Raw genomic sequence first — 72089 nt, 5'->3', positions numbered from 1 at the left:
GCAAAGAAAATAGCATTACTGGTTTTCATCTATTTTCTCATAAGGATCTTGAATCTTTTGGAGCAGGTCCTAGGAATCTGTACTCTATTTATTGAACGTGCTATATTAAAAAAAGAATATTTCTCTAAGATATTTTTTCTCACAGATGTATGTGACTTAGGGGAAAACATTCAGGAAGAAGAGAAGTTACTACATTGGTTCACTGAGAATAGAAAGAAACTCTATTAGAGAGGAATTAGTGTCTGAGCCTTATTTTCACCAGAAAATAATGCCAAAGTATTGGAAAAACAACACGGTGTGCTTTTGTTTGGTCTAACTTTTGTATCAGTGAATTGAGAATAGAAGTATCATTTTGTCCCAGCTTATATACCATGATCAAAAGGGAGAGACACAGAACTAAATTGTTAGAATTTTGTTGTTATTGTTTAGTTGCTAAGTCCTGTCTGACTCTTTGTGACCTCATGGACTGTAGCCCACCAGGCTCCTCTGTCCATGGGATTTTCCAGGCAAGAATACTGGAGTGGGTTGCCATTTCCTTTTCCAAGGGATCTTCCCAACCCAAGGATCAAGCTGACTTCTCCTGCATTGGCAGTTAGATTCTTTACTGTTGAGCCATCAGGGAAGCCCTGTTACATTTTCAGTTCAGTTCAGCAGCTCAGCCATGTCTGACTCTTTGCAACCCCATAAATCACAGCAAGCCAGGCCTCCCTGTCCATCACCAACTCCTGGACATCACTCAGATTCACATCCATCGAGTCAGTGATGCCATCCAGCCATCTCATCCTCTGTCGTCCCCTTCTCCTCCTGCCCCCAATCCCTCCCAGCATGAAAGTCTTTTCCAATGAGTCAACTCTTCGCATTAGGTGGCCAAAGTACTGGAGTTTCAGCTTTAGCATCATTCCTTCCAAAAAAATGCCAGGGCTGATCTCCTTTAGAATGGACTACTTGGATCTCCTTGCAGTCCAGGGGACTCTCAAGAGTCTTCGCCAACACCACAGTTCAAAAGCATCAATTCTTTGGCGCTCAGCCTTCTTCACAGTCCAACTCTCACATCCATACATGACTACTAGAAAAACCATAGCCTTGACTGGATGGACCTTAGTCGGAAAAGTAATGTCTCTACTTTTGAATATGCTATCTAGGTTGGTCATAACTTTTCTTCTAAGGAGTAAGCATCTTTTAATTTCATGGCTTAAGTCACCATCTTTCACTTTCATCAAGAGACTTTTTAGTTCCTCTTCACTTTCTGCCATAAGTTTAGGAGGTGACTTTTTTCTGGGCTTCGCTTCTAAGACTTTGGTACAGGCCTCACAACTGTGGCCTTGGGAGGGAATCAGTAATAAACACATGTCTTGAAATGCTTATTGTAGAGCTACGAGCAATTGAGTAGAACAAAATGGGAAATAGTAACTAAAATTTATCCCAAATTCCAGTAGTAAAATTTTCGTGGATTTAACAATCCTATCCAGATTGCTGATTTATGTGAAATTAGATCATTTGTATGTTCCAAACCCTATAACCTACACATAGCAGGAGAACACTGAGATAATCCAATGAGTTTAACCATACTGTGTCAAAGTAAAGAATGTCTCAAAATTTGTCTAATTATTTCTGAAATATTTCTATTCAGTACATACCATCTCTCACTAGTGGGTTTCAGACCTTCAACATTCTCTTGTACACAACCATCCAATAAACTTCTGACTGATACTGAATTTTACTCTCTTGTTCTACTTCCCACAAATCCATCTACGTTAACGTGAAAATAATACAAATGAACAGATAAAGAAATTTTGGAATATCACTCAGCCATAAAATGAATGAAATAATGTCATTTGCAGCAACACGGATGGACCTAGAAATTATAATACTAAGTGAAGAAACTCAGAAAGAGAAAAACAGATACTATATGATATCACTTATATGTGAAAACTATTTTTAAAAAGTTACAAACACAAAGGAATTTATTCACAAAACAGCAACACACACATAGAAAACAAGCTTATGATTACAAAATCTTGCCCAATGTGTCAGGCTCTGAGTTACATTCAGTTGATGACTTGCCATTTTCTAAATTTATTTCATACCTATTTCTTGTGCATGTACTTCTTCCCTAAGTAGTTCAGTTCCATTCACCTTTCAAGATACAGTTCTATAAAATATTTCCATTTGTGTTTATTTTTTCTACCAAGTTCTCAGGTTCTCTTGTAAAATGCAAAGATATGAGCAAAAGTTTTTCAATTAAATTGCTCCCATAAATATCTTTGTATAAAAATGATATATTTCTTCAAGAATTCATTCTACAAAAGTTGAATATCTTCTACAATTTCAGCACTGAGTTTACAATGGTAAACAATCCAGAATGATCCCTGTTTTAATGGGTTTTATATGTCTCAGTAAGAATAAGTAGAAAAATAAATATGCAAGCAAAATAAATAATTTCAGATGCTAGGAAGTGAAGAAAATAAAATGATGTTATAGGAAGCAACTGGAGGTCATGCAGACAGGTGGTTAGAGACCTTCCTGAGAAGGTGGGACCTGGGCTGGGCCCCTGAGTATGTGGGGCAGAGAGCTTTCTAGGCAGAATGAACAACGAGTGCAAAGGCACAAGGCAGCAAGTGATGGGTGGGGACAGAAAAAACATCACAGGTTGGCTCAAAAGAGTGAGCCACTGAGAAGAGTGGTAGGAGGAGATGAGAACTGCTGAAACTCTTCCTGACCTTACAATAGCCAAAAGACATTTGGGTTTTATCTTAGAATGGCAGAACGATCCTGACATCTTCGCAGCATGAAACCTAATTTGCATTTTAAAAGACTGCTTTGAAAATAATGGATTTTTTTTTTTTTTTAAGCAAGAAAAGAGTTGGGAGACTATTGTACTAGTACAATCAAGACATCTTAGGTGATTCCAAAAAAGAGATGATGGTGAATTAAAATATAGAGTCAAAAGGAATTGTTAATGGATTGCAAATGAGAGGCAAGGGAGAAAGGGAATTAAGAAAAACATCTAGATTCTTGGTTTGAGCTAGAGGGACAGTGGTGTCATTTCAATGGTGAAGAACAGAAATGAACAAATTTGAGGGCAGACATTTAGAACTTTGAGAAAAGGATAGTTTGGATTTAATGTCCAAATCTCTTGGCTTAATGTAGAAGTTTTAAATTCTTTTTGCTATGTATGCAATATAAAATATATTTCTCAAAATATTAGGGAGAGAAGGGAAAAGGTAAAGAAGAATTATTTCATCTGCATAAACAGGTAAATATTACTTGAGCATTCACATCCAGAGACTAGGTCCCAGGGATATAGTGGTGACAGAGGAAAAATATTTCAGGGTCAACTTGGAAGGAAGTGAAACATGAAACAAATAATGTCATGTGTTATGAGAACTGTGTAGGGAAATGTTTCAGTATGGGAGCCTACATCTTGGGGAGTGGATTTGATTAGGGGGTCAGGGAAATCTGCCCAAGGAAATGTCATTATTATGAGATGATCTGAAGATAAGCTTGCCTTTTCTAAGCTATAGCCTTAAGTTATCCCTTTATGATGGTTCAAGGAGCGTTTCAGGCAAAGAACACAATCTACACCAAAACACAAGGTGAGAGAATGTGGTAGATTTCATAAACTAAAACTGTTTTATATGGCTGATTCATAGATAGTTTGGGTAAAAGTGGGGTGAAATATGGTTGCAGAGCAGGAAAGAGTTTATGGGTTATGATTATAGGAAGTAAGTTGTCTTAGCTTTTGAACTGTGGTGTTGGAGAAGACTCTTGAGAGTCCCTTGGACTGCAAGGAGATCCAACCAGTCCATCCTAAAGGACATCAGTCCTGCGTGTTCATTGGAAGGACTGATGCTGAAGCTGAAACTCCAATACTTTGGCCACCTCATGTGAAGAGTTGACTCATTGGAAAAACTCTGATGCTGGGAGGGATTGGGGGCAGGAGGAGAAGGGGACGAGAGAGGATGAGATGGCTGGATGGCATCACCAACTCAATAGATATGAGTTTGAGTGAATTCCAGGAGTTGGTGATGGACAGGGAGGCCTAGCATGCTGTAATTCAAGGGGTTGCAAAAAGTCGGACACGACTGAGAGACTGAAGTGAACTGAATCATTTTTAAGGAAATAAATCACATAAAGCAGAATGTGGTATAATTTGGTAGGCATTTTTAGAACACGTAAAAATTAATTTTCCAAAAACCTTTATCAGGCAAATATTTATTGCCTGAGATATATATATATATATATATATATATATATATATATATATAAATGAATGTAAGTAACTGTCCTAGGCAAAATCAGCATTTAAATCCAATTTTGTCTGATTGAAGTCTGTACTTTTGCCACAGTACTTTGCTGCTTTACATCCTGTCACTTCCTTCTGTTGTGCTCACATAACAATAATCATAGATTGTAAGTATTTCTATATGGTTGCTTATGTCATCTGCAGAACATAAAAGCATTCATCAAGATGCTTAAAACTAAGTAACATGTTTATCTTTTTGAATTTCCTCAAGTAACCTAAGTAATTTTAATGGAACACTATTTTGAAGTAATCAACATAATTTTCATTCTCTTAGTTAATTTTTACCTATTCCTGTTCATCATTAAACCAAAACAGAGGCACACAAATATATACACAAACACAGACTCAGAGAGCAAGGGAGTGGATTGAGTTTCTCACTTTTGTTTTCTTTTACTTTCTTTTCTTCTGTCTTGATATTGTTAGAGGAAGCACACTGACTTGAAACTGCCCACCTGGCCAGGCACCATAGTAACCATTTGCCTGAGTTGTTTTATGGCAGGAGGTCCTGGTAGGGAACATGGAACTAATAACCCACCATCAACTGGAAGAGTTTGGGAAACATCAAAAGGAGACACACATGTCCGACCACCTCCCAGAATCCTCCCTGGCATCCATCTTGGCTGAACAAGGCCTGCACCACCAGGAAGGACTCTGAGTCAGAATAATTGGCTAAAGATAACCTGGAAACTAATGCAGTCACCATAAAACCCAAGACTGCCAGCCACATGGCAGAGCAGATCTCCTGGGTTTCCTCACTCTACTGTTCTCCACCCAGGTGCCCTTCCCCAATAAAATTTCTTGCTTTGTCAGCATGTGTCTCCTTGGACAATTCGTTTCTGAGTGTTAGGCAAGAGCCCAGTTTCAGGCCCTGGAAGGGGGCCCCTTCCTACAACAATATAGATAGTCATGAAAGCCCTGGATTTTAATTCCTACAATCAACTATTTATTGGAGTTTATTGGATTTTTAGGATAGTCTACATGTAAAAAGCTTGTAGAGAAGCAAAAATGATAACAACAGAGAAGAGAAAATATGATAATGCAGCCAGAAAGAAAGAGGGAGAGGATGAAAGGGGGGAGAGGGAGGAAGGATAGACAGCCAGGCAGAACTTTTTGTACTGCAGAAGGATCTAGAGAAGTGAGAGAAAGAAGATGGTTGTAGAATGGTTGTGGGGCACCCTGCTCTGTTGTATCTGCTCCTTAAGATCAAGGGATGAGAGTGAGTCAATATAAAACCCCACAGAAACTTAAACTGGTTAAGGGAGGTGAGTTAACCTCTGGTTAGTCAGAGCTCCTCAGAGAAACAGAGCCAACAGCATTCATTTATTTTAAGGAATGAACGTACCTGATTGATGAGTCCAAAATCTGATGGTCTATACTGACAGATTAGAGACTCAGGGAAAAGTTGCAGTTTGAATCCAAAGGCAATCTGCCGGCAAAGCTCCTCTGTGTTCAAGGCAGTCAGTTTTTGTTATGTTCAGGGCTCCAGCTAAATGGCAGACCACTCCCTTCCCTTCCCCCCTCCCTGACACACACAAACAGACATGGAGAACAATCTACTTTACTCCAACTCACCAATGTGAATGTTAATCTCAAACAAAAACATTATCAAATAAATACCCAGAATAGAAGAAAAAGACGCTCAACACCACTAATTATTAGAGAAATGCAAATCAAAACTACAAAGAGCTATCATATCACACCAGTCAAAATGGCCATCATCAAAAGTCCACAAACAATAAATGCTGGAGAGGATATGGAGAAAATGGAACTCTCCTATACTGTGGGTGGGAATGTAAGTTGATGCTGACACCATGGAGAGCAGAATGGAGGTTCCTTAAAAGACAAAAAATAGAGCTACCATACGATTCAGCAATCCCATTCCAGGGCATATATCCAGAGAAAAGCATGATTTGAAAGGATACATGTACCACCATGCTCATTGCAGCACGGTTTACACTAGCCATGACATGGAAGCAACATGAATGTCCATCAACAGAGGAATGGATAAAGAAGATGCTGTACCTATATACAATGGATTATTACTCAACCATTAAAAAGAATAAAACAATGCCATTTGCAGCAACATGGAGATTATCATGTTAAGTGAAGTAAGTAAACAGAGAAAGACAAATGTCATATGATACTTCTTGTATATGAAATATAATAAAAAAAGATACAAATGAACTTATTTGCAAAACAAATTTATAAACTTAGATAATTAAATTAAATTTATATGGGGGGTAGGTGGTGGGGGAGGGGCAAATTGGTAGTTTTGGATTGACCATGTATACACTACTATATTTACAATAGGTAACTAACAAGAACCTACTGTATAGCACAGGGAACTCTGTTCAATATTATGTAATAAACTACATGGGAAATGAATTTGAAAAAGAAGAGATAACATGTATATATATAACTGAATTACTTTTTACTACACTTGAAATAACACAACTTTGTTAATCACCTATGCTCAATATAAATTTTTAATTAAAAACAGAAATACCCAGAATAATATTTGACCTGATATGATTTTTTTATGTCCCAGCCAAACTGACACATAAAATTGATCATCACTGGAGGATTTGGAAAATTACAATGATTTACCTTACATTTAGTCTGGAACATTGGCAAAAAACACGCTCTCTGAGAATAGACATATTGGAGAGGGGATATTAGGGAGCAAGTAGAAAAGATAAGAATGCTGAGACAGACCTGGAAATGGGAAGCTCTGAATCATATTGACTTGTAAAATTAGCTTTATTCAACTATCATGTTTAAACACAGATCCATGGATAAGTTAGTTTCAATTATAAGTGATAACATATTTATGTGTTAACAGATCTGATATATTCTAGAATTATCACTTTAGTGTCTACATGTAAATCTACTGGCATCTGTTCCCACCATTGTAAGTGTTTTGAGGTCATACTTTTCCCACTAGATATGAGGGAAAGGTTCTATTATTTTTTCATGTACCCAGATACAGTTGATAGGTGCTAAATAAATTTCTTGCATTAAGTTTCATTCAGTGGAAAATTCCCCAGGTGTCATTCCCTCAAAGCAAAAGATGATACCTTTTGGCTGTTCACCATTCTGAACATGATTAAAAGAACAAGCATTAGAAATCAACATATAACAGCAGTCACAAAACAACAGCAACCTTGTTTTTCACTGATAGAAATTGGGATGAAGAATGTTCTCCTCCTGACCTTAGAGCTGTACTTCCATAGAAGAACTCATTTTAAAAAACCACTATTTCACTTTTTGTTCTTTGAATCAGCTGAGAAGAGGGGAAATAATCTGAGCCTTTCATTTTCTGTGAGTCACACTTCCTTGTAAATACAAGGCAGATTTTGTCAGTGAAAAATGGCATTAAATGTGTCATTCACCATTCAGCAGCAATGACCCAGTTATATCTAACCATTCTGTTTTAAAAACTTTGTGCTTAACAAAATATGTGACAACCTTGTCTAATTCAGAAACACTGGAATTCTGAAAATGCCTCCTATGACAGGCATCAGAAAGCCAGTGATGGTGGAGGCTGTGAAAACAATGTCAAAGGTAATGATGGAGGTGTTAAAAAGATGTCCAGAGCTAGAGACTCATGGCTTTCTCTGCAACAACACATCTAGCCTCATTCAGCTTTGTCAGAAGGCAATTTCCTCAAGAACTTATAAATGTAAACTGGAGCATTAAATATTTAATTCTACAGTTACAATATGAAATTCTTTCCTACTATTCCAGTATTTAGCTGTCTCTGTGGAGTCAAGAAACTCAATTTCTTTTAATATAAACAAAGTTAAATAATATAGTATCCAATTATTTTAAAATGGAAATTATCCAAATGCATTGAGTATCTTTTTCAAGGACATTTTAATTTTGTCTAGTGGTTTACTGAATTCCTTCCTTCAGTTTAAAGATGAAAATCTTATTTAAGACTAACCCTTATTTAAATCTTGACTGAAAATCTTATTCTTAAATTGGTATGAAAACTGATATCTGAAAATTAATTACATTGTTAGTCATTGACAATATGAAAAAAAAAATCTGTATATTAAAGCTGGCTACATTTTAGCACTTAATAATGTCCAGAGATTATTGGGCAATAATATATTGAGCAATTCAATATGTTCCCAAACTAGGCAAAGAGCTTTTATTTTATTTACTATTTATAACAACCCAGTGATATTTGCATTTGAAAGATGACAATAAAGTTGGTGCAGGATAAGTTGTTCAATCACACAGAAGAACCCAGGCTGGAGCCTGGGAGTAGGATGATTTAGAGGAGGTACTTTTCTGGTCGTTTAGTTCAGTTCAGTCACTCAGTCGTGTCCGACTCTTGGCAACCCCATGAATCACAGCACACCAAGCCTCCCTGTCCATCACCAGCTCCGGGAGTTCACTCAGAGTTGCGTCCATCAATTCAGTGATGCCATTCAGCCATCTCATCCTCTGTCGTCCCCTTCTCCTCCTGCCCCCAATCCCTCCCAGCATCAGAGTCTTTTCCAATGAGTCAACTCTTCGCATGAGGTGGTCAAAGTACTGGAGTTTCAGCTTTAGCATCATTCCTTCCAAAGAAATCCCAGGGCTGATCTCCTTCAGAATGGACTGGTTGGATCTTCTTGCAGTCGAAGGGACTCTCAAGAGTCTTCTCCAACACCACAGTTCAAAAGCATCAATTCTTTGGCACTCAGCCTTCTTCACAGTCCAAAGCTCACATCCATACATGACCACAGGAAAAACCATAGCCTTGACTAGACGGACCTTAGTTGGCAAAGCAATGTCTCTGCTTTTCAATATGCTATTTAGGTTGCTCATAACTTTCCTTCCGAGGAGTAAGCGTCTTTTAATTTTATGGCTGCAATCACCATCTGCAATGATTTTGGAGTGCAAAAAAATAAAGTCTGACACTGTTTCCACTGTTTCCCCATCTATTTCCCACGGAGTGATGGGACCAGATGCCATGATCTTCGTCTTCTGAATGTTGAGCTTTAAGCCAACTGTTTCACTCTCCTCTTTCACTTTCATCAAGAGGCTTTTTAGTTCCTCTTCACTTTCTGCCATAAGCGTGGTGTCCTCTGCATATCTGAGGTTATTGATATTTCTCCCGGCATTCTTGATTCCAACTTGTGTTTCTTCCAGTCCAGCATTTCTCATGATGTACTCTGCATAGAAGTTAAATAAGCAGGGTGACAATATACAGCCTTGACGCACTCCTTTTCCTATTTGGAACCAGTCTGTTGTTCCATGTCCAGCTCTAACTGTTGCTTCCTGACCTGCATGCAGATTTCTCAAGAGGCAGGTTAGGTGGTCTGGTATTCCCATTTCTTTCAGAATTTTCCACAGCTTATTGTGATCCACACAGTCAAAGGCTTTGGCATAGTCAATAAAGCAGAAATAGATGTTTTTCTGGAACTCTCTTGCTTTTTTCATGATCCAGTGAATGTTGGCAGTTTGATCTCTGGTTCCTCTGCCTTTTCGAAAACCAGCTTGAACATCAGAAATTTTACGATTCACGTATTACTGAAGCCTGGCTTGGAGAATTTTGAGCATTACTTTACTAGCGTGTGAGATGAGTGCAATTTTGTGGTAGTTTGAGCATTCTTTGGCATTGCCTTTCTTACCCTGCTCTAAATCCTCCTCCTCCCAGTCTCTTTTCATCAGGAATTAAGATTATATAATAAGAAGAATGATTTTAAGTCTCTCTCTAAATTTAAAACATCTGAAAGTGTTCTAAATCACAGAGGTCAATCCTGTCTGTCAAGGACAATTTGATGATGTTGTTAAGCAATGGCTTTTGCTTGTTTTCTTTGAAATGCTTGCTAGAAATTTGAAATATTTATGTGATTCCTCTGTTCTGACTCTCTAGTTAAAACAATGACTCAAAATTTTGTACTTAAAAATGTCTAATTGTTCTTGAAATTCAGTTAACCTAAACTACTGTAAAATATCTCTACAACTATGAAGAGGTAATAAAAATAAATCAAAAGCAGGGAAAAAAGCAAAGAAAACTAAAAATCTAACCACATTACACAATTTGATGAAACTTTTTAGAATGATATATTTTATCAGTTATATTTCTGAAGTGATGAAACTGAATTCATTAGTTAGCAATAGGCTCAGATTTAATAAGTTAAACATAAAACTTACATTCAAGACTGAAAACTGTGGATGAGTTACTCTATTCTAGATTGAGTGGAACAATGAACTGGTTCAAAATTGGGAAAGGAGTATGTCAAGGCTATATATTGTCATCCTGCTTATTAAACTTACATGCAGAGTACATCATGCAAACTACTGAGCTAGATGAAGCAAAAGCTGGGATCAAGATTTCTGGGAGAAATATTAATAACCTTAGAAATGTAAATGACACCACCCTTATGACAGAAAATGAGGAGGAACTAGAGAGCCTCTTGATGAGGGTAAAGGAGGAGAGTAAAAAAGCTGGCTTAAAATTCAGCATTCAAAAAACTAAGACCATGTGGTATCTGGTTCCATCATTTCATGGCAAATAGACGAGGAAACAATGGAAACAGTAACAGACTTTATTTTCTTGGGCTCTAAAATCACTGCAGATGGTGACTGCAGCCACGAAATTAAAAAAAAAAAAAAAAAACCACTTGCTCCTTGAGGGGGGGGCGGGGGGGAGGGGGCGAAGATACAGCAAACCTAGACAATATATTAAACAGAGATGTTACTTTGCCAGCAAAAGTCCATATAGTCAAAGCTATATTTTTTCAGGTAGTCATGTATGGATGTGAGATTTGGACCATAAAGAAGGCTGAATGCTAAAGAATTAATGTTTTTGAGCTGTGGTGTTGGAGAAGACTCTTGAGAGTCCCTTGGACTTCAAGGAGATCAAACCTGTCAATCTGAAAGGAAATTAACCCTAAATATTCATTAGAAGGACTGATGCTAAAGCTCCAATACTTTGGCCACCTGAAGTGAAGACCCTACTCATTAGAAAACATCCTGATGTTGGGAAAGATTGAAGGCAGGAGAAGGAGATGAGGATGAGATTGTTGTATGGCATCAACCACTCCATCCACGAGATGGTGAAGGACAGGGAACCTTGGGGTGCTGCAGTGCATGAGGCAAAGAGTTGGACACGACTAAGTGAATGAACAACAACCAAATTCCAGATTGTTAGATTTTTGCTTTGAAGACTAAAATAGCATGACACCCCACCTCAGTTATCTCTGGTAAGAAGTGAAAATAAGGAGTGATGAGTCTTTATTTCAAGCTACACAGACAAAGGACCATTTTTATACCATTTGCTTACTTCTTGAACAGGGCCAAGTTGCTCCATAAAATCTTACTAATTAAAACCAAAACTAAAAGAAGCTTCAATTTCCAAAAATTTTTAAACACAATGCTTTGCTATTTCAGACATCAAACTATAAATTAGGAAAATAAAAGAAGGAAACTTTTGCCCCTTAATGTATTACAACACAGCCTCCACATTCATCTTTGTTTCAGTTAAAGTCTATTTATCTTCCAATGAGTCATAAAACTCCTTTGAATCAGTCCCTCATTTCTTTTAAAATTAATTATTACTAAGAACTAGGCTATAGTTTTTACATAGGTAATCATAGGTTATTCATATATTTAATTGGAATATAGTTATTACATGTTAATACATGATACTACATGTAGTAACTGCTAATGTAGTTACCTTAGTCATGTATTACTAATGAGTAATAGTACTCCAATCACTGAAGATGGTGATTGCAGCCATGAAATTAGAAGACACTTACTCCTTGGAAGGAAAGTTATGATCAACCTGGATAGCATATTGAAAAGCAGAGACATTACTTTGCCAACAAAGGTCCGTCTAGTCAAGGCTATGATTTTTCCAGTGGCCATGTATGGATATGAGAATTGGACTGTTAAGAAAGATGAGCGATGAAGAGTTGATGCTTTTGAACTGCGGTGCTGGAGAAGACTCTTGAGAGTCCCTTGGATTGCAAGGAGATCCAACCAGTCCATTCTGAAGGAGATTAGTCCTGGGTTCTCTTTGGAAGGAATGATACTGAAGCTGAAACTCCAGTACTTCGGCCACCTCATGTGAAGAGTTTACTCATTGGAAGAGACCCTGATGCTGGGAGTGGTTGGGGCAGGAGGAAAAGGGAACGACAGAGGATGAGATGGCTGGATGGCATCACCGATTCAATAGACATGAGTTTGAGTGAACTCTGGTAGTTGGTGATGGACAGGGAGGCCTGGCGTGTTGCAATTCATGGAGTCGCAAAGAGTCGGACACGACTGAGTGACTGAACTGACTGAACTGAATAGTAATATAAAAATGAGACTTTAAATCAATCATAAAACAAAAAATACAATGCAAATTATAATATGGGGAAAACAGATTTTAAATTATGATTAACAATTGTGATTTTTAACAAATAAAAATTATAATTTACCATTATGATGTAGCAGATAGAACAAATTAAATTTTAGTAACAAGGATATAATAGCTAAAATTTCCTGAGAACTTGCTATTAATATATGCAGGCACTGTCTAAGTGTTTATTGTATAAACTCATTCAGCAATGGAATGTTCTTCTCCTCCTTGATTTATTTTGGAGAGGAGGAGTAGAGGAAGGTTATTCTTAACAATAATACTATTTATGCCAAAACAAGTCATCATTTTGTATTTTAGAATTCATAGAATTATTATTTCACAATACACATGTATAACATGACCATCCTAGAATAGCACTGCCAATTTGGAAATGTTTAGTCAATTGTGGGTCAATAAATTTATTAGTGTTAGTTTTCTGTATTAACTTCATTCATCTATTCATTTTAAGAATAGTTCCTACTACTTTCCAGCCAATGGGAGCAAATGCAGATGTGAATAAAACAGGAAGTATTAAATCATCCCAAAGCAACTTTACAAATACAAATTGTGATAGTTTTTATAAAGGAAAAGCATATTTTATAAAGAAAACATTAAATAAAGAAACAATTTTGAGTGAGACTGAGAGAGATATCACTAAATGTGATCCTTAATGAGACCCTTGAAGAGAAGAGCCTCTGAGCAAAGGTTTTCAGGGAGAAGCATTTCCAGAGCACTTTTTATCAGAAATCCCTGATGTCAGTGAGCCCTGTGTCTTCAATGAATGAAATAATCAGAGTGGATAAAACAAAATAAAGAAATCCTGAGGAGAGGCTAGAAGGGCAGGCACAGACCAGGGCCTGGTGGTCTACATTAAGGTTGAATAATTTCACTCCAATGCAGTGGGAAGGTTTTTAAGTGGTTTTATGTAGGAAACGTGGCTTCTTCAAATTCCCTGGGCTAGATTCTTACTGTCTCTTTCTGCCTTCATTGCAAACTGGGAAATACGAGCTTTACTTAGTGCCCAGACCTAAGCTTCTAGGAAGGATTTTACTCTAAAGCTGAACCTTCAGGGGCTAACTGCAGAAGTTTAACTTAAGTCAAATCTGAGTCCAGTTTCTAGATGCCATTTAAAGAACTCTCCCAAGGAGACATGGTAACCTTTGCTTTCCCACTTGTATTTTCCGACATTACAATAGTCTAAAGATAACTGCCATTTCCCACAAACTGAACAGATGATTGCTGCTGCTGCTGCTGCTGCTGCTAAGTAACATCAGTCGTGTCCGACTCTGTGTGACCCCATAGACAGCAGCCCACCAGGCTCCTCTGTCCCTGGGATTCTCCAGGCAAGAGTACTGGAGTGGGTTGTCATTGCCTTCTCCAGAACAGATGATTAAGCAAGTGCAAAAAGGTTAAAAGCTTTACAGGTGGTATCAGATAAAAACAGTGCTATTTCAGAAGAAAGAAACGAGTAGGAGCTCTGCATAATGAAAACTGGACATTTAAAAACTTCCTTTATTATAAGCTTCAAGTGAAAAAATAAGAGAATTAGTTTACCATTTATGGCATGGGGCTTCCCTGGTGGCTCAGAGGTTAAAGCGTCTGCCTCTATTGCAGGAGACCTGTGTTTGATCCCTGGGTCAGGAAGATCCCATGGAGAAGGAAGTGGCAACCCACTCCAGTATTCTTGCCTGGAGAATCCCATGGATAGAGAAGCCTGTGGACTACAGTCCATGGTGTTGCAGAGTCAGACACGACTGAGTGACTTAACTTTCACTAACTAGTGATACTAGTTTAATGGATGCAGCTCCCAAAATGTCAGTGGCTTAACATTAGTTCCTCTGCTCAAGTCGAGGGCAAAACTACCCTTCTTGATCAGATGATTCTCCTCCAAATGGTAAATCAGGAATATTTTCTTCTAACTGATATCTGCCATCTTGAAAATATGGTTTCCAAGATTTCCATGCTCACCTATATATCAAACCTCACAAAGAGCAAAAATCAAAGATATTTATATGACCCAAGGCTGGAATCTTGTCACAGTTCAAAGTTCAGAATTCATTGCCTAGAGCTCAGTCCTACATAATTTCTTAGAGTATGGCACAGACAACCTGGCTGTGTACCTCAGCGGAAGTGGAGGTGGGTTGGATTAGTAGTCCTATAGTCTCTGATAATACAAGGCTGCCTTAGGACATATATTTCTAGAAATTCTGCAGTGCAAAGTGGTCAACAACATTCAGGCAAAGAGATCTAGATTTATGAGATTAAGGAAAGGCCAAGGGAAAAAAAAACAAACAAAAAACCAAAAACAAGAGCTTTTTTGTCCCACTCATAGCAATGTTCTTATTTGGTAACCTGTAAAGAGTCTTATCTTTTCTCTCTTGCCTCATCATTTGTCCAGCTGTGAGAATGGTAATTATACCTAGCTGATGATATGTAAGCAAATCCTAGTGAGGAAGCAAACATTACTGTGTCTTCTTGGTAAACATTTTAATCATATGAGTGATTTTAATTGTCCCTGTTGTATAAATATAGCATTACAAGTTTTTTTTTTTCCTTCATGAATCACTGCCTCTTCTCCTATAATCAGTCTTCTTCATTTAACATCTATCTGCAATTGGAATAGTTTGCTAATATGAAAAATATCTTAATTTTACTGAGTGGCCTCTAGAAGAAAATTTTAGTCTCGTGCAATTTAGAATTAATGTTGAGAAGTACCTTAATGACTAAAAGAAGGGAAAAAGTGGTTAAAAAAAAAAGCACAGTGGAAAAAAAGGGAAATAATTAGGTCTTATTAATAGACATCTTGGTTAAGCAACTTCTATATAATTAAATGTTTTGTAACTTTTTTCTTAAAAATTATCCTTCCATGAGTAATGCAAAAAAAAAAAAAAAAACACAACAAAGGTCTGCGGTACTATTTCAGCTTTCAGTTGTAAATTAAAGAATATATAAAGAAAAACTGATATAGCACTCTGCTTGCAGTATGGAGATTGATTTAAAAGAGGCAAAAGTGGAAACAGATTGATTAATGATTACATTTGACAAATGACTACATTTGCTTAAGTGAGAGGGCTTGGATCATTTACCACCATCTCTGATGGGCTTCCCTTAGCTCAGGTGGTAGAAAGGATACCCTGGTTTGATTCCTGGGTCAGATAGAACTGCTGGAGAAGAGAAAGGCTACCCACTTCAGTATACTCAGGCTTCCCTTGTGGCTCAGCTGGTAAAGAATCTGTCTGCAGTGTGGGAGACCTGGGTTTGATCCTAGGATCGGAAAGATCCCCTGGAGAAGGGAAAGGCTACCCACTCCACTATTCTGGCCTGCAGGATTCAGTGGAGTGTTTAGTCCATGGGGTCGCAAAGTGTTGGGCACGACTGAGCGACTTCCACTTTCTGAAGATGAAGAGAAGTTTAAGTTGATGAAAATGAAGCTGAAGCTACAGAACATTTTAAATGTAGCACTGACAGACTGGCATGGCAGGTTATGTAGGGAAGGTGAGAAAAAGAGACATCAAAACTAACTCTTCATTTTCTACCATGAGCAATGGTATGAATATAGATTCCATAAACTAAAATGGAGAAAATTAGAATCTAGATGTGAAAGATCAAGCGTTCAGTTCAGGGCATATTAAGTCTGAGATACAAATATTAGCATACCTTGGCATATTGATAGTTTTAATACTCTGAGAATAGATTAGAGTTAAAAATAAGTAAGCCCAGTAGTGAACCTTAAGAAAATGGGACTGTGCAGGGGTACTACTTGCAATTGGCAGCTGATATGAGGGCAGACCTGACAGAATCCCTAACCTGTGATGTCTGCACTAAATGCTGTTAGTGTCAGAACTGAATTAAATTGTAGGCAATTCAGCTGGTGTCAAGGAGAATCCTTGGTGTATGGAAACACATGCACACACATTTGCTGACAAAAGTATTGTTTGTGTAAGTAAAGCTTAAACACAGCTGGAGAATTTCTCCAACTCAGAAGTCATCAGGGACTAATGAGTCAAAAGTGGTACAAAGAAAGTAAAGATGACCTTTAGTCAATTATTTTGGTAAATTTTGCTTTGAAGGATTCTAGAGTGACAGGGAAGAGGCAGATTTAAATGATCTTTTTTTAAGTTGGAAGACATACAACTTTTTATAATATTTAAAGGAAAAATGGAAAGGGAAAGGTCAAGGAAATAATGTAGAAAAACAATGGAGCAAAATCCTTGAGAGGAGAGAATATAACTGTGGTGTCATGTGGTATTCAACTTCCTTTGAAAGCAATGAATCATGATGATGATGATGTTGTGATGGAGATGAGGAAGGTGAAAATATGAAGGAGGAGTTACATTTATTTATTATTTCTGGCATTTACAGGGAGAAAAATGAGGAAACTTAGAGTGATGATTTTAGCCATTTTAGATGATTTTAGCCATACATGAAATCATCCAGCCACGATGTGGTGAGTCAAACATTGAAAACACCAATATGTCTGTCTCCAGAGCCTGTACTCTGAACTATTTAATTAAATGTTTTTCTGTTTTATATCTTTCCAGAGATGTTAACAGAGTCATTTATTTATTTTTTCTTATTTCATGGGTTTAAAGAAGACACATGGTGTTTCACCATCTTATTTCAGATTAGCTAGAGATTCACACACGTTGAGAGATAAGGCAAAACAGCAAAACTGTGATTGATGGCAAATGATGAGCTTGTACATCTTTACATGTGCTTATATTACACATGTGTATTTTATGTTACATAAAAATTCCTATAGTAATTAATTCATTTCCTAACTCAAATTTTCAATGTGACTTTTATCACTTTTCTCTGGAATTTTATTTTTAAAACACATTAATAATAAGCAACAAAAAGTGCTATCAGTAATATATAAATATATTCTAATAAAATTATGACATTAATATTTTTAAATGTTAACATTAGAAACTAGTTTCATAAAACTTTGAAGAGTATATATCAAATATGAGATGTTCTTTGGGCCCAATAAATTATACTGTCATAAAGTATTACTTTTTTGCTCTATGAAAGTACATTTACAAATATGAATATGTATATAATAACAAACAAAAATCTTATGAATTAAAATGTCATTTGGTTTTGTACAGCAAAAGAAGCCATCAACAACAAAAACAAGACAACTTATTGGAATGGGAGAAAACATTTGCAAATCATGTATCTGGAAAAGAGTTAATATCTAAAATAACTCATGCAATTCAACAACAGAAAACAATCTGATTTTAAAATGGGCAAAAGACTTGAAGAGAAATTTTTACAAAGAAGACAGACTAATTACCACCAGGATGTGGCAAGATACTGAACATCACTTATCATCAAGGAAAAGCAAATCAAAGACATAATGAAATGTCGCTTCACACCTGCTAGAATGGTTCTTTTCAAAAAGACAAGAAGCAACAAATATTGTGAAGGATGTAGAGAAAAGGAAACCTTGTACTAAATTAGTGGGAATGTAAACTGCTACAGCTAGTATAGCAAACACTATGGAAGCTCCTCATATGAATCAAAATAGAATATTATTCAAAATAGAATATGATCCATCATTCCCAATTCTCATTATTTATTTGAGGGAAATAAAAACAGTAGTTTAAAAAGATAAATGCACTCTCATTGTTCATAGCAGCATTATTTACAATAGCTAAGACATGGAAGCAACCAAGTATCCTTTGGCAGAAAAATGAATAAAGAAGATTTGAGTTAGATAGATATATACAGATAACAGTTCAGTTACCCAGTTGTGTTCAACTCTTTGTGACCCCATGGACTGCAGCACACACACCAGGCCTCCTACCCATTAACAACTCCTGGAATTTACTCAAAATCATATCCACTGAGTCAGTGATGCCATCCAACCATCTTATCCTCTGTTGTCCCTTTCTCCTCCCACCTTCAATCTTTCCCAGCATCAGGGTCTTTTCAAATGAGTAAAGTCTTCACATCAATCAGTCTTTCCAGTGAATATTCAGGACTGATTTCCTTTAGGATGGACTGGTTGGATCTCCTTGCAGTCCAAGGGACTCTCAAGAGTCTTTTCCAACACCATAGTTCAAAAGCATCAATTCTTCAGTACTCAGCTTTCCTTATAGTCCAACTCTCATATCTATACATGACTACTGGCAAAACCATAGGTTTGACTAGATGGGCCTTTGTTGGCAAAGTAATGTCTCTGCTTTTTACTATGCTGTGAAGTTTGGTCATAACTTTTCTTCCAAGGAGCAAGCATCTTTTAATTTCTTGGCTGTAGTCACCATCTGCAGTGATTTGGGAGCCCCCCAAAATAAAGTCTGTCATTGTTTCCACTACATCTATATACAGAAATAGATATATATTAAAAAAAATAAGGAAATCTTGCCATTTTCTACAGCATGCATGAATCTTGAGGGCATAACAACCATGAAATTCAAAGCACTTGCTCCTTGGAAGAAATGCTGTGACAAACCTAGACAGCTTATTGAAAAGCAGAGGCATTACTTTGCCAACGAAGGTCTGTATAGTCAAAGCTATGGTTTTTCCAGTTGTCATGTGTGGATATGAGAGTTGGACCATAAAGAATGCTTAGGGTTGAAAACTGATGTTTTCAAAGTTTGGTGCTGGAGAAGAGTCTTGAGAGTCTCTAGGACAGCTAGGAGATCAAGCCAGTCAATCCTAAAGGAAATCAACCATGAATATTCATTGGAAAGACTGATGCTGAAGCTAAGTTCCAATACTATGGCCACTTTATATGAAGAGCCAAGTCATTAGGAAAGACACTGATGCTGGGAAAGATTGAAGGCCCACAGAGAAGGAAATGACAGAGGATGAGATGGTTGGATGGCATCAATGACTCAATGGACATGAGTTTGAGCAAGCTCTGGGAGATGGTGAATGACAAGGAAGCTTGACATGCTATAGTCCATAGGGCTACAAAAAGTCAGACACAACTGAGCAATTGAATAAAAACAATACTAAGGGGAATAAGTCATATAGAGAAAGACAAATTCCATATGATCTCATTTACATGTGGAATAAAAAAATAACAATCTCATAGAAACATCAAGCTGCTTGGTGTTTGCCAGAGGACGAGGTGATACATGAATGAAGGTGATCACAGGTGAACTTCCAGTTATAAACTCAGTAAGTGTGTGAATATCATGTACAGCATGGCAACTATAGTTAACAACACTGTACTGTGTATTTGAAAGTTGCTAGAAGAGTAGATTTTAAAACCTCTCATTTCAATAAAAAAATGTATAACACATGTACTGATCTGTAATGGTAATCTTACAGTATATACAAATATTAAATCATTATGTTGTACACCTGAAACTAATACCATGTTCTATGTCAATTATATCTCAATTAAAAAAAAAAAAGCAGGCCATTCTAACTAGCTTGTAAGGACAATTTTTGGATGGCAAGAAGTGGAAATTTTAATAAAACCTTAACTCAAGAAAAAGTACTGTAAGACTCTTAAGTTTGAACCTTCAGGTAAAATGCACATAATCTTCACAGTAGTAAGGAATTATACACTATATTGTTAGTAACTATATTCTAACCAGAATAGTCACATAAAAATAGATATGTGACTGAGCCTGAGAATGGCAGTCATTAGTTATAATTTCATGACATTCTGTTACTTTTTTTAAAAAAAGTATGAATTAAAACAAAATTAAAAATGGAACAAAAATCTAAAGGAGCTTAAGATTTATAATGAGAAAAAATGTGATGTGTGTGTTTTGAAAAATAATTCATTAAGAGAAATATTGCGACATACAGGACTTTAAAAAATTCAGAGTGACTCTGCCTGTTAGGCCTCTAGTATTTGTCCCCTGTATATTTTGTGAGACACGATTAAAAATGCTTATTAAAAACTACAATAATAAAAAAAACTAAATGCAACTAAAAGACTATCAAAAGTGAAAACTGAGTATTTCAAATATCATGCTGAAAAAATGGGAAAAAGAATGCCTTTTAACACATGACACTACAACAGAAATATATTTATTGGAAAAGTGAATCTTGACACCATCTCATTTAAAGCTTCTGGAGAAAATACAGGAGAACATTTTAACAATTGAACATTTTCATATTCACTATTTCAATAAAAAAATCCTAGTTTCAACAAAACAAACTAATCCAAGAATTTACAGCTTTTCACTCCCAAATTAAAAGCAGTAAGATCTATGGCAGTGTGGCCACATATAGGTGCTATGAATGGGACCAGAGATTGTGATGGGACTGTAAATGGAAGCAGGAAAACTCCAGCAACTGCAGACAGGGCTGAAATTCTACATAGGCAAAAGAAGTTACCCTTGGAAAATAAACTGGCTCCTCCTTCCATCAAAACCACTGTAACAGAGGAGGAAAACCCAAGGTTGACGGAGAAGAGTGGAATTGGTGCAAAGAGGAAAAAAGGAACTTCAAGAACTACACCAACTTGGGGCTTCCCCTGGTGGTCCAGTGGCTAAGACTCTGAGCTCTCAAAGCAGGGGATACAGGTTTGATCCCTGGTCAGGGAACTAGGTTCCCACTTGCCATAACTAAAGATTCCACAGACGGCAGAACAACAAAAAGATCCTGCCCGTCATAACTGAAAAGGATTGCAATTGCTGCAACAAAGGTCATGTGTGCTACAACTAAGACCCAGTGCAACTTAATTAATTAAAAAAAGAACTAGATCAACTTTCCACAGCTGGGTCCTCAGTATGCTAGTCATCTGACTAGTTTGCTTGTTGCCACTTTCCAGCCTCTTTCTAGTCTTCTTTATATCTCAAAGACCTGGAAAATCCAAAAGCTACATTTCCTAGACTTTCCTTCATGCTGGATTAGTTCAGATCTCACCAATGGAAAGCTCTAGAAGAAAGTAGAAATGTGAGGGAGGAATTTCTTTTCTTTTTTCTGCTCCTAGTAGCATGTCTGTCTATTATGTTGTCTGTCTATTATGTTGTGGCCTGAGACTTGAGTAGCCTTTGAAATTTCGACAGAGCATCAGAGACTTTGGATAGCAGTGTAGAGCTGCTTTTGGACTCTGGTTTCCTCACTCTTTTTTTCCCCCCAGCAGTATAAAAAGAGCTTCTGATCATTATTAATATCAAGGATATATCAACTTCCTCCTTCCAATTGTCCTGAAACTTTTGTAAGAAATTCTTTGTTTTTTTTTTTTTTTTTTCAATATTTATAATGGTTTTAGTTTTCCTGCATGGAAGATGAGGGATACACTGAGAGATTTTTCATGAAAGGAAAGGATGATACTTGTTTAGCTAAATTAAAGTGACATCACTGGTACACTGGGGTCAGGGAGAGGGAATAAGTCAACACAGCAGTGACTTTCTCTATTATTTTCTTCATCCTGGGAATTCTTTAGTTTCCACATATAAGTGAAACGGTTAAAGAAACACAATGGTAGAAATACTCAAATACTGATGGATTAATTCCAATGATCACCACTTTTGTGTTCCCTTATAAAACTGACATAATACTAAAACTTTAGTTCGCAGAGTTGCTATGAGATTTAAATGAGTTAAAATAAAGTACTTAGTATAAGCCCTAAAATATAGAAAGAAATGGTAGTATTAGGGACAGGAGATACAGCAGTAATTTTAAGTGGTAATCACTCAGATTTCTGATCTAAGTGCTGTGAGATAATAAATGGATTTTTTTTTTAAGTTACTAAATTTCTGATAGCTTGTACCGCAAATCCTAACAACTTCCTATCTGATTAACATGAAACTACATTCCACCTTCAAGTCTACAATACACCTATTATGGTTTCCTTCTAAACAAAGTTTCCTTCTAAAACACACCTTGTTTATATCATCTCACATCAACGAACCCACAGTATCTTCATTAAAATGTCCCGATTTTAACTGCTCAATATATATATAGTAATGTACTATCAAGTTACAAAGATTTTGTAAGTGGCAAATCTACATTCAATTCACAGCTCAAATATATATTGTGACAGTAAGCAAAGGACTTAAAATTCTGATTTTCAGAGTCTTTCTCAATTTAAAACAGTCACACATTGGTAAACTGCTGGGCAACTTCTAACCAAGATTTTTTTGGGTTTTTTTTTGGAGAATTTTTTTGGTAGACAGAAAGTTTTAGTACATTTTGAAAACTTTAATGCCTTTTAGGTAGGACAAACATTCCAAGATTCATCATAATCCCCACCCATTCCTCTTGACTTAATCTTTTATCTATTTTCCCATTACTATCTGACTTTTCAAATAATTAGATGATGCTTCTTCTGGACAAGAACTTCAAAGAACAAAATTAAGTAATTTTGAGAAAAAAATCTAAAATTTAACAGGTTTGAGGAAGAAGAGAGAAAACTGAACAGGAACAATCAGAACACTAGGGCAAAAATAAAAAGGACTGATAACCATCCTAAAGAACTGTATAGTATTACCAAGGATGAAATAGACTTTTCTAAGGTAACAACAGCAAAAACAATTTTCAATTGATGGTGCTAGAGAAAATTCTGAATTATTTTATTCTATAAAAACTGATATAAGACAATTGTTGAAGAATAATTAGAAATGATTAAAGAATATCCAGTGAAAATGTATGAACATTAATTTTTGTGTTTAAGTTGATTTTTATGTAAGTCTTGTAGAATTAATGAGGATACTTGGGACTCGATTTTGTGTAGGGTCAAAAACATAGAAAATATTTACAAGAATTGAACAAACATAAGCTTCATTGAAAGTCTTTGTGATAAAAAAAGAAAACAATGGTATTTGCAATGATGTCAAGGTTTGAATATATAAAAGTATTTCCATTTAAAGTGAAAGTGGAAGTCACTCAGTCTTGTTTTGCTATTTGCAACCCCATGAACTGTAGCCTGCAAGTGCTCCTCTGTCCATGGAATTCTCCAGGCCAGAATACTGGAAAATGTAGCTGTTCCCAGGGCATTTTCCCAACCTAGGGATCAAACCCAGGTCTCTGGCATTGCAGGTTGATTCTTTCCCCTCTGAGCCACCAGGGAAGCCCATTTCTTGTTTGACTTTAGATATTTTCTCCCTTTACCTTTATCAAAGGAAACACCACAAGTATTAACACTGGCAGTTGATTCATTTGTTTAGAAATAAAAAAAAAATATGTCTTTTAGAAAAAGTTGTCAGTTAGCCAAAGGAAAAATGATGTGCAATTACAGTTCTTTATTCAAAATGTCCTGGAAAATAACATTTTAAGCATTCTTTTGAATCTTAAAGTCTCGTTAGTATTTCATTAAATTTTCCAATATAAGGTGAAAAGGTATGTGATGCTAATAAGGGTAAAAGAAGAAGAAAAAAAGGCTTTATGAGAAATGGCAGCAGACTGAAAAAATTATTAAGTGAAAATTTAATTAGTTGAAGTCCAAATGCTAACAATGGAATAACCAAGTTTAGTTAATTTTTCTATTAATAAAGTCAGTCCTTGGAGTAGATTGATACTGGTGAAGAAAAATATTTAAATTTTAATTATCCCAAGCTTCATAATTGGAAACACAATTTACACTCAGCTTTTACCTCTTTGAAAATAAAAGGATTATCCATGACCTAAAAGTGTCACATTCTAGGAGGAAAACATGTTAAAGCAGGGTTCTTCTTGGGTCTCTGCTGCTGCAGGGAAAATTGCTAACTTTAGAAAGATTGTACTATTTCCACTATGATCTACAAATGTTAGTAACTATTGGAATACAAAAATATTATTAACTTTTTATTAATTTTTAAAACACATAATTATACATTACCAAATGTGCTCATATAACTATTGTAGAATATCCATGGCATTCTTTATTTAGCCAATAACATAAAAATAAATGCACTTTGAAATATAAATGCAGAATTAGAACTACTAGAAATAAATGAAAATCTTTTCAGCAAGCACTTTTTCACTGTCATTTATTAAAAATTACAATTGTCAATTTTTCAACTGCTTGCCAATAATTCTTTCCTATAGTTGAGCAGAATTCCATTACCCCAGACTAAATATTAATACTAAGTTATCACTCACATAGGATTAGCTTTTTTTTTTTTTTTCTTGATATCCTCATTCCATTAGACCAGATAACTTCCCAAAACAATTTTGGGAAAAGCGTTACTTGTCTATCCCACTAACTAGGATTCTGATATAGATATTCATTTATTTAGCCAGAAATAAAATAATAATTTTCCTAAAAGCAAAAAATGTGAGACTTTTGTTAAATGAACAAACAAAACTCTGATGCTGTGTATTCATCTATTATTTATCAAACGTTAAAAGCTCTCAGCATCTACCATGAATATACAAACACTACATGTAAAACACCTCTCTTTGAGAACAACCTGAAGAGTAGCAGAACAGCAGTTCTACAACCAAGAATATAAAGAACCACACAGAGTCTGTTAGGAGAAGCAAACTAGTCCAGGCCCACATCCCTGGCAGGCAATCCAGCTGGGAAAAGGCGTGTCACACACTTAGTGAAAGTGAAAAGGGATGTCAGTCCTTAAGGAGTGAGTAGTTTGAGCCCCAGATTGGGCATCCCTGCCCTGGGGACAAGTGCAGGAAGATGATCCCTTTAACTTGTTTAGAAACCCAACAGGGCTTGCTGGGAGAACCTGAGGACTGTAGGAAACTAACACTGCACTTAAAAGACAAATGAACACTTACTCCCACTCACAGCACAGGAGCAGCAGAATGATAAGCACTTGGCAAGGTTGCCAGAACATCCCCAGACCTACTCTTGGCTCTGGCTCCAATCCCACCCCCAAGGAAGTGGCCTCAAGCATGGCCTGGGAAAAGCTCTGTCTGCATGGGACCCAACTCTACCTTACTGGCTCCAGCTCACCTCCCCCAAAGTGACAGTTTCCAACCCTCTCTGGAAGAAGCCCTGGTCTACACTGGACTCTGGCTCTAGCCACCCTTCCAAACTCTGCTAAGAGAGTTGGTTCTGACACATCCTGGGAAAAGCCCTGACATCCGCTAAGCTCCATTTCCAATTCTCATTACCCAGCCAAGAGGCTGGCTTCCGAGTTGCCCCAGGGAAACCCACTGTGCTAGCTTCAGATTCAGCACTCCCAGCAAAGCGACCAGGCATACACAGTTTGCATAGGGATACTCCCACAAAACGACATTCTTTCAAGGCCTGTTAAAGTGACTGTTTCACCTAATATCACAGAAACAGACATAGAAGATCAAACAAAATGAGGGAACAAAGGAATATGTTCCAAATATAAGAACAAGATAAAATTTGGGGGGAGTGGGTGGAACTAATAAAGTAATTTACCCAGTAAAGTGCAAAGACAAGGTCATAAAAATACTCACTGAACTTAGCAGAAAAATGAAGGAACACAGTGAGAACTTCAACAAATAATTAGAATTATGTAAAAGAACTGACCTGAGCAACTGAAATGCAATATACTAAAATGAAAAATATACCATAGGGAATCAACAGTAGATTAAGAGGTATGGAAATCTAGATCAACAATCTGGAAGACAGAGTAGTGGAATTCACTCAAACAGAACTGCAAAATAGAAAAAGAAAAGTTTAAATGAGGATAGTTTAAGGTACCTTTGAGACAACACCAGACATACTAATATTCTCACATTCTAGGGTTCCCAGAAAGAGAAAATGGGACAGAAAATTTATTTGATGAAATAGTGGCTGAAAATTTCTCTAAACCTAAAAAGGAAACATGTAAAGACAAATCATAATTAAAAATGTCAAAAAATAAAAATTAAGAGAGAATTTTAAAGTCAGCAAGATAAAGAGTCTCATACAAGAGAACTCCCATAAGGTTAACTGCTTTTTTTTTTTTTTTTTTTCAGGAGAAATCATGGAGGTAGAAGGGAGTGGCATGATATATTTAAAGTACAAAAGCCTTCAACAAAGGATACTCTACTCAACAGTTATCATCCAAAATTGAAGGAGATAAAAAATTTCCCAAGAAGCAAAAACTGAGTTCATCACCAGTAAACCATTCTTATAAGAAATATTAAAAATACCTATCAATAATTAGTCTAAATACAAATGAACTGAAAGCCTAAATCCAAAAACATAGTGACCCAATAGATTAAAGAAAACAAACAACAACAGCAACAAAAAAGACCCATTAAAATACTGCCTATAAGAGAAAATTTAGAGTTGAAGATGCACACAGATTGAAAGTGAGAAGATGGGGAAAAGATATAACAAGCAAAAAGAAATTAAAAGAAAGCTAGGGTAGCAATGGTCATATCAGACAAAATAAACTTTAACACAAAAACTGAAATAATGACAAAAAGGGGCACTACATAATGATAAAGGGGACAATCCAACATAAGGATATAATGTTCATAAAACTATATGTTTATAACATGTAACATTGGAACACCTGAATATAAAAAGCAAATATAAACAGATATAAAAAGAAAAACTGACAGCAATACAATAGTAGTGGGGAACTTTAAACCCCGTTTATTAATATATCAATGAACAGATCATTCAGACAGAAAATAAAGAAGTAGTAATGTTTAAGTACATATTAGACCAGATGTGCTAACATGGTAATAGATAACAGCATTCTATTAGAAAACAGCAGAATGTATTATTTTTGAATGTATACAGACATTCTCAAGGATAGATCACATATTAGGCCACTAAAATAAATCTCAATATATTTAAGAAGACAGAAATATAATTAATCTTTTTTGACCACAATGGAATGAAACTAGAAATCAATAACAGGAAGAAAACTGGAAAAAAAATCAAAACACAAATAATTTAAGACTAAAAACATACTACTAAAAAAATCATTGTGTCAACAAAGAAATAAAAAGGAAAATAATGATATACCTTGAGACAAATGAAAATGAAAACACAACTTTCCAAAATCTATGGGATACTGTTCTAACAGGAAAGTTTACAGTAATATAAGCATAAATCAGGAAATGAGAAAAAAATCTCAAATAAGCCCCTAACTTTGCACCTAAAGGAACTAGAATAAACAAAGCTTAAAATTAGCAGAAGGAAATAAATAATAAATATCATTGTGAAATAAATTAATAAATAAAGCAAAAAAATTTCTTGGAGACCAAACAAAAATACTAGAAAAGATCCATAAAACTAAGAGCTGTTTTTTTCCAAAAGCTCAGCAAAATTGATAAAACTTTAGGCAAACAAACTCTGTATTACAGAGTAGCAAATACAAGTAGAAATAAAAGAGAAAATGTTACAACCAATAACACAGAAATACAATAATAAGAAAATGCTCTGAACAGTTGTTCTCCAATGAATTGAACTACCTAGGAGAAATGGGTAAATTCATAGAAACATACAAATCCAGGACTAAATAAAAAAGAAATAGACAATATGAAAAGACTGAATGCCAGTCATGCAATTTAATCAGTAATAAAAACAAAAACAAAAACAAAACCCAGCAAACAGAAGTTCAGGACCAGACTGATTCATGGGGAATTCTACAAAACATTTAAAGAAGAGTTAATACTGATCCTTCTCAAATTATTCTAAAAATTGTAGAAAAGGGAACACTTCCAAACTCATTCTATAAGGCCAGTATTACCCTGAAACAAAAACAACACAAAAATAACACAAGAAAGCAATAGACCAACATTATAGTACAATTATAGACCAATATTACTGATAAACATAGATATAAAAATCCTCAACAAAAATCTAGCAAACTAAATTGAGTAATACATCATAAGATATATATATACATATATATATATATATATATATATGCAAGATGAACTTAAAAGTCTTATGCTAAGTGAAATGTCAGATACAGAAAGGCAAATACTGTATGTTTTCACTTGTATGTGGAATCTAAAGCAAAACAAAAGCAAATAAGTGAATGAACATAAAGCAGAAACAGGCTCAGAGATCAGAGAACAAAGGTTATCAGAGGTAAGTAATGTTGATAGCTGGGTGAAATAGGTGAATAGGATTAAAGACATACCTACCAATTATAAAATATGTAACTGGGATACAATGTACAACACAGGGAATATAGTCAATAATATTATTATAAATGTGTGTGATGCATAATCTATAAAAGTATTGAATTACTATTGTATACATGAAACATAATTATAAGTCAACTGTACTTCAATTTTTTAAAAAAAGCTAAAATCCTAAAATCTCTTTGTGAAAGTTCTTGGAAAGGTCCCAGCCAGTATTATTAAGGATTGAGGATAACCTATTAGTAGGTGGGATTTTTTTTTTCCCCCAAACAAGTAATTTTTTTAAATCACTGTCAAATAAATAAGGGCTTCTCAGGAATGACTATGCCACTTTTGATGATAAAGACTCTTTTTTGGATGTCAGTACTGAAGGCTTATTTCTTCCTCAGAAGCACATTTCTGCCTGGATGATTTGTAAGGGTTATTAAAAAGGAGAACAAAAGGGAAGAATAGACTGCTCAGCTCTAGCACATGTCTATCCTTATTAAAGCTGAGTAATTAGTCCTCCAGTAAATACTATTAGTGCCTAAAGAACAATAATAGGACGGCTCAAGAACAAAAGATTCACTCGCAAACAAAATGATATTTGTCTTCCACACTCACTAGCCACTCTTATCCCAGTTTTGAAATCAGTTTCAAAGTTTATATTTAAAAACTGGGTTTTAAATACGCATGTAAAACCAATGATCTTCAGGCAAATTTTCTTCAAACAATAAAGTAATAAACAATATAAAGAACATGTGTCAAGTTTATCATAAACAAGCAAAATTTTAAAAATGATTTATAAATAATATAAAACTTGAAATTCCAGTGAATTTACATTTTTGTCAGGTTAGCTTTTCATTTTGTGAATTTTAGAGGGATGGATCATTCAATATTCCAATTCAGTCTCACTGATGAAATGTCATCAGAATATAGGAGATAGAATCTTTACTCTGTCTTCATAACACTAAAATGATTTAGGAAATGGAAGCTCTCAAGTCTCAAATGAACTACTTTGAAAATTAGCAGATTTGTAGATTTTAAAGATTATTAACTATATAGTGTCTGATTAATATCTTAAATTTAGTCAAAACTCAGGAAAACAAAACAAAATGAATAGTGGGAAATATCTTCTTTTAATATTACACCATGACATAGTTTAACAAACCCACACAAGAGCTACTGAACTCTCCAAGAGAATATACCTGTATTTAATCTTTCAGGTTAACCTGTAGATTTCTATTCAGTAGAGAAGATTCCCCTAAAGGTTATGGTTTCATCACCTTGTAAGATACAATAATAAGCTTTGTGTATATCCAACCTAGCACTATTTTTCTAACATTTTAAAATACTTTTTCAAAATCCCTGTATCTGAAAGGTAATTGAAGCCATGTTTGCCATCTTATTGTCCCTACCAAATTAATGATTTGAATAAAATAGTCATCATATTGTATTTGTATGAGGGTCGTAGTTTTAATTTTCTGAAAAGCATATTATCTGAAAAGTACTGAAAACTTTTTGAAAATGATAATTTATAACCTGTACAGATTATAGTCAGAGTTATTAGAAACAAAGTCCATTATTAAGAAAATAAAGCAGCAGGGACTTTGAATAATAAAATTTAGGGACATATTAGGCAACTATATTTTCCTGTCTCAAAATATTTTGTTCTGCTCTTTTGCCTAGTGGAACTTGAAAGAGAAGAAAAAAAGAAAAAGATGGGGAGAGAAAAAAAGAAAAGAACCTCTCATTCTGTTCAAACTGTTTTTTATTTTTCTTCAAATGATGTATTCCATAATTCTAAACATATGCTACTGTGCATTATCACATTTTGTGCACTTAATTTAGGGTGTATATAACTTGAGTAGTCTATGAATTTGCTAAAGAATTGTTGACAATCAGGATGCTATCTACACACTGAAAACAATCTTGAAGATGCATGGGAACAAATTTGTATATTACTGTGTTAAATGTATGTTAAATTAAACATTATGGAATATCTTATGTTCCAAAGTTCAAAACATCAGAAATGACTGATATCTAATGGATAAAACAGATATTACTGCTACTGCTAAGTCGCTTCAGTCGTGTCCGACTCTATGCGACCTCATAGACAGCAGCCGACCAGGCTCCCCCGTCCCTGGGATTCTCCAGGCAAGAACATTGGAGTGGGTTGCCATTTCCTTCTCCAATGCAGGATAGTGAAAAGTGAAAGTGAAGTCGCTCAGCCGTGTCCGACTCTTCGTGACCCCATGGACTGCAGCCTACCAGGCTCCTCCGTTCATGGGATTTTCCAAGCAAGAGTACTGGAGTAGGGTGCCATTGCCGTCTCCAAAAACAGATATTAAATAAGAAATAACACAAGACTAAATTATAACTGAGACTTCACTTTGACTTTTCACCTTCATGCATTGGAGAAGGAAATGGCAACCCACTCCAGTGTTCTTGCCTGGAGAATAAAGGGACGAGGGAGCCTGGTGGGCTGCCATCTATGGGGTCGCACAGAGTCGGACACGACTGAAACGACTTAGCAGCAGCAGCAGCAGCATGGTAGTAATTATGGGAGAACTAAAATAATGAGAAAGAAGAACTGATAGCTGATGGAAAAATAGAAAATAAAATTTATAAAAAACACAGGATTACTTAGTTTTCAGAGTCCCTTACTTTCTTGTAAACCATAATAAAGTTTTATATATATATATATATATATAGCATCAAATTTGCATCCAACAGAAATGATCTTCATTGAAAATAAAATTAACCTGCCTACAGTAAATTTAACAATTTTTTTTATTTTTCTCAGGCAAGCAGACATTCAGAGGTAGAAATCCAGTGATGGCTACAGATTCTCAGTGATGCTTTCATAAAAATATTATTTTTTTTCTCTCTCTCCTCTAACATGAACATTCTGTTTATTTTTATGCTGTTGATTTTGCATCAAGATCACAAAACTACTGCTACACTTCTAAATATCAGTGTTCCAAGCAGGAAGAAGTGAATGGCTATACTATCTTGCAGACACTGTTTACATTCTATTGACAAAACTGTTTTGGAATACCACCTGTCGACACTCTTTAGAATAGCAATTGATATTTAGCATTTTAGATTTTAAATCAATATATGTTTTTTTTAAATTTTCTCTTCCCTTTCTGTTTAGATTGTTTTTATGCTTTATGTGTTCAGGAAATTAATTCAGAAAAGCATAAGAAAAGCATCATAAAATTAGGTAGGTAGTTCTTCACGGGTCTGAAACAAATATGTGATTTCGGTATATAAAGAGTTGAACATGACCATGAAGCTGAGCACCAACAATGAAGGAAGACAGACTAGATAGTAAGTAATATATATATATATATATATATATATATATATATAGAATAGGAAAAAGGCTTACTAGTGTAGACTTGCCATGATAACAGAAATGGGAAGCCCTGTTATCTTGAGGTAAGATATATTTCACCCAGATTTTCATAGGGAGTGTTTCCCATAGGACACTCTATAGAGTCATAAAATTATAAGTATACTTTCTCAAATATATGAGGCAATGAAAGGGAGCAGGACCTTGTGATCCTCCCAGGTACAAATCCTTTCCATGTCTTCTGTATCTCATTTGTAGGAAAGAATTTCATTCAGCTTCTTTGCTCTTCCTTTAGTTCCAAAAGTCAGGTGCAAACATTTGCTTGTCAGGAAAGGGAGAAAATGCAGAAACAAGGAAGGAGCAACAACAACAACAACAACAACAACAACAACAAAAAAAAACCCAAGAGTGTGATGATAAAGCAGGGTCCTTTTTCCTTTTCAAGGAATAAACATAGCAATATCTTTTTTTTTTTTTTTTTTTTCTTCTGCAGCATCCAAGACTTCCAACTGGATAGAGGATGCTAAATTCAGGCCGAGAACAAGATTCCTGGAGCACCACCCTGTTATCTCACCACCAACAAATCAGAAGAAAGTTTGCCCACAGTGGAGGATAATGAAGACTGACCCACTCCCAAAATGATGAACGTCACTTTCTTGCTTTTGAAACTTTCATGGTTGAGCAGAATCTTCAGAGTTGGTTTTTGGAAATTAGTCTATCTTCTCTCGAGTTTGCTGGCCTCCTGAGTAAAGGAGTCTTTCCTTTTCCAACCAACACTTGCCTCTTGAGTATTGACTTTTGAGTGGTAAACAGCTGAACCTGTTTGGTAACAGTAATATAGAGAAAGGCTAAGATGTCAACTATAACTTTATTTGGGTGATAAAATCTGAGGTTCATTTTATTGCTGTTTAAAATTTTTTCTAAGCATCTGGATTTTCAAAACTTTTTATGATAACAATTTTATAACAAAAAAAAATTGTAACCAAATAAACAGAAACCATTATGCATTCTTCAGGGCCAAATTGATTTTCTTTATTGTCAAGACTTCCCTAATTTCCCCTAACAGATGTCATTGTTTTTGCTTCCCAGTCCCTCAGTTCTGTGGTGTATGTTTCCCATGGTACATTTCACAATCTACTGTGAACCAGAGAAAACTGTGTAATTGTCTTAGCTAGCCTACACCAAATCACATTCTGTTTGCTGCTGTGCTTAACAGAATGCCTTTATAAAGTAGACATTTAAGAAGAATTTGTTCAATGCATAGGTTATTTCTGTCTCAAATTTATTCTCCTTTGTCAATATATATTTTTATTGGAGTAAAATTGTTTTACAGTGTTGTATTTGTTTCTGCTATACAACAAAATGAATCAATCATATGTGTGTGTGTGTATGTGTATATATATATACATATATATACATGTATATATATATATATCCCATCCTCTTGAGCCTTACTTCTGCCACCACTCCCCCACCTCTCTAGGTCCTCACAGAACACAGAGTTGAGCTTCCTATGCTTCATATCAGGTTCCCAATAGCTATCTATTTTACACATGGTGTTATATGCATGTCACTACTATGGAATATTACTCAACCAAAGGTCTCCCTGGTGGTTCAGAGGTTAAAGTGTCTGCCTGGAATGTAGGAGACCAGGGTTCGATCCCTGGGTCAGGAAGATCCCCTGGAGAAGGAAATGGCAACCCACTCCAGTACTCTTGCCTAGAGAATCCCATGGAGGGAGGAGCCTGGTAGGCTACAGTCCATGGGGTCGCAAAGAGTCAGACACGACTGAGCGACTTCACTCACTCATTAATAGGAATAAAACCGGGTCATTTGTAGTGATGTGTGTGGATTTAGAGTCTCTTACAGAGTGAAGTGAGTCAGAAAGAGAAAAACAAATATTGCCTATTAATACAGAATCTAGAAAAATGGTACAGATAAACCCATTTGCAGGGCAGTAATAGAGACATAGATGTAGAGACGGAAGGTATGGGCATGAAGAGGGAGGAAGGGAACCGAGATTGACATAAATATACTACCGTGTGTCAATATAGTTTTAAAAGAAACTTTATAAAATCAAATGGTACAAGATCAAATGGTACAATCATTCAAGAAACTATTCCCAACTGCCTATGGCATTTTGTGACAAGATTGATATTTAATTTTTTTTTCTTCCTCTGATAATTGAAACTAGAGACTGTAAACATGGAAAAACATGGAAAATGTACTGCGACTAATAAGTGTATCAATTATGATTATACATTCTCTACATATTACTTAGTTATTAATTTTAGACTGACCTCTGATTTCACAAGTCCTTCTAGATCATCCTACTGTATATTATAATCAAATGAAAAGGTGTGCTTTTTCTAACTAGGAAGACCTGCTACTCAAGCTTCCTCTGAGTTATTCATATTCTTATATTTTCCACTACATAAATATTAGAAGTTATAACATCTCCATTTAAATTTTAAAACATTTATTTAAGAAACTGACCAAAAAACAAAGCACTAGCACTATGCAACTAGAATTTTCATATATTACTAATAAAAATACAAAATGGAACAGCCACATGGAAAGTTTGGACATTTCTTATAAAAATGACATATACTTTTAATTCTTCACCAAGTTTGTCAGGATCAGACATCCATTTGCAATATTTACCACTGATTGTAATGCATGCCATAAATTTAAGCCTCTCTTTTATCTTCTGCCTCATCCTGATTACACTTCATTCATTGTCTTACAGGGAGTTTATTGATGATAAGATTAGAAGATCAAGAAATGGCAAGTGTAGGAGGGATTTTACACCATCAACTGTGACATATTGCATTTTACACAAGCAACTCACCTTCATCATTTACTGTCTTTGGTTTGGGGGTCTTATTTCTTACATTCTACTTATTTTGCTCCCCTGTTTGTGCTCTTTTGCTAAGGCCAGTGATTCTTAATTCAAGGCATTCCTCAGAAACACATGTAGACTTTTTTTTTTTTTAAATAAAGACCTAGGCTGTATCATGTGGTCCATCAAATCCAGCACCTGCTGGGTTAGTGACCCATAACTGTAAAGGAATAACAACAAAGAAGTTCTTCCACTGTTGTCAAGGTTCTGAACCCTACATCAGGCCTCCCAGCCTGAGGATCCAAGAAAGGGGCTGGGAATCCCCAGGGAACCTGGACTTAAAGGCCAGAAGGATTTGATTATAGGACTTCCACAGGACTGGGAGAAACAGAGGCTCCAGTCTTGGAGGGAACAAACAAAATCTTGTGTGTACCAAGACCCAGAGGGAAGGAGAAGTGACCACATAGGAAACTGAACCAAAACTACCTGCTAGTGTCAGAGGGCTTCCTGTGGAGGGGTGATCAGAGGAACTTACCTCAGGGATAGGGCACTAGCAGCAGAAGGCTGGGAAAGTCCCCCTTGGTGTAAGTCCTCCTGGCATTCACCATTAACCCTGCCCTTGACTTTGTAGACCATAGGGCTGGGTTGCCTCAGGCCAAACAACTATCAGGGAGAGAGTGCAGTCACACCCACCAGCAGATAATTGGATTAAAGCTTTACTGAGCAAGTGCCTGCCCACCAGAGCAAGACCCAGTTTTCCCATCATCAGTCCTTTCCATCAGGAAGCTTGCACAAGTCTTTCAGGCTCTTCCATCAGAAGGCAGAAGAAGCAAGAAGAAGCACAGTCCCACAGCAGTGTAAACAAAACAAACAAACAAAAAACATTACATAAAGTTAATCATGATGAAAAAGCAGAAAGTTTAGTCCCAGATGAAGGAACAAGATAAAACCACAGGGGGAGGGAGGAGGTGTATATAGGAAACTTACCAGAAAAAGAATTCAGAATAATGATAGTGAAGATGACCCAGGATCTTGGGAAAACAATGGAGAATATGCAAGAAATGTTTATCAAAGGCTTACTAGAACTGAAGAACAAACAAGCAGAGACGAATAGTCTACTAGAAGGAATCAATAGCAGAATAACTTAGTTAGAAGAACAGATAAATGACCTGGAGGACAAAATGCTGGAAATCACTGTCACAGAACACAATATAGATAAATGAATGAAAAATAAAATGAAGACAGCCTAAGACCTCTGAAACAACATTAAATACACCAGCATTCAGAGTATAGGGATCACAGAAGGAGAAAAGACAGAGAAAGGACTTGAGAAAATATCTGAAGAGATAGTATCTGAAAAATTCCCTAACATGGAAAAGCATATAGTCAACAAAATCTAGGAAGTAAAGAGAGTCCCAGGCAGGATAAACCCAAGGAGGAACACACCAAGACATGTAGTAATCAAACTGACAAAAATCAAAGACAATGATAAAATATTAAAAGCAACAGGGAAAAGCAACAAATAGTATACAAAGGAATCCCCATCAGGCTTTCAACTGATTTCTCGACAGAAACTACAAACCAGAATGGAATGACACAATATATTTAAAGTGATGAAAGGGAAGAAGCTACAGCCAAGAATACTCTACACAGTAAGACTGCCATTCAGATTTGATGGAGAAATCAAAAGCTTTCCAGACAAGCAAAAATTAAGAAAATTCAGCAGTACCAAGCAAAATTTACAATGAATACTAAAGAAACTTCTCTAGGCAGGAAATACAAGAGAAAGAAAAAGTCTACAGAAAATAAACCCAAAACAACTAAGAAAATGGTAATAGGATCATTCAGTTCAGTTCAGTTCAGTTCTGTAGCTCAATCGTGTCTAACTCTGTGACCCCATGAATCGCAGCAAGCCAGCCTTCCCTGTCCATCACCATCTCCTGGAGTTCACTCAGACTCACGCTCATCGAGTCAGTGATGAGCGTCCAGTCATCTCATCCTCGGTCGTCCCCTTCTTCTCCTGCCCCCAATCCCTCCCAGCATTAAAGTATTTTCCAATGAGTCAACTCTTGCATGAGGTGGCCAAAGTACTGGAGTCTCAGCTTTAGCATCATTCCTTCCAAAGAACACCCAGGGCTGATCTCCTTCAGAATGGACCGGTTGGATCTCCTTGCAGTCCAAGGGACTCTCAAGAGTCTTCTCTAACACCACAGTTCAAAAGCATCAATTCTTTGGCACTCAGCCTTCTTCACAGTCTCTCACACATCCATACATGACTACTGGAAAAACCATAGCCTTGATTAGACGGACCTTAGTCGGCAAAGCAATGTCTCTGCTTTTGAATATGCTATCTAGGTTGGTCATAACTTCTCTTCCAAGGAGTAAGCGTCTTTAAATTTCATGGCTGCAATCACCATCTGCAGTGATTTCGGAGCCCCCCAAAATAAAGTTTGACGCTGTTTCTACTGTTTCTCCATCTATATCCCAAGGAGTGATGGGACCAGATGCCATGATCTTCATTTTCTGAATGTTGAGCTTTAAGTCAACTTTTTCACTCTCTTCTTTTACTTTCTTCAAGTGGCTTTTTAGTTCCTCTTCACTTTCTGCCATAAGGGTGGTGTCATCTGCGTATCTGAGGTTATTGATATTTCTCTCGGCAATCTTGATTCTAGCTTGTGTACATATCAATAATTACCTTAAATGTAAATGGAATAAATTCACCAACACAAAGACATAGACTGGCTGGGCAAATTAAAAAATTTGCAAGTATGGACTTCCATGTCCCCCTCACAGATCACTGCCTTGTTGTGGAAAAGGAGCTTGTGTAACTCAATGAAGCTATGAGCCATTCCATATATGGACACCCATGATGGACAGGTCATAGTGGAAAGTTCTGACAAAATGTGATCTGCTGGAGGAGGAAATGGAAAACTACCCCAGTATACTTGCCATGAGAGCCTCACAAACTATTAAAAATACAAAAAGATATAACACCTAAAGATGAGTCCCCCTAGTTGGTAGGTGTCCAATATGCTACTAAGGAGGAGCAGAGGACAACTATTAATAGCCCCTGAAAGGATGAAGAAGCTGGGGCAAAGTGGAAATAACACTTATTTGTGGATGTGTCTGGGAATGAAAGCAAAACCCAATGCTACAAAGAAAAGTAGTTCAAAGGAACCTGGAATGTTAGGTCCATGAATCCAGGTAAACTGGATATGGTCAAGAAGGAGATGGTAAGAATAATTGACATCTTAGAAATCAGTGAACTAAAATGGATGGGAATGGGCAAATTTAATTCAGATGGCCATTGTATCTATTACCATGGGCAAGAATCCCATAGAAGAAATGCAGTAGCTCTAATAATCAACAAAAGAGTCCAAAATGCAGTACTTGGGTGCAACTTCAAAAATGACAGAATGGTGTCTGTTCATTTCCAAAGCAAGCCACTGCAAATCACAGTAATTCAAGTTTTTGCCCCTATCACCATGGGCTTCCCTTGTAGCTTGGATGGCAAAGACTCTGCCTGCAATGCAGGAGACCTGGGTTCAGTCCCTGAGTTGTGAAGATCCCTTGGAGAAGGGAATGGAAATGGCAACCTACTACAGTATACTTGCCTAGAGAATTCCAGGGACAGACTGTGAGGTCACAAAGAGTCAGGTATGATGGAGCAACTAACACATTCCCCTATCACCAAAGCCAGAGAAGCTAAAGTTGATCAGTCCTATGAAGATCTAGAAGACCTCTTAGAACTAACACCAAAATATTTTTTTAAAAATGTTCTATTCTTCACTGGGGTTTGGGTTGCAAAAGTAGAAAGTCAAGAGATATCTGGAGTAACAGGCAAGTTTGGCCTTACAGTAAAAAATGAAGCAGGGAAAAGGCTAACTGAATTCGGCCAAGAGAAAGCACTGACCATAGCAAACACCCTTAATCAACAACATGAGTGACAACTTTACACATGGACACCACCAAATGGTCAATACCAAAATCAAATTGATTACCTTATTTGTAACTGAAGATGGAGAAGCTGTATACAGTCAGCACAAACAAGACCTGAAGCTGACTGTGACTCATATCATCAGCTTCTCATAGCAAAATTCAGGCTTAAACTAAAGAAAGTGGGGAAAACCACTAGCCCACAACTTAAACCAAATTCCCTATGAATATACAGTGGAAGTGATGAATATTTTCAAGGGATTAGAACTAGTAAACAATGTGCCTGAAAAACTATGGACAGAGGTCCATAATATGGTACAGAGGCAGTGAAAACAAAAAATCCAAAGAAAAAGAAAAGCAAGAAGACAAAGTGGTTATCAGAGGAAGCTTTACAAATAGTTGAAGCAAGAAGAGAAGTGAAAAGAAAAGGAGAAAGAGAAAGGTACATCCAACCAAATGCAGAGCTCCAAAGAATAGCAAGGAGAGACAAGAAGACCTTCTTTAATGAACAATGCATAAAAATAGAGGAAAACAACAGAAGGTGAAAAACTAGAGATCTCTAAAGGAAATTGGAAATATTAAGGGATCACTTCACCCAAAGATGGGCACAACAAAGGACAGAAACAGGAAAGACTTACTAGACTCGACACAGAAGATATCAAGAAGAGATGGTAAGAATACACAGAAGAACTGTACAAAAAGATCTTAATGAACTGCACAACTATGATTGTGTGGTCAGTCAGCCAGAGCCAGACATTCTGGAGTATTAGTCAAGTGGGCCTTGGGAAGCATTGCTGTCAATAAGGCTAGTGGATGTGATGTAATTCTGGTAGACCTATTCAAAACCCTAAATGATGATGCTATCAAAGTGTTGCACTCAATATGTCAGCAAATCTGAAGACCTGGTAGTGGCCAAGTGACTGGGAAAGGTCAAACTTCATCCCAATTTCCAAGAATGTTCCAAGAAGAATAATGTATTAAAGAATGTCAGACAATCAGACAAATGCTCTCATCTTCCATGCTAGTAAGGTCATGTTTAAAATCTTGCATGCTAGGCTTCAGCATTACATGAACCAAGAACTTCCAGACATCGAAGCTGGCTTTAGAAAAGGCAAAGGAACTGGGGGTCACATTTACATCATTTGCTTGATCAGAGAGAAAGCAAGGGAATTCCAGAAAAACATCTACCATTTCTTCATTGACTACACTAAAGCCTTTAGAGATACCAAGGGAACATTTCATGCAAAGATGGGCTTGATAAATGACAGAAATGGTCTGGACCTAACAGAAGCAGAAGATATTAAGAAGATGTGGCAAAAATACATAGAAGAACTGTACAAAAAAGATCTTCACGACCCAGATAATCATGATGATGTGATCATTAATCTAGAGCCAGACATCCTGGAAAGTGAAGTCAAGTGGGCCTTGGAAAGCATCGCTAAGAACAAAGCTAGTGGAGGTAATGGAATTCCAGTTGAGCTGTTTCAAATCCTGAAAGATGATGCTGTGAAAGTGCTGCACTCAATATGCCAGCAAATTTGGAAAACTCAGCAGTGGCCACAGGACTGGAAAAGGTCAGTTTTCATTCCAATCCCAAAGAAAGGCAATGCCAAAGAATGCTCAAACTACCGCACAATTGCACTCATCTCACATGCTAATAAAGTAATGCTCAAAATTCTCCAAGCCAGGCTTCAGCAATACGTGAACCATGAACTCCCTGATGGTCAAGCTGGTTTTCGAAAAGGCAGAGGAACCAGAGATCAAATTGCCAACATCCGCTGGACCATGGAAAAAGCAAGAGAGTTCCAGAAATACATCTATTTCTGCTTTATTGACTATGCCAAAGCCTTTGACTGTGTGGATCACAATAAACTGTGGAAAATTCTGAAAGAGATGGGAGTAAGAGACCATTTAACCTGCCTCTTGAGAAACTTGTATGCAGGTCAGGAAGCAACAGTTAGAACTGGACATGGAACAACAGACTGGTTCCAAGTAAGAAAAGGAGTACATCAAGGCTGTATATGGTCACCCTGCTTATTTAACTTTTATGCAGAGTACATCATGAGAAACGCTGGATTGGAAGAAACACAAGCTGGAATCAAGATTGGCAGGAGAAATATCAATAACCTCAGATATGCAGATGACACCACCCTTATGCCAGAAAGTGAAGAGGGACTAAAAAGCCTCTTGATGAAAGTGAAAGAGGAGAGTGAAAAAGTTGGCTTAAAGCTCAACATTCAGAAAATGAAAATCATGGCATCCGGGACCATTACTTCATGGGAAATAGATGGGGAAACAGTAGAAACAGTGGCACACTTTATTTTTTGGGGCTCCAAAATCACTGCAGATGGTGATTGCAGCCATGAAATTAAAAGACGCTTACTCCTTGGAAGGAAAGTTATGACCAACCTAGATAGTATATTCAAAAGCAGAGACATCACTTTGCCGACTAAGGTCTGTCTAGTCAAGGCTATGGTTTTTCCAATAGTCATGTATGGATGTGAGAGTTAGACTGTGAAGAAGGCTGAGCACTGAAGAATTGATGCTTTTGAACTGTGGTGTTGGAGAAGAGTCTTGAGAGTCCCTTGGACTGCAAGGAGATCCAACCAGTCCATTCTGAAGGAGATCAACCCTGGGATTTCTTTGGAAGGAATGATGCTAAAGCTGAAGCTCCAGTCCTTTGGCCACCTCATGCGAAGAGTTGACTCACTGGAAAAGACTCTGATGCTGGGAGGGATTGGGGGCAGGAGGAGAAGGGGACGACCGAGGATGAGATGGCTGGATGGCATCACTGACTCGATGGGCGTGAGTTGAGTGAACTCCAGGAGATTGTGATGGACAGGGAGGACTGGCGCGCTGCAATTCATTGGGTTGCAAAGAGTAGGACACGACTGAGCGACTGAATTGAACTGAACACTAAAGCCTTTAACTGTGTGGATTATAACAAACAGTTGAAAGCTCTTAAAGTGATGAGAATACCAGACCATCTTACCTGTCTCCTGAGAAACCTGTCTGTGGGTCAAGAAGCAATAGTTAGAACAGTTAGGATTGAGAAAGGATTACAACAGGGTTGTCTGTTATTACCCTGTTTATCTAACCTGTACCCTGAACACGTTAAGAGAAATACAGGGCTGAATGAGTTACAAACTGGAATCAAGATAGCCTGGGGAAACATCAACAACCTCAGATATGAGCATGATAACACTCTCATGGCAAGAAATGAAGAGGAACTAATGAGCCTCTTGATGAGGGTGAAGGAGGAGAGAGAAAAAGTCAGCTTAAAACTAAATATTAAAGAAACTAAGATCGTCGCATCTGACTCCGTTACTTTATGTAAAATAGGAGGGGGAAAGGTGAAAGTAGTGTCAGATTTCCCCCTCTCCAGCTCTAAAATCACTGCGGCTGGTGATTGCTACCATGAAATCAGAAGATGATTGCTTCTTGGCAGGAAAGCTATGACAAACTGGACAGTTTGCTGAAAAGCAGAGACATTACTCTGCTAACAAAGGTCCTTAGAGTCACAGCTATGGTGTTCCCAGTGGTCACATAAGGTTGTGAGAACTGGACCATAAAGAAGGCAAAATGCCAAAGAATTGATACCTTCAAACTGCAGTGTTTGAGAAGACTCCTGAGAGTTCCCTGGACAGCAAAGAGTTCAAATCAGTCAATCTTAAAAGAAATTAACCCTGAATACTCATTGGAATGACTGATGCTGAAGCTGAAGCTCCAATATTTTGGTCATCAGCTGTGAACAACAAACTCACTGGAAAACTTCCTGAGGCTGGGAAAGATTGAGGGCAGGAGAAGAGGGTATAGAGGATGAGATGGCTGGATGGCATCTCCGATGCAATGGACATGAACTTTGCCATATTTTGGGAGATGGTGATGGACAGGGAGGCCAGGCATGCTGCAGTCCATGGGGTTGCTAAGAGTCAGAAATGACTGGGCAGCTTAACAATAACAACTAGCACTTATCCCAACACTCTGCTTGACCCCTCAAACTGTACATAATTATTTCATATTGTTAAGTTAATCATGTTCTTATTATGGCTTGAAATTGTAATTCTCTCTTTCTCTTTCTTTTTTTTTTTTTAATGGTCTGGCTATTGATTGTGAAAACTGATAATCATCTTTTACTATTGTGATTATGTAAATGTTATTCACTTAATACCATTATGTCAGATCGGTCAACAAAAAGTATTAGAACTCTATATCACCAAAACTAGGATTTAATAGAAAAACCTGTATGACTTTTTAAAACCCCGATGCTTATTAGAATTATCTTTAAATTTTTTGAAAAACACAAATACCCAGGTATTGCTTTTATTTTTTTTTCTCCAGAGCTCCAGATATGTTTCTAATGAGCAGTCATGTTTAAGAACAACTGGACTATATGATGATCTTTACTTTTATCTAGTTTGTTTCACTTTTTCTATTTCATATTCAACGCTCCCATTTCATTTAGTTTTTCAATTTTTCCATCTCTCTTTTATTTATCTTTTGATTTTCTTTCTCAAATCTTTATCAAGTGTGGTAGAAAAGCTTTTATATATACACATATGTGTTTATAATATGCATAATATACATATCGGAAAACTTATGAATGTTTGCTTAAATGAATATTTTATGGCATTCTGACTCCACTTGTTTGACTTAGTGTGAATAGAATGCTAGATTTCGATTAAAAAAAAAATAGGTATACAACAAAAAACAAAGTTTTACCACACAGCACTAGGAAATATAGTCAATATCTTATAAGAAGCTATAATGGAAATAATTTCAAAAATAATATATGTTTATATGTATAATATATGTGTATATGTATAACTGAATCACCTTTCTGTGCACGTGCAACATTGTAACATTTCTATAAGATATTTTTATTAAGAAAAAGAAAATAAAATCTTTAAATTAAAAAAAAATAGAACAAGAGAAGTCAGATTTTGCAGACAGGCTAACCTCTAAAAATCATCATTAGTAAAAGAGACAGAAATATTTAAGTAAATGTAATCTATACGCTCAGAGATATTCAAAAGGCTATCACCTTCATAAATCAAGAGTAAAGATAGTTATGGAGAAAAAAAATAAACTATCAGAGCTGTTAGGTGTTGCAGGGAGCTGTTTCCAAAAATAAAAATATTGAAAACAAAAGAACCAAAATACAGTTGAGGGTAAACTAAATCAACTGAAAATCACATCTGAGATGAAAGGTTGACTCAAAAGATTCTCACAGAATTCAGTGCAAAAATACAAATGAAATGTGGGAGAAAATAGAAAATAGAAGAAGACATTGTAAAATATGTCTAGTAATATATAAATAAATGCATCATATTCATACACAGGAGTGTATCCTAAAGGAGTGATTTCCTTTAGGATACACTCATATTTATATATTTATACATGTACACACATATACATATACAAATGGTGATGAAAGCAGCAATTACATATAAATATGCACAGATGTTCATGTATGTGTCTACATATGTGCATATACATGTATATCTGTATAAATATATGTGTGTGTATATATATATGTAATAGACCTATGTATGTCTTAGTAGATGTATATAATAGAACCTTGGATAATAAAACATAATATATAGAACTTTATGCTTAATATTTAGAGAATGCAAACAACACATTTCACAAAGCCATGAACCATATCAGATAATACACTCTATATGTCTATGTCTTTCTCCTTCCAAGATCCCACTCCCATCTCTCTGACATTAATCTACTTTTTAGCTAAAAGTTTTCACCCATAGGTGGCTGATAGAAAATATAGCAAAAAGTCAAAGAAGTATATCAGTGAAAAGATTTAATACAGATTTTACTACAACAGTATTTCCCCCAGGAAATCAGCAGAGAAACTGAAAGTAAGAATCATTAAAAATAGACACTGGGAAAAATATCCTTCCCAATCCAATTTTTATCAGTATCTTAAACACAGGAAACAAGGAAAATTGAATAACAAAGTTGCTAACAGTGACCCCAAAAACTACTGTCAAGGATAACAGAATGTCAAAGAATTTCCAAGAACGATGTTTGCTGATATGACAAGAATACTTTTTTATATGAACTATACTAAGGATAAAGGAAGTAATGCTGATGGATCTATTAAAACAAGCCAAAGGCTTTATGCTACTTCAGAGTTACATTGCCAAAATTTAAGGGTATATATATAATGGGGTTCCCAGATGGTTCAAATGATAAAGAATCTGCCTACAATGCAGTAGACCTGGGTTCAATCCCTGGGTCAGGAAAATCCCCTTGAGAAGGAAATGGCAACCCACTCTAGCATACTTGCCTAAAGAATTCCATGGACAGAGGAACCTGGTGGGCTACAGTCCATGGGGTCACAAAAAGTTGGATTGAGCAACTAACAGACATATATATCTGTCTGTCTGTTAGTTGCTCAATGGAAAAAGAGGACAGGAGGGGCACTCTTGCAGCTTGGGTCAGCTGAGTTCAGTAGTTCAGTCCTGTTCCACTCTATGTGATCCCATGGACTACAGAATGCCAGGCTTCCCTGTCCATCACCAACTCTCGAAGCCTGCTCAAACTCATGTCCATCGAGTCGGTGATGCCACACAACCATCTCATCCTGTCATTTGTTCCCTTCTCCTGCCATCAGTTTTTCCCAGCATCAAGGTCTTTTCCAAGGTATCAATTCTTCGCATCAAGTGGCAAAAGTATTGGAGTTTCAGCATCAGCATCAGTCCTTCCGATGAACACTCAGGAGTGATTTCCTTTAGGATTGACTGGTTTGATCTCCTTGAAGTCCAAGGGACTCTCAAGAGTCTTCCCCAACACCACAGTTCAAAAGCATCAGTTCTTCATCATTCAGCATTCTTTATAGTCCAACTCTCACATCAATTCATGCCTACTGGAAAAACCATAGCTTTGACTGGATGGACCTTTGTTGGCAAAGTAATGTCTCTGCTTTTTAATATGCTGTCTAGGTTGATCATAGCTTTTCTTCAAAGGATCAAGTGGCTTTTAATTTCATGGCTGCAATCACCATCTGCAGTGATTTTGGAGCCCCAAAACATAGGCTCTCACAGTTTCCATTGTTTCCCCATCTATTTGTCATGAAGTGATGGGCCATGATTTTAGTTTTTTTTTTTTTCTTTGAATGTTGAGTTTTAAGCCAATTTTAACACTTTCCTCTTTCACTTTCATCAAGAGGCTCTTCTTTGCTTTCTGCCATAAGGGTGGTGTCATCTATGTATCTGAGCTTATTGATATTTCTCCCAACAATCTTAATTTCACTTTGTGCTTCATTGAACCTGACATTTCACATGGTACACTCTGCATATAAGTTAAGTAAGCAGGATGACAGTATACAACTTTGACGAACTCATTTCCCTAATTGGAAACAATCTGTTGTTTCATCTCCAGTTCTAAATGTTGCTTTTGACCTGCATACACATTTCTCAAGAGGCAAGTAAGGTGGTCTGTTATCCCCATCTCTTTAAGAATTTTCCACAGTTTGTTGTGATCCACACAGTTTTTAAACTGTGGTGTTGGAGAAGACTCTTGAGAGTCCCTTGGACTGCAAGGAGATCCAACCAGTCCACCCTAAAGGAGATCAGTCCTGGGTGTTCATTGTAAGGACTGATGCTAAAGCTGAAACTCCAATACTTTGGCCACTTAATGTGAAGAATTGACTCCTTGGAAAAGACCCTGATACTGGGAGGGATTGGGAGCAGAAGGAGAAGAAAATGACAGAGGGTGAGATGGCTGGATGGCATCACCAACTTGATGGACATGAGTTTGAGTGAACTCTGGGAGTTGGTGATGGACAGGGAGGCCTGGCGTGCTGTGATTCATGGGGTCACAAAGAGTTGGACACGACAGAGTGACTGAACTGAACTGAACTGAACTGAACACAGTCAAAGTCTTTGACACAATCAGTAAAGCAGAAGTAGATATTTTTCTGGAACTCTCTTGCTTTTTCTATGATCCAACGGATGTTCCCAATTTGGTTCCTCTACATTTTATAAATCCAGATTGAACATCTGGAAGTGTTGTAGTCTGAACATTTTTTGGCACTGCCTTTCTTTGCGATTGGAATGAAAACTGATTTTTTCCAGTACTGCGGCCACTGCTGAGTTTTCCAAATTTGCTGGCATATTGAATGCAGCACTTTCAAAGCAACATCTTTTAGGATTTGAAATAGCTCACCGGGAATTCTGTTACCTCTACTTGCTTTGTTCATAGTGATGCTTACTAAGGTCAACTTGACTTCACATTCATAACTTGACTTCACATAGGATGTTTAGCTCTAGGTGAGTGATCACACCGTGGTTATCTGAGTCATGAAGATTTTTTTGTACAGTTCTTCTGTGTATTCTTGTCATCTCATTTTAATATCTTCTGTTTCTGTTAGGTCCATATCATTTCTCTCCTTTATTGTGCCCATCTTTGCATGAAATGTTCCCTTGGTATCTCTAATTTTCTTAAAGAGATCTCTAGGCTTTCCCATTCTATTCTTTTCCTCTATTTCCTGCATTGATCACTGATGACAGCTTTCTTATCTTTCCATTCTATTCTTTGGAACTTTATATTCAGATAAGTATATTTTTCCTTTTATTCATTGCCTTTATCTTCTCTTCTTTTCTCAGCTATTTGCAAGGCCTCCCCAGACAACCATTTTCTTTGCATTTCCTTTTCTTCTGGATGTCCTTGATCATTGACTCATGTATAATGTCACAAACCTCCATCCACAGTTCTTCAGGTAATCTGTCTATCAGATTTAATCCTTTGGATCTATTTGTCACTTCTATTGCATAATCATAAGTGACTTGATTTACTCATACCTGAATGATTTAGTGGTTTTTCCTATCATGATCTGAGCCACAGTCAGTTCTAGATCTTATTTTTGCTGACTGCATAGAGCTTCTCCATCTTTGGCTGCAAAGAATATAATCAATCTGATTTTGTATTGACTATCTGGTGATGTCCATGTGTAGAGTCTTCTCTTGTGTTGTTGGGAGACAGTGTTTGCTATGACCAGTGCATTCTCTTGGCAAAACTCTTGTTAGTCTTTGCTCTGCTTCATTTTGTTCTCCAAGGCCAAATTTACCTGTTACTTCAGGTATCTCTTGACTTACTACTTTTGCATTCCAGTTTACTGTGATGAAAAGGACAACTTTTTTTTTTTTGGGGGGGGAGGGTTGTTAGTTCTAGAAGGTCTTATAGGTCTTCGTAGAACTCTTCAGTTTCAACTTCTTTATCATTACTGGTTGGGGCATAGCTCTGGATTAGTGTGATATTGTATGGTTTGCCTTGGAAATGAACAGATATCATTTTGTCATTTTTAAGATTGCACCCAAGTACTGTATATTAGACTATTTTGTTGGCTATGAGGGCTACTCCATATCTTCTAAAGGATTTTTGCCAACAGTAGTAGATATAATGGTCCTCTGAGTTAAATTCACCCATTCTATTCCATTTTAGTTCATTGATTCCTAAAATGTTGATGTTCACTCTTGCTATCTCCCATTTGACCACTTTCAATTTACCACTTCCAATTTCCAATTTACCACTTCCAATTGGACCAGGTCCAATTCATGGACCTAACATTTCAGGTTCCTAAGCAATATTGTTCTTTCTTATTGAATCTGGGTAGATTCCACTCTTTCCTGGTGTTCCCACCCAAGGTTCCTAATGAAATCCATCTATACCTGTATACTCAGGCAATTTTAGGGTGCCCTCCTTTTGCCAAAGGCTTGACAAAAAGATAAACACCTTATGATATTGTGATGAATGATAGACCCAGGATGGCTGGTGAAGATGGTGTCATACATAGTGGAAGCACTGTGATATAGTCAAGGGATGATACAGCATTGTAACTTGACAGCATAGGTAACTCAACAATTCCTGGACTCAGTCCCCCTCATTGTTTCCTAGAAATGTAACCGTGGACAAGCCACTTCATCTCTGTATGCCTTAGTGTCCTCAATCCTAAAGAGGATGTTTTAAGGGCATTTATCTGTAGACATGTTTTTATAGTTAGATGTTTGTAAAACATCTGGGAAGATTCATGGCCCGCCACAATTCTATTGCTTTCAGATATTGCATAGTAAATAATACAGTTTTATTTTCTCATCCTTTGTTATGGATTGCTTGAAATATTTTTTAGCTCATGTGGACTTCTTTGGTGGTTAAGATGATAAAGCATCTGCCTACAATGCAGGCGACCTGGGTTCGATCCCTGGGTCAGGAAGATTTCCTGGAGAAGGAAATGGCAACCCACTCCAGTACTCTTGCATGGAAAATACCATGGACAAAGGAGCCTGATAGGCTACAGTCCATGGGGTTGCAAAAAGTCGGACATGACTGAGCAACTTCACTTCACTTCAGTTCACATGAACAAGTGGCTGTAAACCTATTGACCTTTTTGGTCTAGGGAAGCAAACAGATCTTTTTGGGCTCAGCAGACTGAATCCCATTCTCAATAAAGGAGAAGAGAATAGAGTAATTTCATGAAAGAAATCCCATAATGAGATCAGTAGACAGAAAATTTGGCCATTAAACTAAGACAGTAAGAGGAAGCAGAGGAGAGATGGATAGCACAGCTTTGTGAGGATGTGCTATGGCAGGGGCTTTTGTGGGAATCAGGCAAATGTGAAGGAATAAGAAAGTAAAGTGGCATAGAGCCAGCTTTGTACTTATAAAGAATATTGTCTTATTTATAATAAGCAGTCATTAATTGAAAGCTAGTATTAATTGTACTGCTATGCAGTAGTTTTAAAATGTCCAAAATTCTTTTATATTTCTCCCTTATTGTTTGCCTCCCAGATAGCTTGTGCTATAATTAGAGTATTGCATCCAGTGATGAACAGGATGTGTGTGCTAGTGTGCAACTGCCAAGACTGGGTCATAAAATTCACCTTTGTGCCTCTGTGGTTTCCTTGGTGCTTTCTCTCTTTGGGTCAGTCACTCCAGGGAAAGTTGACTGTCATGTTCTTAGCAGCCATATGAAATGGCCCACATGACAAGAAACTGAGGTCAGATGCTAACACTAAATGAGAAACTGAGCCTTAAGACAAGTCATGTGAGTGGTGTTTCTTGAAAGTGGAACTTCTATTCCTAGTTCAACTTTCATCTAGTTGTAACCCAGAGTGACATTTTTAAAAGTTATTTTATTGAGGTATAATAGATTGACAATATGATGTTAATTTGTAATGGAAAGCAAAGGGATTCAGCTATACACATATATGGATTCTTTTTCATATTTTCTATTATGGTTTATCACAGGACATTGAGTATAGTTCCCTGTGCTATACAGTAAGACTTTGTTCTTTATCAGTTCTATAGACAATAATTTTCTACTTTTAATCCCAAACTCCCTATCCATCCCTCTACCACTGTACCTACCACTTGGCAACAACAATACTGTTATCTATATCTTTGAGTCTGTTTCTATTTCTTTCATTCAGTTCAGTCTCTCAGTCATGTCCGCCCCTTTGCAACCCCATGGACTGCAGCACTCCAGGCCTTCCTGTCCTTCACCAACTCCCGGAGTTTACCCAAACTCATGTTCACTGAGTCGGTGATGCTATCCAACCATCTCATCCTCTATCATCCCCTTCTCCTCCTGCCCTCAATTTTTCCCAGCATCAGGGTCTTTTCAAATGAGTCAGCCCTTCGCATCACATGGCCAAAGTAGTGGCGTTTCAGATTCAATGTCAGTCCTTTCAATGAATACCCAGGACTGGTCTCCTTTAGAATGGACTGGTTGAATCTCCTTGCAGTCCATGGGACTCTCAAGAGTCTTCTCCAACACCACAGTTCAAAAGTATCAATTCTTCAACACCCAGCTTTCTTTATAGTCCAGCTCTCACATCCATACATGACTACTGGAAAAACCATAGCTTTGACTAGATGGACTTTTGTTGGTAAAGTAATATCTCTGCTTTTGAATATTCTATCTAGGTTGGTCATAACTTTTCTTCCAAGGGGTAAGAGTCTTTTAATTTCATGACGCAATCACCATCTGCAGTGATTTTGGAGCCCAAGAAAATAAAGTCTCTTACTGTTTCCACTGTTGCCCAGTCTATTTGCCATAAAGTGATAGGACCAGATGCCATGATCTAAGTTTTCTGAATGTTGAGCTTTAAGCCAAATTTTTCACTCTCCTCTTTCACTTTCATCAAGAGACTGTTTGGTTCTTCACTTTCTGCCATAAGGGTGGTATCATCTGCATATATGAGCTTATTGATATTTCTCCCAGCAATCTTGATTCCAGCTTGTGCTTCATCCAGCCCAGCATTTCTCATGATGTACTCTGGATATAAGTTAAATTATCAGGGTGACAACATACAGCCTTGACACTATACTCCTTTCTCTATTTGGAATCAGTCTGTTGATTTGTGCCTTATTTTAGATGTTACACATATTTTAGATTCCACATGTAAGGGATGCCATATGGTATTTGATGGGCTTCTGAGGTGGCTCATAGGGTAAAGAACCCACCTGCAATGCAGGAGACAAAGGAGATGTGGGTCTGATCCCTGTGTTGGGAAGATCCATTGGAGGAGTCATGGCAACCCACTCCAGTATTCTTGCTTGAAGAATCCCAATGACAGGGGAGCTTGGTGGATTACAGTCCATGAGGTCACAAAGAGTCAGGCATGACTGAAGAGACTGAGCAAATTAGCAAGCATGTTATTTGTCTTTCTATTTCTGACTTACTTTGACTTAGCATGATAATCTCTAGCTGCATTCACATTACTACAAATAGCATTTCATTCTTTTTTACGGCTGAATAATATTCCATTGTATATATGTGCCATATCTTATTTATCCATTCCTCTGTTGATGGATATTTAGGTTGTTTCTAAGTTCTGGCTATTGTGAATAGTGCTGCAGTGAACATAGGGCTGCAGCTATCATTTTGAATTACAGCTTTCTCTGAATATATGTCCAAGGATGTGATTGCAGGATCATATGGCAACTCTATTTTTAGTTCTTTTGAAGAACCTCTACACTATCCTCCATAGTGGTTGTACCAATTTACATGCCCACCAACAATAGAAAGCTTTTTCTCTCCATAATCTCTCCAGCATTTGCTATTTGTACACTTTTTAATGATGGCCATTCTGACCAGTATGAGGTGGTACCTCTCTGTAGTTTTGCTCTTCATTTATCTATTTGATGCTGAGAAATTTTTCATGTGCCTACCTGCCATCTCTATGTTTTCTTTGGAGAAATGTATTTTTAGGTCATCTATTTTCCAAAGCTACATCTTGACTAAAATTGCATCAGGAGGCTCTTAGCTAGAACCACCAAGTCATTAATAGACCCTCCTAGGTTGTTCTGAGTTGCTAGATTTGAGAGTAATTCTTATGCAGGAAAAAAAAAAAATAATACAAGCTACTATTCTTACTCTTGGTAATGAGTTTAAATGTGCATTTTATTTTACTGCTTAGTGTATTGATTTATGAGATAATAATGAAGCTTCGTTTCAAACCAGTACTAAAATTTTAGAATTCCTGAAATATCAGAATAATCTTTTCCCTGAAAACATTGCTACAAGGAATAATTCATATATAAAAATAGTACACAAATGGTTAAGGAATTCTACTTTGGAGAACAAGACGTGAATGGATACAAAAGTTTGAGATTTAAAGTGAAGAGCAGCCTTTGTCTTTTCTCTCCCTCTCCCAACATGGCGGCCTCAGTGAAAAAGAAGAATAAGAAGGGGAAGACTATCTCCCTAACAGACTTTCTGGCTGAGGGTGGAGGGATTGGTGGAGGCAGCACCTATTTCCAAAACCAGTCAGCTGGGTTGATGAAACAGACGATCTGGAAGGGGATGTTTCAACCACTTGGCATAGTAATGATGATGATGTGTATCTGCCAAGTCGCTTTAGTCGTGTCTGACTCTGTGTGACCTCATAGACAGCAGCCCACCAGGCTCCCCCGTCCCTGGGATTTTCCAGGCAAAAGTGCTGGAGTGGGGTGCGGGGCACCTCCAATTGACCCTTCCATCCTGCCCACTGCTCCACGGGCTGCTCGGGAACCCAATATCGACCAAAACCGTCTTCCCAAATCTCCACCCTACACTGTTTTTCTAGGGAACCTGCCCTATGGTGTGACAGAAGACTCCATTAAGGAATTCTTTAGAGGATTAAATATCAGTGTGGTGCATTTACCGTGTGAGCCCAGCAATCCTGAGACGTTAAAAGGTTTTGGTTATGCTGAGTTTAAGGACCTGGATTCCTTGCACAGTGCCTTGAGCTTCAACAAAGAGTCTCTAGGTAACAGAATTCGAGTGGACGTTGCTGACCAAGCACCGGATAAAGACAGGGATGATCATTCTTTTGGCCGAGATAGAAATCGTGATTCTGACAAAACAAATACAGACTGGAGGGCCCGTCCTGCTGCAGACAGCTTTGATGATTACCCGCCTAAAAGCGGTGATGATAGCTTTGGAGACAAGTATCGAGATTGTTACCATTCAGACGGATATCGTGATGGGTATCGGGACAGTTACCGTGATGGCCCACACCGGGACATGGATCGATACGGGGGCCGAGATCGTTATGATGACTGAGGTGGCAGAAACTATGACAGAGGCTACGATTCCAGGATAGGCAGTGGCAGAAGAGCGTTCGGTAGCGGGTACCGTAGGGATGACAACTACAGAGGAGGTGAGGGCCGCTATGAAGACAGATACGACAGACGAGATGACCGGTCCTGGAGTTCCAGAGATGATTACTCTCAGGATGATTATAGGCGGGATGATAGAGGTCCCCCCGCAAAGACCCAAACTAAACCTAAAGCCTTGGAGTACTCCTAAGGAAGATGATTCCTCTGCTAGCACCTCCCAATCCAGTCGTGTAGCCTCTGTCTTTGGAGGGGTAATGTCTGTTGACACAGCTGCTAGAGAACGAGAAGTAGAAGAGCGGTTACAGAAGAAACAGGAGAAACTGCAGCGCCAGCTGGATGAGCCAAAACTAGAACGACGGCCTCGGGAGAGACACCGAAGCTGGCGAAGTGAAGAAACTCAGGAACGGGAAAGATCGAGGACAGGAAGTGAGTCATCACAGACTGGGACCTCAGCCACATCTGGCAGAAATGCATGAAGAAGAGAGAGTGAGAAGTCTCTAGAAAATGAAACCCCCAATAAAGAAGAAGACTGTCAGTCTCCAACTTCTAAGCCTCCCAAACCTGAACAGCCTGTAAAGGTAATGCCAGCCGCTCCACCAAAGTAGAATGCTTGGGTGAAGCGAAGTTCTAACCCTCCTGCTCGATCTCAGAGCTCAGACACAGAGCAGCAGTCCCCTACAAGTGATGCAGGGAAAGTAGTTTCAGCTCAACCATCTGAGGAAGGATCAGCAAGGAAAGATGAAAATAAAGTAGATGGGGTGAGTGCCCCAAAAGGCTAAAGTGGGAACTCCAGCCGTGGTCCGGGAAACGGAGGGAAGAAAGACCACTGGAAGGAGGCAGACAGGAAAAATGGCAAAAAGGATCACGACTCCAGATCTGCACCTGAGCCAAAGAAAGGTGAAGAAAACCCAGCCTCGAAGTTCAGTTCTGCAAGCAAATACGCTGCTCTTGCCGTTGGCGGTGAAGATGAAAATGAGGGAGATTACACGGAATAGACCTCTGCATTCTGTGGTTTCTCCTGGTCTCTCTCCACCCTAGAACGTTCGAGAGCAAATCAAACCTCTATCCAGACAAGATAAAATAAAACTCACCATCTCCTGGAGACCTTTCTTAACTTAAAAAACAAAAACAAAAACAAAACAAAACAAACAAACCAAGAAAAAAAACACTAAATGAAATGAAATTCTTTTGCTTGCCACTGCAGCCTTTAAAGTATTGAACTAACAGGAGAATCACCAGTGTAGCCAGAGAAAAAGACGTACAGCTGTTAGTGGAAAAGTTGTAGTGTGTTTTTATGACACATGCAATTGCCTGTGTGATTAGTGCCTAGGGGCCTCCGTTTAGCAAAATGCAGTGATGGTGATGCAGTGTCTGAAATCTAATTGGGCAGTAGATAGGTCTAAGGAAGAGTGAGGTTCCTACCTTTAATTCTTATTATCCTGTTGTGGCATACATAAATTCTCAAACATTACCTGAATAAAGTCTCCATTCTTGGCAAGGTAGGTTTAGTCTCTGATGTTTTAGTCTCCAGGAGGCTGCCAGCCCCTCTGCTCATTTAGTTCTGAGTTACTGGGGCCAGCCTATGGGGAGTTCCTTCATTTATACCCCCCGGGGGGGTAGGTGGAAGTGAGGCTACAGGCCATTGAAGAATAGGACTGTTTGGTGACCAAAATAAATGGGGAAATGGTGGTTTGAAAAAGAAGCTTCGGGTTTTGGTGAATTATTTTGCACCAGTAATAGAGAAAATGGTATATGACCTCCAGTAAGCAGGAAGCACTTAGGGTTCATGGGAATGCCCAGATCTTTTATGTGTCCTGGTTTCACACTTTCTTAAACACTATCCCTTCTGAAAGTTCAGATAAATCCACATTCTGTTTAAATCTTGAAGTTTTAAAAAGTCACACTCTTGTCATCATCTTAGGTTCCTCGTGCTAGTCTTTCCTGTTACCTTCCCACAGACGACTTGGACTTTGGTCACACTCTTGATCTCCTAGGCATCCGCTAGAGCCCTCCAGGAGCTGTCCAGTGAGGAATCACTACTGCTTTTCTTAAGTGATTCTTGGCTCCTTCATGTCTTGAGTCTCACTCCTTCCCTCTAGCCAATCCTGCTCCTGCTGCTTTGACCCCTTTTGCACCTCTGAAAACTTTAGAATTATCAGTCTTAAGTGGTGAGTGTGGTTAAGTTGGAAACCTTTTTTACAACCTTGATTGGTGTTGGGGGTGTGCTTTTTCAAAAAGTTTCCATCTCTGCATTGAAATCCCACACTAATGTTTGGGTTTATAATGTGGCCTAGACCAATGTTGGGTGGGGGGGAGTTGGTTCTTTTTATTTTTTAGCATTCCTTGTGAGAATGAATGATAATGGAGAACAATTTAACAAGGTTCTTGCTTCTCTTGCAACACAATAGCTTTATTTGCCTACTTTTATGTGCACCTCGGTACTGTCAGCTCAACAGATGGTGTCCTTATGGGCAGTATTGGTACCTGCAGAGAAAAGACACCTTGGTCTCTTATTTGCAAACTTTTTGCACATCAGTCCTAGGTTAGACCCTGTCCAACCTTGCAGGGTGTTGGTTTATGAGTGCTGTAGGAGTGAGTGTAATGAATCATTTACCCAGTGGACATAAAGGATATACCAAGTGAGGTAACTTTAAATAATTGGCTTGGAGTGGCTAGCAGCAAGGAAGTGACTTTTAGAGATACCCAAGGTTGAGAGGGTATTTTTTTTAAACCATTTGCTATAGATGTTGAAAAGGTAGGGTTTAGCCTCTTCATGTCTACTCCTTCCAAATAGATGTATACAAAAAAGCTGTTCCCCTCCACCCCATTCCTCTACTTTGCCACCCTGTTAGAACAAACAGGGATTTATGACCTGCTCCTCATTACATGTAAAATTTGTACAAAAGTATCTTCTATGAAAATGATTTGTAATTTGTAGACTGGGAGATGTCTTGAGATGTAAAATTCCATACTTTTTTTTTTTTCCTTCAATAAATCTGATCTTTAAAGTTCATATATATATATATATATATATATATATATATATATATAAAGTGAACAGCAAAAATTCTGTCTAAAGTCTATTTCCAACACTAGTTCTATGTTGTTCTGATGAAAGGGGGAAAAGCATAAAAGAGATTTTTAAAAGAAGAAGGAATGATTTTTAAAAGTTTTGATGTGGAATAAAAGTCATTGAGCTTAGCCTCAACACAATTTTCTTCCACAATATTTCTGACATATCATAATGTGACTTCTTTTATAATTCTGTTAATGGAGAATTGGTCAATTTATTTTCTGAAGTACACTAAAATTTAGAAATCTCGACTCTTAGGTTCTTGGTAGGTTCAAATTCCCCTTTCCCTTTGAACATACTTCTGCTATCTGTATGGAAAGAAAAAAGATAGAGTGCAATCCTTCCAATTTGGTAACAGTTAATATGTTGTCTTTCAAACCCAGCAAAGACATGTGAAAAGGGCATTGTAAAGTGCTGGACACTTAAACTCCTAAGTGAGAACATAATTAAAGAACCATAAATATGTGTGGGCATTTTTATGTGCAGTATGAGACTAAAAGCTGGGAATCCAAATTAATGGCTTTAGAGGACATGTCTTGTCTTTTGATCATAGCTCTCAGTCTGCATGACACATAAATGCCCAACATTAAACTACTGAAAAAAAGTGTTTTCTTACCTGTATTCTTTTCTAATATTATAAGTCAGATTCATAAAGGTTAAATGAGAAAAATACATTCTGACAGAAGAGTAAGTTCTTAAATCTAAAACCAGACCAACTTGTGGACTTATGACTGATGATAGACAACTTGCATGCTCTAATTCTATAATTGTAATAAAAATGATTGAATGACCTATTAGTCATATTATCAGTAAATGTCTTGAGTTAGCTCATATAATGATATCATAAAACATACACTAGAATGACTGACCAGTGAGAAATTTGGGAATTAAATCATCATATTATTTCATTTACATAAAGTCTACTCTAAAGAAAAGGAGGCAGCAACTTATGTGGCAAGCTTGATTAGTGCTTAAAGAACAGTCAGCACTAATTTTAGTAAAAGCTAATTTTAATCAAGCAACATCATTTTCATTCATCATCTTTGGCTTTAATCACTGTCTTCACTCAAATGCTAAGCAGAAATGCTTGCTAATTTTTGAAGGTTAAAATCAAGAGTTATCAACATACATTTATGCTCATTGCTATAAAACACCATGTATTCCTCACAATGCTTAAAAATACTTAAATAATATTCTTAGGACTATAGCTGAATCTACTTAGGTGTCTTTGTATACATAAAATCTTACCACACACACACACACACACACACACACACTGGAATATATAATGTCTCATGATGACAAAAGACTATATAATGACAAGGAAAAATACATGGCAAGGATCAGATACATGCATATTTATATTAATAGATATAACCAAAATCTAAAAAAATACAAATTCCTGTTTGTCATATTTTGAAGAAACACTATTCCTGTGCCACAAAATCATCCATGGCTGATATGAAGCCATCAAAAGAGTTATTGATTCTTTGATAATAATGTATTTAATATGTGGTTCTTCTAACCCATGAATAATATGCTTAATATACTAAATGAAAAATGTACATCTTCAATGATATCATAGCAAAAATGTTTTCTAATTGTTATATTGGATTGTGCCTGCAAAATAATTTATCTTTTGCTTGATTGATCAAAGATTATTTGAGAAATCTCATACAACTCAAGCTGTATTTTCAGATTCAGTGCAACATGCTTTAGTTACACAATCATTCACACACACACAAAAATATATATATTTACCAATTGAGCTATCTGGGAAGTATATATATATATGCGCATTCTGGTGGCTCAGGAGTAAAGAATTTTCCTACAATGCAGGAGATACAGGAGACATAAGTTAAATCTATGGGTTGGGAAGATCCTCTGGAGGAGGGAACTGCAACCCACTCCAGTATTCTTGCCTGGAAAATCCTATGGACAGAACAGCCTGGCAAGCTGAAGTCCATAGGATCACGAAGGGTTAGACACAACTGAAGCAACTGAGCGTGCATGCATGCATATGTGTGCTATGGCCCATTTTATAAAGCTTACTGCATGGTTAACACGAGATTCACCCAGATAACTCTGGCATTTGGAGAAGGTTTTTAAGATCGTAGAAAAGTGATATTCTTGGATTCAAAATCACAATAGAGTATTTGGTATTTAACCATCTCTTCTAAGTCTTTGTTAATTACAAAAATAAAGTTATCAACAAGTCTACTCTCTAATTCTTAGCTGGGATACAACTTCCATAACAATTTCTTCTTATTTCTAAAATAACAGCCCTTCAGTTCACAGGATATCAATAACCAATCTCGCTTACTGCTAACAAATTACAGTCTTATAAAACTGACCAATGATATAATCTGTCTGGGTATAGTGTCCTGACATTTTCTTCAACATTCTAAATCTCTAAAGTGTCCCCCTGGAAGAACTTAGGGTCAAGAACTTTGGTCAAGAACTTTGCCACTGACCAAAATCTGCGTGCATAACTCCCTGCCTGCCTTCTATTAATTTTTCCCTCTTGCATCTAACAGGGTTTGTCTCTGTTTGCCTGTCATGACACACCTGGATGTGACCCCTAAGGACCACAATACAGCAGGACTGGTGCCTGGGGATAATGTGCACAGTTTTAAGATCTAAGCCTTGAGTAGCCTGTCCCCATACATGACTTTAAACTGTGCATTCTGTCCCTCCCAGTGGGTCATTTTCCTCTGCTACTAGTTCAACCAAAAAGATCCTAAGATATTACTTTCCTGGTCAGTTCAGGCTGTAGGGGGGAAAAAAAAGTCTCTTCCATTTGATATATTTGAAAATTAAGTCATGTTTGTTGAAATTTAAGGAAAGACATTTGGAGTATGAAATGGCAACTCATTCCAGTATTCTAGCCAGGAAAATTCACGGACAGAGGAGCCTAGCAGGCTACAATCTGTGGGGTCAGAAAGAGTCAGACATGAGTGATTGAACACACACACACATGAGGAAAAATATGCGAGTGTCATTACCACCAAGAAAGAAAACCATGCTTAAAATCTAAATGTTGCTTCTATAGAATCACTTTTTAATTTACAAGACAGCCAGATTTTACTTATAATTTACTTGCTCCATGAATATTGTAACAGGATTCTCAAATCAAATATTACATTAATTCTAAAGACTTTTTGTTGTTGTTGTTAATTTATGATTTGTTGGTTGTTAGTTAGTTGATAAGTTGAGTCCAACTCTGTAACCTCGTGGACTGTAGACCAACAGACTCCTCTGTCCATGGGATTTCCCAGGCGAGAATATTGGAATGAGTTGCCATCTCCTACTCCAAGGGATCTTCCTGACTCAGGGACCAAACCCATGTCTCTTGTGTCCCCTGCATTGGCAGACAGATTCTTTACCACTGAACCACCAGGGAAGCTCAAATTTATGCTTCAGTTCAGTTCAGTCACTCAGTCATGTCCAGCTCTTTGGGACCCCATGAATTGCAGCACGCCAGGCCTCCCTGTCCATCACTAACTCCCAGAGGTTACTCAAACTCATATCCATTAAGTCGGTGATGCCATCCAGCCATCTCATCCTCTGTCGTCCCCTTCTCCTTCTGCCCCCAATCCCTCCCAGAATCAGAGTCTTTTCCAATAAGTCAACTCTTCGCATGAGGTGGCCAAAGTATTGGAGTTTCAGCTCTAGCATCATTCCTTCCAAAGGAATCCCAGGGCTGATCTTCTTTAGAATGGACTGGTTGGATGTCCTTGCAGTCCAAGGGACTCTCAAGAGTCTTCTCTAACACCACGGTTCAAAAGCATCAATTCTTCGGCACTCAGCTTTCTTCATAGTCCAACTCTCACATCCATGCATGACTACTGGGAAAACCATAGCCTTGACTAGATGGACCTTTGTTGGCAAAGTAATGTCTCTGCTTTTGAATATGCTATCTAGGTTTGTCATAACTTTCCTTCCAAGGAGTAAGCGTCTTTTAATTTCATGGCCGCAGTCACCATCTGCAGTGATTTTGGAGGCCTCAAAAATAAAGTCTGACACTGTTTCCATTGTTTCCCCATCTATTTGCCATAAAGTGATAGAACCACATGCCATGATCTTTGTTTTCTGAATGTTGAGCTTTTAGCCAACATTTTCACTCTCCTCTTTCACTTTCATCAAGAGGCTTTTTAGTTCCTCTTCACTTTCTGCCATAAGGGTGGTGTCATCTGCATATCTGAGGTTATTGATATTTCTCCTGTCAATCTTGATTCCAGCTTGTGCTTCTTCCAGCCCAGCGTTTCTCATGCTTACCTACCTTAAATATCTCTTTTTGGAATGTCTCTATCAGTTGAGCTTTATGTGACACTACAAATTTAGATGAAGCAATGGCACCCCACTCCAGTACTCTTGCCTGGAAAATCCCATGGATGGAGGAGCCTGGTAGGCTGCAGTCCATGGGGTCGCAAAGAGTCGGACACAACTGAGCGACTTCACTTTCACTTTTCACTTTCATGCATCGGAAAAGGAAATGGCAACCCACTCCAGTATTCTTGCCTAGAGAATCCCAGGGACTGGGGAGCCTGGTGGGGTGCCATCTATGGGGTTGCACAGAGTCGGCCATGACTGAAGCGACTTAGCAGCAGCAGCAGCAGCAGCAGGCAACATCTGGGAAAGTCTCCCTGGAGTTGTTTCCTATCAAAAAATACTTGAAGGATAAAAATTACCTTCTGGATGCTATAAGATGGTTTAACAAGCTAGAACTATTTATATCTGGATAATGAATAGAAAAATATTTATTATTAATTTATAACCTTCTAATACCTTTTGTAATGTATGCACATGCTGAATAAAGTAACGAGTTATTTATAGTATATACCTACAAAAATATTATATCATACATGTTTATCTTTCCTATGATACATTTTGCAAGAAACACCAAATGAATTAATTGTTGTTCAGTCACTAAATCATGTCCAACTCTTTGTGACTCCATGGACTGCACCACACCAGGCTCTCCAGTCTTTCACTGTCTCCCAGAGTTTGCTTAGATTCATGTCCATTGAGACAGTGATGCTATATAACAAACAATCTTATCCTCTACTGCCCCCATCTCCTTTTGCTTTAAATCTTTCCCATCATCAATGTTGATAAGTTAGCTCTTCACATCAAGTGGCCAGAATATTGGAGCTTCATCTTCAGCATCAGTTCATTAGGTGACCAAAGTATTGAAAGTTCAGTTACAGCATCAGTCTTTCCAATGAATACTCAGGGTTGATTTCCTTTAGGATGGACTGGATTTGGTCTCCCTGCAGTCAATGGGACTCTCAAGAGTCTTCTAAAGAACCACAGTTCAAAATCGTTAAGGCTCTCACATCTGTACATGGCTACTGGAAAAACTATAGCTTTGACTGTACAGACCTTTGTTGGCAAAGTGATGTTTCTGCTTCTTAGTGTGCTGTGTAGGTTTGTCATAGCTTTTCTTCCAAGGAGCAAGCGTCTTTTAATTTCATGTCTGCAGTCACCATCTGCAGTGATTCTGGAGCCCAAGAAAATAAAATCTGACAGTGCTTCCACTTTTCCCCCTTCTATTTGCAATGAAATGATGAGACCAAATGAGATGATTTTAGTTTAGATTTTTTAGTTTTTTTTTTTTAAGTGTTGAATTTGAGTCACCTTTTTCACTCTCTTCTTTCACCATTATGAAGAGGCTGTTGATGACCATAAAAACAATAAAACAAAAACCTTGATTTAGCCAATGAAATTAATTTATTGACATGTGTATGATATGATAATAAATGACCAATACAGATTTTCAGCCTACTTGTCCCTTTTTCCCTTAACAACTTTTAATGTACTTCTAAGGGGAACAGTTAAAGATAAAGGTGATGAATTAGATAATAGATTTACTTGGAATAAGCTTTTTCAAGGTATTCCCTGGTATTAGACTAATTCTCCTTAATAACTTAAATCCATTGAAGCAGACAATTAAAATGATGTGATTTTCATTAAGATTGTAACTTAAATACAGACATCATTTCCAGAATCAGGGATTTCCTTGGCGGTCCGATGGGTGAGAATCAGCCTTGCAATGCAGGTGACACAGGTTTGATTCCTGGTCTGGGAGTTAAGGTTCCACATGCCTCAGACCAACTAAGCCCCTGAGCCACAATTAAAGAGTCTACATGCTGGAATAAAAGAAACCTCATGCCAACTGAGACCTCTTACAGCCAAATAAATAAATAATTTTTAAAAAATGATTTTTAGTATTAGACAAAATAGGAAATATTTCCACTTAAACTACCTTTACCACAATCCTTATTTACCTCAGCATCTGAATTTCTACCCAGCAGTAATACTGAATCAAAGAGATTCTAGTGGTCTTTGCTGAGCCAAGAGTAAGATCAAACATGTGAATTTATATCAAATTAAGTTTTATTATATATTGAACCAAGCTGAAGCACCCATAATTTTGTAACACCTTATTCTGTTTTTCCTTCTACAGTTTAGTTCTGATTTCCATTTCTTCACATCTCTTTTTCCTTACATGCTTTAAGTAAAGACTGTCCCTCCAGGCTTCTTTCTCTCTCCCAGATCACTCTCTCCTCATGTGCATATTGTAAATGTTCCAAGAAAACATTCCTGATTACAGCCAGCTTATCATTGTTCAGTCACCAGTCATGTCTGACTCTTTGTGACTTCATGGACTGCAGCATGCCAGGCCTCTCTGTCCCTCACTATCTCTTGAAGTTTGCCCAATGTCCATGTTCATGTCCATTGCATCAGAGATGCCATCCAGCCATCTCATCCTCTGATGCTCTTTTCTCCTTCTGTCCTCAATCTTTCCCAGCATCAGGAATTTTTCTAATGAGTCAGCTGTTCATATCAGATGAACAAAATACTGGAGCTTCAGCTTCAGCATCAGTTTTTCCAAAAATTATTCAGGGTTTATTTCCCTTAAGATTGATTTCCCTTAATATTTGATATCCTTGCTATCCAAAGGGCTCGCAGGAGTCTTCTCCAGCACCACAGTTCAAAGACCTCAGTTCTTCAGTGCTCCACCTTCATGGATCACTGCCTTGTGTGGTGAGAGGGATTGTGTAACTTGATGAAGCTACGAGCCATGCCATGCAAATCCAAGACAGATGGGATATGGTGGAGATTTCTGACAAAACTGGAGGAGGGAATGGCAAACTACCCCAGTATACGTGCCATGAGAACCTCATGAACTGTATAAAAGGGCATCCAACTTAGTTTCTGTATTTTCTACACACCTGATTGTGGAAATATTCTCTATTTTCCTGTATCTCAAATTCCAAGTCTTAGATGGTACTACAGAACAAAAATATGCAAGATCACTAACTCACTCCTGATAATATTGCATTCACTTTATACTAATTTTTATGTATTAGATCTACCTGAGGGACGGGTGATCCTGGCATGCTGCAGCTCATGGGGTCACAAAGAGTCAGACACGACTTGGTGACTGAACAACAAGACTAGACCTAGTATGGGGGAAAGAAAAATAATTTTCCCTCTTCCTTTCCAGCTTCTTGGTTGAGATACACCTGCAGTAAAAGACAGATTAACAGAAGGAAAGCAAAAAGAAGTTTAATAGCATTGGGAATTCCAGTATAACTGTGACAGACTCAGGAAAACAGAATATCTCCCTAAAATGGACTAAGACACTACTTTAAATACCTCCTACAGCTTGAAGACAAAAGATGTTGGGAGAAGGAAAGTCAGTTATGGAAGGTTACCAAGAAAAGCACAGAAAAGGAGGGTAAAGTTGTTAGTCCTTGCCTTCTAGTTGGTAAGTTTCTCAAAAATTAGTGTCATCCTGGTACAGAGAGGGAGACATCCTCCAAAAGTAGATCTCCTTTTTAAATGTAAGCATCTCTTACGAAATGGTAACTTATACTCAGTTTTCAGAACTTCCCCTGTGTCTGTTTGTTAAAAAACAAATAGACAAACAAAAATGCTTAAAATAATCTGTATGCAAACAGGTATATTTTTCTCCCCTTCAACTACGAAACAACCTATATTCCAGGAAAATTCTTGATCCTAATCTCAAATTTTGTCCCAGCATTTTTTGCCTATGATAAGTGCTGAGATTCAAAACCTTCTCAGTTTAAGATTTTTTCTAAATTCTAGTTTTCTAAGTTCTAGTTAGAAAATTAATTCTAATTTTCTAAGTTATAGTTTAATTTCTTTACTATTTTTCTTTCTCCTCCAAAGCTGTTAGCCAAGAAACCTGGTAATATGCAGAATTTGACATAAAGAAAATCCCATTGTCCATTTTGCCATCTTCCTTCACTTCCAATTATGGTTTTTTACACAATGGGAGGTAGCATTGTCTGGATTCTGAAATCTGAACTAAAACATCACATTTTTCTTATTTCATATACATTCTGAGGGTTGTGAATTTGAAAGTGTTCAGCTGAGTGGCTCTAGCTCAGGGTCTCTAAGGAGTTTCCAGCCTTTCACCTGATTACTCTTCCTTTCTTACAACTTTTTATCACAGAAACGTTATCTTATCCCCCCTTTATACACTTAAATTCATTTGGTTTATTAAATGTTTGTTAAAACAATGAACAGCCTGTGTTTGTTGAATTATTAAAACAATCTATATTAAATATTAAGAAGATGTCATATGTTGATTCCTCTGATGCAAACAGAGATGACCGTCACTAATTCATCCTGTGATTTCTCTTTGAAGAGCAGCAGATCTAGACAGAAGAAGGTGTCTCAAATACTTCTGTTCAATAGTTCCTACAAAAACCAATATAAAACTCACTGCTAAAAAAATAAATAAATAAATAAATACATAAAACTCACTGCTTTCATTTGACTTATTTTATTTCTTATTTTTGTTTCTCTCCCAGATTTCCTAGCTAGTGATACAAACAGTAACATTATCTCAGAAATACTTATAGAGAAAAATATTTGAACAAATGAAATAAAGGCTGAGAAAGCATTAAGGAAGTGTTCATAATACTGAATGAGTTTCAGAAATGGATGTGCATTAAAGATACAAACTCAGGTCCTTCATTGGTGGTCCAGTGACTAAGATTCTATGCTCCCAAGGCAGGAGCCCCAGGTTCGATCCCATCCCCAGTCAGGTAACTAGCTACCACAAGGGGCAACTAAGAGTTTGCATGCCACAACTAAAGATCCCACATGCTGCAGCTAAGACCTAGCACAGCCAAATCAACAAATAAATAAATGTATTTTTTTTTTAAAGATACAAACTCAGGTAAGGAAAACACACATGCGATATTCTATTGTTTATGGGATAAAACATGACAGAATCACTTGAAACACTTAAAAATACATTGTTTAAGAATCATTTCAACAAACAAGCCACTTTTAATGACTCATTATTTGGAAGATCCATAACAATGGATACATTATTTTGAAGTTTCATGCAAATAATTTGGATTTTCATGGAGAGAAAATAAAATACATTTTATTTGCTGTAAAATATAAATTTATGAAAAGTGTTCTATTAATTTCCATATTCCCACTCAAATATATGTATCTATATCTTTATATATAATATTTATATTTTGGCAGTATAAAATACAGAACTGAGAAATATCTTAAAAGATTATCAATATTGCATTTTAACAGTTTTGAACTGTTTAGAAGTGTTAGGTAGTTAGAATAGGAAAACAGAGTCCAAAATGGTGGTGACTAAAAGACAAAGAAAGGAAAAAAAAAAAAAAAAAACCAAAACACAAAAATGGAACAAAAGAAGATCCACGGACAGGAGTAAGAACTTCAGGTGAAACAAACACACCCCCTTCTTGGCTAGCAAAATTTTCAAGGAGGAGGAGACAAAACGTATAGATAAAGGAAGCCAAGACTGACTGAAACCTCTCCTTTTGGGTCAGCCCACCCTCATGCCTCTAGGGTGTACTCCCCTTTGCTTGCTAAATAAAACTGAGCTGTAGCCAAGCTGTAACACTGGTCCACTGTTTCAAATCCTTGCTGAGGTGAGACAGAACTGAGGAAATTATACACTCCCCTGACATGTCTGGTGCCATGTCTCAGATGTAACCTGGCTGGAGCAAGCTCAGCTCAGGCCCAATGAGGCAGAGATTGAGCACAGCAGAAGCCCAACTCGGTAAAAACTCACAGTGTGGAAGCTGAAGTTGGAGGAAACCCAACACAGTGGAAGTGACAAGAAGCCTAGTGTGCTGGAAACTTGGAGAGCAAAAACAGTCTTGGCAGAAAGTTCACACAGCTGCCTGATTCCAGAAGACCTCCAGTTAAGGTAGAAGGGCCTTGCCCCTATGGCTGGAAGGACATATGGCTAACAAAATCTTAATCCTTTTACAATCTCTGATTTCTTGTTTCCTCAGTTCCCCTGTGAACAGGCAGGTGATAGTAGGTGTAATTGAGAGACTCTGGCAAGGGATACTCCCTGGTGTGTCTCAAAGTCTCCGCTATCTGCTGCACCCTAGTAACTCTTTCCCAAGTGGATGAGAGTTCTTCTGTCCATAACCTCCTTTGTGCCAAGCATCAGGCCAATGAAAATTCTTGGCACAGGTCAGGCATTTAGCAGTTTTTCCAGCAAGTTATGAAAGGGATTCCTCAGCATGTTTTTCCCACTGCTTTGTCCTTCCATCCTTCAGCTCCTCTCTCCATCTATGCCACTGTTTATAAAATATTGGGTGGATCATCATCTTTCCATTTCTGAAAGCTGTATTTGAAACAGTTTACCTAAGACTGGGACTCAAACTCATGTAGCAGGGACTCTGTGATGTGCTTAGTAACTCAGTCATTCCTGGCAGCAACTCAAGCCCAGAAAAAACTCACAGTGCTTGGTTTTAGGACCTAAGGAAACTCATTCTTGATGTCTCATTGCAAAAAGAATTCAGTGAGAGAGACAGCAATAGGAAAGAGGTAGATTCATTCGGATTCAGAGGGAGGCACACACCAAGAGTGTGGGCCATTGCAGAGGGTGAGTGTGGCAGCCATGAAATGCGGTGTGGTTGTATTTTATGATCTGGGTGATTTCATTTGCTAATGAGTGGGAGGATCATTCCAACATTTGGGGTACCACCCACTCCTTGGACTTTTGATAGTGACTTGGAACTGTCATGACACCTCTGAGTGTGTCATTTCACTTACAGATTGAGGATTAAGGTTTAGTTGAATTAGTCTTGTCTGTCATCTTGAACTCATTTAATTTTAAAAGGTTTATGCTATGCCCTAGGGCTATATCATTCTTTCAAAAGTTATGTCCTGCATGCTTTCCTCCTGCTTCATGCTCTTTTCCTGAGCCCTGTCTGGGCCCACAATGTTGCCTCTACAATATTCTGGCAAGATAACCAGAAAATAACTGGCCCTTGGGAGGGAACTGCTGTATAATATCCAATCCCTCGAGATATTTAGGCCTTCATCTTCCATGTTTCCTACAACATGCGTGTCAACAGCACCTCTCAGTGAACCCACTAGGGCAGGTTGACAGGCATGCTTGCTGGGAGTCCATCTGTTGGCAACAGCCCTTCAAGGGCAACTGGGCTTCCAGAGACGGTGTTTGCTACTTCACTTGGGAGTTAGTCCTGCAGGCTGTTTGGGCCCAAATCTTTACCACCCTTCTCGTAAACCTACAAACACCCTGATCAAATCTCCACAGCACTTTCATGGAACATCTGGTCTGTTGCCTGTTATCAATTTGTTTTTAAGCCACTTGCCAACTCCTACAACCAGGACCCTGCCCCCTTGTAGGCAATGTTGCTCCACACCGCTTATTATTCAAATACTCTTTTCACCCTTAGCTCAGTTCACTCACTCAGTCATATCCACTCTTTGTGACCCCATGAATTGCAGCACGCCAGGCCTCCTTGTCCATCACCAACTTCTGGAGTCCATCCAAACCCATGTCCATTGAGTCGGTGATGCCATCCAACCATCTTATCCTCTGTTGTCCCCTTTTCCTCCTGCCTTCAATCTTTCCCAGCATCAGGGTCTTTCCAATGAGTCAGTTCTTCGCATTAGGTGGCCAAAGTATTGAAGTTTCAGCTTTAGCATCAGTCCTTCTAATGCACACCCAGGACTGATCTCTTTAGGTTGGACTGGTTGGATCTCCTTGCAGTCCAAAGGACTCACAAGAGTCTTCTCCAACACCACAGTTCAAAAACATCAATTCTTCGGCACTCAGCTTTTTATAGTCCAAATTTCACATCTATACATGACCACTGGAAAAACCATAGCCTTGACTAGGCAGACCTTTATTAACAAAGTAATGTCTCTGCTTTTTAATATGCTGTCTAGGTTGGTCATAACTTTCCTTTGGAAAATTGTCTTTTAATTTCATGGCTGCAGTCACCATCTGCAGTGATTTTGGAGCTCCACAAAAATGAAGTCTGCCACTGTTTCTGCTGTTCCTCCATCTATTTACCATGAGGTAATTGGACCGAATGCCATGATCTTAGTGTTCTGAATGTTGAGCTTTAAGGCAACTTTTTCACTCTTTTCTTTCACTTTCACCAAGAAGTTCCTTAGTTCTTCTTCACTTTCTGCCATAAAGGTGGCGTCATCTGCATATCTGAGGTATTGATATTTCTCCTAGCAATCTTGATCCCAGCTTGTGCTTCCTCTAGCCCAGCATTTCTCATAAGTGCATCTTAGGGTATCTTCAATGGTAAACATTTCATTGCCACAGACATATTCTAGGTAATAACAGAAGTAATGACAAAGGGGTAGGTTATCTGGTCCTGTTAAGGGTGTTGCACTCAATATGTCAGCAAATTTGGAAGCTCAGCAGTGGACACAGGACTGGAAAAGGTCAGTTTTCATTCCAATCCCAAGGAAAGGCAATGCCAAGGAATGCTCAAACTACTGCACAATTGCACTCATGTCACATGCTAGTAAGGTAATGCTCAAAATTCGCCAAGCTTTCTAAAACCAGCTTGAACATCTGGAAGTTCATGGGTCACATATTGTTGAATCCTGGTGTTTCTCATGATATACTCTGCATATAAGTTAAATAAGCGGGTGACAATATACAGCCTTGAAATACTAATTTTTCTGTTTGGAACCAGTCTGTGGTTCCATGTCCAGTCCTAACTATTGCTTCTTGACCTGCATACAGGTTTCTCAAGAGGCAGGCCAGGTGGTCTGGTATTCCTATCTCTTTCAGAATTTTCCACGGTTCATTGTGATCCACACAAAGGTTTTGACAAAGTCAATAAAGCAGACATAGATGTTCTTCTGGAGCTCTATTGGTTTTTTGATGATCCAGCAGATGTTAGCAATTTGATCTCTGTTCCCTCTGCCTTTTCTAAAACCAGCTTGAACATCTGGAAGTTCACTTATTGCTAAGTTGCATTTATGGAAGACTAAGGGAAGAAATCAATGACTCAAATTCCCTTGGGGCAAGAAAAGGATAAGTCTTATGGCTATTTTTCCAGTTTTCCAGTCTCAAGATACAGACTTGGATTGTTTTACATCATGATATCTATTCCCATCCATTGTTGAAAAACCCCTTAATCCTACCCAGCACTGGTCATACCGTAGACCTTGGGGATGCCCAGATGCTGGCCATTCTCCTGGGAAGCCACATGGCAAACCCCGAGTCCTTGAAGGACTAGGCACAAGGCAAATGCCTAATCTGTAGACAGGCGGACTTTGGGCCAAAGAGTGTAAAAACCATGGCAAGTCTCCTAAAATAAGTTGCTACAAATGCCATCATTTTGGACATTGGGCAGCACTCTTCCTTCAGAACCCCAAATCCTCAAGGTCAAGTGTGAAGCCTTCCGTCATGACAGTTCAACAGGACTGAAAGGCCTGCTCCAGGCAGCCCACCTGGATAACCATCACAGGGCTGGAGCCAAGGGTGCAAATGGATGCGGCAGGTAGGTCTGAGAATTTATTGGTTGACACAGGGGCTACCTACTCTGTGCTGACTTTTTACTCTGGAGTCTTCTCCTCCCAAACCTGTACCATGTTGGGTGCTACAGGAAACACAATCACAAAAAGATTCACATGAGCACTGCTCTTTTGTTGGGAAGGACAAATGTTTTCCCATCATTTTCTGATGGTCCCTGAGTTCCTACTTCCTTGTTAGAAAGAGATCTTTCTCTGTCTTTGAAATCTTGCAGCTATTGAAATACTGATAGAAGAGGCTTTAAAACTCTCTCAAGAGCAAACTAGCTATTTTAACCAGCCACCTAGTGAAACAACTCCTGAATGAGGGAGGACATTTATGGATGTCTGATCAAAGGATCCTCAGATATCAAGTAGTTCCAATGGAAAATCCAGGCCTGACTATATCCCCTTGAGAGGTTCTTAACCCAGCTACGCTCCTGCCTACCCCCGAGGGCTCTCTTCCCTTTCATTCTTGTCTAGAAACCTTGGACCAATGGACAAAACCCCGACAGGGATTGTCAAAAGATCTTCTGACCAATCCTGAGGAAATCTGGTACACTGATGAAAGCAGCTTAGATGGAAAAAGAAGAGATAGATATACAGTAGTCTCCAATTTCGAGACCACAGAGGCTAAATCTTTACCACCATGTACTTCAGCCCAATTAACTGAGCTCATAGCCCTGACTCGAGCTTTAGAGCTGAGAAAAGGAAAAGGAATAGCCATTTACACTGACTCTTAGTATGCCTTCCTGGTGCTACATGCTATTCTGAAAGAAAGAGACCACCCAAGGGTCCTCAACCAAATATGGTGATGAAATACTTAGGTTCTTGGAGGCAGTCCATCTGCCCACTGAGGTTTCAGTCTCCCATTGTAAAGGACAACAAAAAGGGAGCACAAAAGTGGCATGAGGGAACCAAGCAGCCAATCAGGCAGCTAAGAGAGCAACATTAAAGAACAAGGGCCTCAAAGGGGTTGCCACTCTAGTTCCACAGATCAATTTGCCAGAAACTCCTTCATATACTGAAGGTGAGACTCAAAGCTAACAGTGAGGGGCTTTCATGAAGATAATATGGGGTGGTTCCACAAGGAGGGGCTCCTTTTTCTGCCTGGGAACCTCCAGTGAATGTTGGCTAACTCCATAGAGGCCATCACTCATTTAGAGGAAAAGGCCCTCCAAGGATTACTAGAAAGGTCCTTCAGAGAAACATGCCTCCAAATAACTATAAGGCACATGGTCTCCTCTTGTCCCATTTGCCAATTAAACAACCCCAAGGAGCTCAAACACCCCAGCTGGCCCAGCCTGTCCCATGAGGTGGGGCCTACCCAGGAGAGGACTGGTAGAGGGACTTTCACCCAGATGCCAGCTTCTCAAGGGTATAAATACCTGCTAGTTATGATAGATACATTCACAGGGTGGATTGAAGGCTTTCCCACTTGGACTGAGAAGGCTGAGGAGGTGGTAAAAAAAACTGCTCCATGAAATCATTCTGAGATTTGGTCTGCCCAGCTCATTACAAAGTGACAATGGGACATCATTTACTTCTAAGATCACCCAAGAGGTCTCTAAAGCTTTGGGTATTACTTATTATCTCCATTGTGCCTGGAGGCCTCAGTCTTCAGGAAATGTAGAAAGAGCCAACCAATTATTAAACTCGGCGATAAAAAAAGATAACCCAGGAGACTTATCTAGGATGGAAGAAGGCTTTATCAATAGCTCTCCTCTGCACCCATATATCCCCTAAAGAAAAAGTTGGTCTTAGTCCTTATGAGATGCTACTTGGGAGAACTTTTGTTTATGTCAATGACCTCTTCCTAGAGGTAGAGGCTCAGACCCTCCAGTTCCC

At 37.8% G+C, this 72089-nt stretch overlaps 1 pseudogene; it reads left to right on the top strand.

The window, feature by feature from the left end:
- The first annotated feature begins 52382 nt into the window (after window positions 1-52382).
- On the top strand, window positions 52383-54321 carry LOC138442873 (eukaryotic translation initiation factor 4B-like; annotated as a pseudogene).
- Window positions 54322-72089: the final 17768 nt, after the last annotated feature.

Source organism: Ovis canadensis, chromosome 6 (assembly GCF_042477335.2).
Source record: "Ovis canadensis isolate MfBH-ARS-UI-01 breed Bighorn chromosome 6, ARS-UI_OviCan_v2, whole genome shotgun sequence".
NCBI classification, from domain to species: domain Eukaryota; kingdom Metazoa; phylum Chordata; class Mammalia; order Artiodactyla; family Bovidae; genus Ovis; species Ovis canadensis.
The sequence above is the reverse complement of the archived record's forward strand: the minus strand, read 5'-3'. Positions and strand labels throughout refer to the sequence as shown.